Source organism: Bidens hawaiensis, unplaced genomic scaffold (genome assembly GCF_021521415.1).
Source record: "Bidens hawaiensis isolate Kalapana, Puna unplaced genomic scaffold, B.hawaiensis_p1.1 tig00021345_1, whole genome shotgun sequence".
NCBI lineage: Eukaryota > Viridiplantae > Streptophyta > Magnoliopsida > Asterales > Asteraceae > Bidens > Bidens hawaiensis.
Window position 1 is genome coordinate 237,742 of NW_027493305.1, and position 70,866 is coordinate 308,607.

Genomic DNA, 70,866 nt, shown 5'->3' on the forward strand with positions numbered 1-70,866 from the left:
TTTTACCATAAGGCGGGTGACAAACCAGGATCCGAACACATTAATCACACCAAACGACATCTATATGGTCTTAAAAGTTTTAACAAATCAAAATAAAATGTTCAGAGTACTTAAGTGCTAGTGCGGAAGCTAAACAAAGTGCGGGAGCCATCTCCCAAACAAGTTTAAATAATTCATGGCGCTACAAGCGCAAAACCAATATCAAATAAATGTTTTCAAACTTAAACCAATGCGAGTCCATGCATTCAATGTTATCCTAATCCAAGTGCTTGTTAGTGACCTGAGGAAAACATGCTAAAAAGAGTCAACACATATGGTTGGTGAGTTCACAGGTTTTCAAAGTAAGTTATGCTCCATCAGTTCATAAACATTTATAAATAAAAGTGGCCCATGGTTAACTACACTTAGTTAACTCGTTGCCGCATAGTGTTATGTTTCCATCACGACCGAAGCTGACTAGTTATTGCCTCAAGTCAAGTATTGCCAAAACTTAACAATGTTTGGTCAAAGTTACACCCCGTTCGACCTCTAGTCGAGAATAATGCAGGGTGGGGTTTGTCAAACCCAATAGTACTATTTAAATTTACCACGCCAGTTAACCTTAGTTAACGGTCCGATGTTCGTGAGGACTTTCCATGGCAAAGAAACACTACGTTATAAGCAACCAAACGGTTGTGTAAAGATTTAGAGCAAGTAAAGTAAAACAGTTTTGCATGTTTCCTCCCCCAAAGGAAAAGTATAAAAGTGGGGCCGTAAACTCACCTTGTTGGTGCTTCGGGTATTACACAAATCCGACCGAAGTAAATGCGTCACGTGCTAAGACCCTAAAAATGCAAATACGTAAGTAACTTGTGGGATGGTTCCTAGAACCACTAGTATCCAACAATCTCCCATTGTTTTTAAAAAGACTTCTGACCAAAGTTTGACTTTTGTTGACTTTGACTAAAGTTGACTTTGACTAAAGTTTTGACCTTTGACTAAAATATTGACCTTTGACTAAAAGGTTGGACTTAGAATGTTTACCTTATAATTCTAGTCACACTTAATCAATCATCAAGTATACACACTTAGCCATATTCCTTGCAATTCTATGATCAATACACTTTCACAACATCACAAGCAAGACTAACTATTTAGTCAACTAGTTCTAGGTTGACTTAAAAAGTCAAAGTTCTAATTTACCACAACTAACATATCACAATTTGCAATTATCTCAATTCAACCAACACCTTTATCACCTTTAACAATTTATACCACCTAAACCGATTTTTCTCATCAATCAAAACTCACAATTAAATTACCAAATAAATCACACATGTACACATCAGTATTAGGTTCAACATATATTTTCTCACAATTTTTGGATTTACCAATTCGTCCAGAATATTCATATACTACAACAACATGATTTATATTTCTACAACAACACAGCAGTAATCAAAAATTTGTCAAAAATTCCATATTTGTCCAATTGATGCAAGACCAATTGGACTAGATTCCTAATTCAATTTACAACATCCTAGAAGTAGAATTATATCTATATCTATTTTTATCATCAAGTTATGAAATTTACAACTCAACTCAGAAATTATTATCCCTAAATCAGCTTTGCATCCTGATTTTATAAATTCATAAAAAGTACTCAAACAGAGTCCAAAAATTAAGATTCCGAACTTTCTGAAAACTAGATTCAAAGTACATGTTCATAGAATCAATAATCGATCAAAAACTCAAACATATCATCAAGTTATCCACAATGCAATCCGGAACATCAAGTCTGCCAACAAGCAGTTTTAGGCACAATCCACTACAAATCACAACTTTTCTATCCTTTTGATTCAAAATCATCAAGAAACATTCTTACCAAATCAAATTTCATGTCTTATTTTTATCCATTTGATTTCATAAGAGAAGTAAAAACACATGTATTTATAAAAGACTCAAAAATACTAATCAAGACACATACAAAAATCCTTTTTACTTGTCAAACTTTGATCATCCCCTTTCATGATCCAACCATTTGGATACAAGGTTCATATGAATTAAAAGAAAAAGAAACATATAAACATAATAATCTACTCACTTTGCTTGATCAAATGCTTAAACCCTAGTTTACTAATAATCACCAACTTGTTTGTTTTGAAGATGATACTTGAAGATGATTGTTTGTATGAAAGAAAATGAGAGTATGTGTGTGTGTGTGAGTATCACGGCCAAAGAGAGAGGAAAAGGGAAAGGAAAAGGTGTTGGCATCCAATAGTTGTAACCTCCTTATTATTAACAACCCTTTATGATTGATTTAATGAATAAAATTACTTAGGTTATCTTTTATTTATTTATTTGTGACATGGTACATAATTTAATAAACATTTCCTATGTAATATAAACTAAGGTTCCATTTAAATAATAAACATGTTACATGACATACAATATAACCTATTTAATCATTTAGCTTACTTACAATCACATCATCATGTAATAACCATAATATAACATATTAATCACATATCACATTATACTTATCATACATGTTATATGACATGTTTATTATAACATGCAAGACGAGTTTATTATCCTAGTTATAATTAGTCACTTATCCTTGTTTAAGTCACCAATGACACGTTGACTTAAATATACGCATACATGACATCACATGTACAAGAGTTCATACTCATAGTTAACAGAACTAACTGAGTTTATAGACATAGTCAACAGGATTTAACTGGGTTTAGTTAACAGAGTTAACTTAAAAATGCCGGATGTCACATCATCCCCTTGTTGAAAGAATTTTCGTCCCGAAAATTAATGTAATGTCACCACTAGACTGGGACATGAAAGGGATAAAAAAAATTTTTAGGTTTGTCACATCATCCCCTTGTTAAAAGAATTTTCGTCCCGAAAATTTAAATCGTACCTATGGTTTGGCTTCAGGTTTGAATAGGTGCGGATACTTTTCTTTCATCTGGTCTTTGCGCTCCCATGTGAACTCTGGTCCACGCTTAGAGTTCCAACGAACGCGAACGATAGGAGTTTTACTGTGCCTACGGGTCTTTACGTCCTGATCCATGATTTCCACCGGCTCTTCGATGAAACATAACTGTTCGTCCACTTCTAATTCCTCCAAAGGAACTATCAAGTTTTCGTCAGCCAAACACTTTTTAAGATTTGATACGTGGAAGACGCTATGTACCCCGCGGAGTTGTTCCGGTAAGTCCAACCTATAAGCCACTGGACCGATTCGTTCCACGATTTCGAATGGCCCTACGTAACGCGGGCTCAACTTTCCCCGTTTTCCGAAACGAATGACACCCTTCCACGGCGTCACTTTTAATAAAACTTTGTCACCGACTTCAAATTCCAAAGGCCTTCTACGCTTATCAGCATAACTTTTCTGACGATCACGTGCTGCTGCCATACGGTTTCGGATCTGAACTATCCTCTCCGTCGTTTCATGAACTATTTCAGGGCCAGTTAGTTGGCTCTCACCCACCTCCGCCCAGCAGAGTGGTGATCGGCATTTACGCCCATACAGAGCTTCAAAAGGGGCTGCTTGTATGCTCGTATGGTAACTGTTATTGTAAGAGAACTCAACCAAAGGCAAGTGCGTCTCCCAACTGCTCCCAAAATCGATGATGCACGCCCTTAAGGGCCTCGTGTAGTAAGCCAAGACCGAGGCTCCATCTTGTCTTATCATGCTTAGGAGTTGTTTCAACTCGTAAGCCCTGGGTGCGCTTTCTTTGTCAAAACGTTCCCGTAAGTCGTTCCGTATTTCTTCTGAAGTGGTCGCGTATTTTACGCTAACCCTTATCTCCCTTTCCATGGACGTGGTAAGCCACCCCTTTATCATGGCGTCACAACGAAGCCACACCATGTGGTTTGGATCATTCTTCTCAGGTTTTTTCATCGAGCCGTCAACGAAACATATCTTATTCTTGGCAAATAAAAATTCTCCATCTCTTGAAACCAATCTAGGTAATTGTTGTCGTTCAAGAGATCGTTTACCTGTATCTGTCTTGGGGTATCAGAAGGATGCAAGTAATAGGGAGAGCCATGGTCAAGGCTCTGATCTTGTTTTTGATTTTTGGAAGCAGCCGTATCGTCGCCGGCCATGGCTTGAGGTTTGGTGTGATTAGGGTTTTTGGAACCTTTGGTAGAGCGTAACCTGCTCTGATACCATGAGAATTGGCATGTTTATTTCTTAATCATCCAAGATTACAATACAAAGTTAAATAGAAGAAAATAAACCAAATAAGGAAATCATAATACTAGCCACAATTAATAGATGATAAATAGGAATGATATTCTTTCCCACAATAACTTATGTTGGTGATGAGACAATTAAGGAAGCTCGTTGCTTGCCTACAAACCCTAACCACCAAGTTTGAAACCGTAAAGATGCACTTCGATTCGATCAATGACTTTTCTAGGAGCGGTGCAGTTTCAAAGTTCGCCTCTCTTGAATCAATAATCGAAAAACCCATGTTAACTAGAAAGATCTTTACGTGTATACCAAAATGAATATAAATATTAAGTTTAAAAACATCGTAGGTAGACTAAAAGCCTATGAGGGTCAGTTAAAAAGTGTCAAAGAAAACCCCAATAACCACGGTAAGCTTTTGTTAAATAAAACTTCTTCAAGCAACTCCAAAAGTTGGTGACAAGGAAAACGAGGGGGAGGATTACGAGCTCATGAGATAGGAAACAAGCTATATGTATTATTCTTTACTATATAATACAAAGTAGATTTTTTTTATCACGTGTCTTTTTCCGGTGCATCCCCATCCTTTTTATTCCCGTCCTTTGTTCTATTAATTATACATATTTATTTAACTCTTTTCAAAAGAATTAGTTTCTTGTCTTCTTTCCTATAAAATATAAAAGATTTTTATAATCCTTTATATTAAACATTTTTTAGTTAAAAGTTATGTTTGTTTGAAAACAATCTTTACAAATTGAACCTTTCTTTCATTATGTAACCCGATTGATATGAACTATACCGTTCTCATTAGTAGAACTTACATATTTATTATGAATCAATTGCTTTTATTATCCAAAACATGTAATAGCCGAGCCTATAACCTAGTAAATGATATGAAAGCAAGTATTGAAAAAAAAAACAACTCTTCATTTAAAACTTCATGAAAAAGGAACATAAACTAAATCAAAGAACATATTTTAAGGAGTCCAACAACAACAGTAACCATCATCGCCTCCTTGACGTGGAAGTTGCACACACTGACCTTGGGTCCAACCACGAGGTCGGCAGTTGTCCTGACAAAACCCATCACCTGACCCCAATTTGCACACTGCCTCCGTGCAAAATTTTTAACCATCCCAAGCTGCATGCCAACAATTCAATATTCATTTCTTAATAATAATAATAATACATGAATATTGTTCCATCTATTTAACAAAATGATATAAATCTATTTATATATTTTTTAAAAAGAAATACATAGATTGACATGTGTAAACCAACAAATGTTATCATTTGAATCTCTATACAAAACAAACATAGATCAACATAAAATTCAGTATAGATACCTTTAGTTTGCAAAGCAAATGAGGCCGTAAGAATGAGAAGAACGATGAAGATCGACTTCATTTGAATTATTATGTATTTTTTTCTTCAGTTTGTGTTGATGAAAATGGTTTGTATACTATTGATGAAAACGTACATGTATTTATTTATAGAGTAGTATTATTGTGTAAATAAATTAAATTTGGCATTCGAATATATACTATTAATGAATTATATGGTGCTTCCATGCGTGAAGCTTATGATCTTCACAATATATGATTAAATTGTTTAATGAGTATCTTGATATATTTTACTATAAAACAATCGTATCTTGAAATAAATTTATATTTAATTTATTAACATTTAGTTATTTTTAAATAATTAAACACTTTTAGAAAAAAAGATACGAGCATAAAAGTAAATAAAAAAGATATCGAAGGACACAAATGAAGTTAATGATTTTCATTAACATTTAATTATGAGAATAAAAGTAAATTAGAAATAAAAACACTTTCCAAAAATTGAAATGTACGTTACCATTTTTTTTGCTACACAATTAATTGTAGACGTTTTAAGAGTGTGGGAAATTTCCTCATTTAGAAAAATATACTTTTTAAGTTTGAATGGTCAAACTTTAAGAAGAAGAATTTGCAAAACCAAAACTCGGAACCACTTTTTTCATTTATCTTTCAAATGCACAAGAAATGTTTCATGCATACGGTAAAATAGAATATAAGATATATTAAGATAATATTGAATAGTATTTGAATAAGTATTTTACCCATATTTAAAGTTATTTTTTAATCCACAGGGTTATGATTTATCAGCTTATCGCATTCATTATTGTCGAACGTATACTTAGGGCTGTCATATTTATTTGTAACCCAAAACTCGACTCGAATAACTATTAATCCAAACCCAAATCTAGCAAACCCGAATGCGACCCGAACTAAATTTCTCATGTTGATCAGTTTTTCATGTAAACAATTGAAAACATGATAAATATTAAACCTACGAACATGTTACAACAGTGAGAGTAGTAACCGCAACAGAGAAGGATGTAGACGACATGGTTGTCAGCTTGGTCGAGTTTCCCTTTAGGATGTATAGTTAAGGATGATGTTAAGGTTTTTGAAAGGAACCCGGTTTTTAGGAGAGAGGAGGCACACAAAATTGTTATATGTGTGTGATTAGGTTATGATGTTAATATGTATCTCTGTTTATATACACCCAAGGGGAAACCCTTTATTAGCTAGTAAAAGTAATATGACGCATCAACAATTACCAAACTAATATATAAATATATAAATGATAACGATAGTCATATTAATAAATATATAGTATATATTAACGATAGTCATATTAATAAATATATAGTATATATTGTTCTTACATCTCAAACCCGAAGAAGAACCATGCAGTAGATAATCATCTAATTTTCCTGTAACGAAAAAGGTTTATTAGTTACAACTTGCTATCATTAAAATATTCATATTCTATTGGCTTCAGTTATAACAGTATCTAATTGAGTTTAAAGAGTTGATAGAACTATAGAAGTACAGATTCACTTATCCATTGCATCACGGACACAAAAATGATTCAAATCATAATTCATAACTTCAGTTCTTCTCTTCATCATTTTCTACATGTATGGAATGTTTACAGAAACCAAAAATCGGTAAAAAAACAATATAAATCTTCCACCAGGAAGCTTTGGATGGCCATTCATTAATTGGAGAAGCTCTAGCATTTCTTCGAGCAAGTTGGGATGGAGTTCCAGAGAGATTCATTTAAGAACGAATTGATAAGCACGGAAGCTCTCTCGTGTTTAAGACGTCCTTACTTGGCGACCGTATGGCCGTGTTGTGCGGTCCTGCAGGTAACAAGTTCCTGTTTGGTAATGAGAAGTTGGTTGCGGTGTGGTGGCTGTATCCCATTAGGAAGCTTTTTGGCAAGTGTCTGATTATCGTATCTTGGTCTTGATGCTTTTGTCACTCACTATGCGGCCACAATGAATGTGGTCACGCAGCGCCATATTGAAGTTCATTGGCAAGGTAATCTAGTAGTGTAATATGTGCTCTTTCCGTTTGAAGGTTGAGGCTTTAAATGATCCCGTAGTTGGCAGGTTAGGTGGATATAAAAGTAAAATATTAGCCGTTAATAAAAAATAACAAAGCAACAGTCAAATTATACGAAACGGTCAAATTATACGCTTTTGAGCTTGTATGTTGTTTATTTATGAGGAGCCAAACCACGTTGCAAAACTAAGTTCCTTCAACATTTTCCTGAAAGGCATCATTGAGCTACCGATAAATTAACTTCCCGGCCAGCACATGATTTTATAGCACGAAGAAAGCAACAGTGGCTATCAAGATCGAACTTATGAGGATCATCAAAGCAAGAAGAGTGGAACTAGAAAAAGGAAAGGTATCACCTTCACAAGACCTATTAATATTATCACATTTGCTTACTTCATCGGATGAAAATGGCAGGTATTTCTCTGAGAAAGAGATTGCAAACATCTTGTTACTGCTCTTTGCTGGTCACGACACCTCCACTGTTTCGATCACTTTATTCATCAAGTGTATCGATGAACACCTTGATGTTTATGACAAGGTGTTGAAAGGCAATTAGTTATTCTCTTCGATCCATGTGCTACTTGATTAACTTATATGTTTATGGATCAAGTTTTGATGAATAATGTGATCACAAATTTTCTAGAGCAATTAGAGATACTTAAGGCAAAAGAAGTAGGGGAGTTGCTGAAATGGGAGGGCATACAAAAGATGAAATACTCTTGGAATGTTGTATCGGAAGTCATGAGACGAAATCCACCAGTCACCGAAGCCTATAGAGAGGCCCTGGTGGATATCGAGTATGCAGGCTATACCATCCCCAAAGGATGTGAGGTAAATAAACTTGTGCATTTATTTACTAAGTGTTATTTGTATATTTATCATGCTTTCATGTTGCATTCTCAGCTACACTGGAACGCTTCATTGACACACATGGACGAGGATAACTTTGAAGATCTGCACGGTTTGATCCATCAAGATTTGATGCTTTCAGGCCAACGCGAACGGGGTCTTAGGATGTGCTTAGGGAAAGAATATGCCAGATTGGAAGTACTTGCATTCCTTCACAACATCTTAACCAATTTTAAATGGGTGGGGGTATCCAACCTCTCTCTCTCTCTCTCTCTCTCTCTCTCACACACACACACAAAATGGGACAACAAAGAGGCAACAAACCGCAGTGGAACGTTAAGGAGATGGGCAACAAACCTATGTGGCAGTGATGTGACACTGTGGATGGGTTTTAAAGCTCCTACATAGTGAACATGCTAATGGGTAAGTTTCGAAACATGCTCAATTATTTAAATAATGCATTTTAATTGATCAAATCTTTTAATAATTCATCACAAGATTACAAAACCGTCATTACTTTTCCATCAAACGTATGATCAACATTGTGCGTTTATGGCCTGAAAGTGATGTGGAGTAAAACCACGCTTGAAAAACCACCCCTTTTATGGACCACGAAAGTGAAACAAGTCCATGGAATTCGTGAGGCAACTACAAATATGATTGATTTGGTTTTTAAAATATCTTTAGAATTTAAAATTTTATTGTCTTTTAGTAATACTTTTATGGAGTTAAGTTATTGGACAATAATCCTTAACGCATAAAAACGTACCTGAATTACGCTCAAGCCAAAAACCAAAATGCTCAAAGCAAAAACACAAAAAAAACGCTCAACTAGAGTAGTGTTTGATGACGACGATTGCTGGACCTGTGGCCATGGAGATGGCTTGGCGAAGCGGTGGATAGGTGGCGGTGGAGGTGGAGATCGTTGGGCGTATTTGTGATTTAGGGTTTTCTTTAGATAAGAGGTTGTGGGAGTCGCGTATGTTAATGTTCGATAAGAAATATTATTGTATTATATCTTTTATATATCCACTTTTATTTATCAACTAAATTATCTTTTATCGTTAACTTTTAAAAAGAAAATCTAATTACATAGTACGTACTCTTATATTTTTTATGAACATCTCATTATAAATTTCATTGAAAACCGAGTAGGTTACAAAATTTATTATTTTTTGGATTCGTATAGCACGTTCTTGTAGTGATAACTATAACGACTACCCAACTTCACTTTGTGTGCTAGCTTTGCGTTTTTTTATGGATCGGGAAGGTTATGTACTCTTTTTTAATTATCATTATAAAAAAATGAAAAAAAAATTATACAAAAAATTAAATGACGTATCAGTTTTCACACGTGTAGAAAGTGGAACCACGCCCCGCATATGGTTCTATATGAAACTCTCACACGTGTGAAATGTGAAACTACACTACATGCATGATGCTAGCCTGAGATTTTTATAAAAATCATATCCTTCAAAATCTAAATTATAATCGAACACAAAAATATTCATATTCTATCCAACTGACTTATAAGAGTGGATAGAAGTTAGAAGTACACACGACCACAAAAATGATTCAGATTCTAACTTCAGTTCTCCTCTTCATTATTTCCTGCATATTATGGAATGTTTACAGAAACCAAAAATCTGTAATCAATCTTCCACCAGGAAGCTTTGGGTGGCCATTCATAGGAGAAACTCTAGCATTTCTACGAGCAAATTGGGATGGAGTTCCTGAAAGATTCATTCAAGAACGAGTCGATAAACATGGAAGCTCTCTCGTGTTTAAGACGTCCTTACTTGGTGACCGAATGGCCGTGCTATGTGGTCCTGCCGGTAACAAGTTCCTGTTTGGTAACGAGAACAAGTTGGTTGCCGTGTGGTGGCCGTATCCCGTTAGGAAGCTTTTTGGTAAGTGTCTGATTACAATTCGAGGCGCTGAAGCGAAGTGGATGAGGAAGATGTTGTTGTCGTATCTTGGTCCTGATGCTTTTGTTACACAATATGCTGCCACAATGGATGTCGTCACCCGACGCCATATCGAAGTTCACTGGCGAGGTAATTCATCTAATTAATTGTAATTCGTTTAAGGAGTAGGACTAAGGTTGAGTAAGTTCTCCTCCAACCGATAATGACTCCCGGTTAGTTAGGATATTGTGTCACATGTTTTAAAATGTGAAGTAAGCATCTTCATATTTGAAAACTAATAAAACAGGAATATATCATTAAATGTAGGCAAAAACTACGGGTCACATGCATGTAACTACAGAGGTGACTAAATCTAACCATTAAGCCAAGACGGCAAGACGGTAGATTCTTTAGGCTTGAACGCTGCCTGTTTCTCAGTATGTAGGCAGTGTTGGGGTCTCCAAAGAATCCTGTGTTTTTCAGAGTGTAGGATATGAACTAGCCTATTTTTTCAAGTTTATAATAAATGATAATGTATTTATAAATGAGCTCAACACCTGTGTTCTCGAGTTTCATTTAACTGAGGAAAGGAAAGGAAAGGAAAGGAAAAGGAGGGATGGAAAAAATATATTGTGTTCCCGAGTTTCATTTAAGAAAGAAAAAGGAAGGAAAATTTAAAAGTGGTGTTTCCGAGTTTCATTTAAAGAAAGAAAAAGAGGGGAGAGAAGGGAAAATGATGAGTAAAATAAAAGAATTTGTATCTTTCCAAATTGAAAAGATTATGAAGGAAAATAAGTTGAAGCAAAAGAGAAATACCAAAAGAAAATATAAGAAAAGAAAATTTTCTTTTCTTTGTCTTTCTTTTCTAATTTTTATAATTGTTATATAATTCATAAAAAATGCATTTATAAATGAGCTAGCTAAAACTCCTTCTGAAAAAATATAGTTTAGTGTAGTTTAGAACAACGAAATGAATGTTATGATCTATAACTTATATCATATATATGACAATTTAACCTACCCTTGTGTATTAATATAATGTGAATATTAGGATTCCTAGGATTTTTAACTTAGTATGGTTAGTGCGACGTTCTACTTATTATATACATAATACATTTGAAAGGAATCGATATTTATTACTTAATAATTGTTTTAAGATAATAATAATAATAGTCATAGCTATATTTAATGGTGTATGATATCATGTTTTAATATAATAATAAAAGTCATAACTATATACGTTGTTTCGATGTGTTTCTACTAAATGGTATCACACTAATTAGATCAGTTGATAAAACAATCAAAAGAAAGAGTCGTTGGGTGCTAAGTTTTTTTTTTCTTTTTTCTTTTTTCTTTTTTTAATTTAAAATTACTTTACCTATGAGACATCAAAAGAAGTGCTAGACGGCTCTCTTTGAGATCCAACACGCTAAAGAAACGACCTCATTTTAGCCTAAGCGATAAAATCTAGGTTACCTCAAAGGAGTGTCTTAGGGTTATAATTGATTCAACATGTTGATCGTTAGGCACCATTCAAACCTAGATAGTTTAAAATGGCGCCACCAAAAACTGAGTGTGATATTGGGCTAAAATGGATCTTTCGGAATGCTAGAACCATTAGACCCCAATCTCACAATTCTTTTTCACGGAAACAATTTGAATTTGTAGGTTAAAATGGTGCCTAACGATCAACGTATTGGATCCTTTTGAGTCAAACATTACCCTTGCTTTGTAGCATCGTTTTAAGTGTTAGGCTCAAATGGTTATGTAGGTTTAGCATATTTGATCAGTTATAGCCGTTAGAATCTACTATTTAGGTGACCTAGATGTTATTGCTTAGGGTAATTTCTTTATCATGTATGAAATTAATATCGGCTTATTGCTAATTAGGTTATTGAATTGTGTTCGACACGAGTGGAAATATGAAAATCGTCAACTAAAGACATAATTTAAGATGACAAAAGTGTTGCCTATATGTTGATTTATTGGAAGGATTATTTAATATAATTGCAATTAATATTCTTATGTAAACAAAATAATTAAAAGCATTAAGTTACAAAAAAAAGTCATAGGAAACATAATTTAAAACTTTAAAACTTATAAATTCATAAACTATTAAATATTTTCTTATAAACCATATTTATTGTCTTGTTTGTAACATTACAGTACTTATCCAAAATAAGCATTTTAGTATCATCTCTACGTCACTCTTTGATAAAGCTACATACAGTTAACCATGAGTAAACCATGCCTTTCAAATATATTATAACTCTTTTAGAGACTGCCCTTGACATTTGTTAATGATCATTGCAAAACAAACTGCAACAGTAAACTATATGTCCTTGACTTTTGTTAATGATCATTTCAAAATTACATGTATGAAGGCAAGGAAGTGGTGAACGTATACCAAACTGTTAAATTATACGCCTTTGAGCTTGCGTGTTGTTTATTTATGAGCCTTGAGGAGCCAACCCACATTGCCAAATTAGGTTCCTTGTTCAACATTTTCCTGAAAGGCATCATCGAGCTACCTATCAACTTCCCCGGTACACGATTTTATAGCTCAAATAAAGCAGCAACCGCTATTAGGATCGAACTAATGACGATCATCAAAGCTAGAAGAGTGGAACTAGAAGAAGGAAAGGCGTCGTCATCACAAGACCTGTTATCACATTTGCTTACTTCATCAGATGAAAATGGCAGGTGTTTCTCTGAGAAAGAGATTGCAAATAATATTTTGTTACTACTCTTTGCTGGTCATGACACCTCCGCTGTTTCGATCACTTTACTCATGAAGTGTCTCGGTGAACACCCTGATGTTTATGACAAGATATCAAAAGGTTAGTTATTCGCTTTGTTTCTTGTGCGCTACTTGATTGCGTTAATGTTTATGAAGACTGTCACATATTTTCCAGAGCAATTAGAGATTTCCAAGGGAAAAGAGGCAGGGGAATTGCTGAAATGGGAGAACATACAAAATATGAAATACTCTTGGAATGTTGTATCGGAAGTCATGAGACGAACTCCACCCATTATTGGAGCCTACAGAGAGGCCCTAAAAAATATCGAGTATGCGGGCTATACTATCCCCAAAGGATGGAAGGTAACAAACTTATACATTTATTTAGTAAATGTTATTTGTTTTAGATGAATATATATACATATAAAAACATTTAAGACAGAAAATATGCATGTGTTCCCAAAGTTGAACTAAAAACATGTTTTCATGTTGCATCCTCAGATACACTGGAGTGCTTCATCGACACACGCACACAAGGATAACTTTGAAGATCCAACACGGTTTGATCCATCAAGGTTTGATGGTTCAGGGCCAACACCGTTCACATATGTGCCATTCGGAGGGGGTCCTAGGATGTGCTTAGGTAAAGAATTTGCCCGATTGGAAGTACTTGCATTCCTTCACAACATCGTAACCAATTTCAAATGGGACCTGTTGATACCTGATGAGAAATTCATATACGATCCCATGCCTACCCCGACAAAAGGGCTTCCAATTCGTATCCATCCTCATCAAGTTTGATTACTCTTAACATGAATTAATGAAGGTAGAACATTGTATTGAATCTCCAGAAGTCATACATTATATTCGTTACAATGGAAATTTTTTAGTAATAAGAAATGATCTCATAGCTAGGTACGTATTAATCATCTAGATCTCATGGGAATAATGGGATCTAGCCTTACACATATTGACCTTTACATGAGCTAGTTATATTGATACAAACCTCGTATAAACATCACTTCTATTACGAGTTTAAAAGTATTTAATTTGAAAGGTTAACTTTTCTATAAACATCAGTCCGTGTCATCGTGTGTGGTTATGTGGTCCACGTGATCTGTCTTGCAGACACGCTTTTGCCTATGTGATATGCCGTGCTGACACGCTTTTGCTTGGTTTTGAATTATAACCTAACTATTTTGTTATATAACTATTTTAACACTTCTAAAACATCATATAAACCGTTTTTTTCTCCTTTTAGCTTAGCTTTTGAGGTTTAACACCATAAGACCGTGTGTTATGAAGGGCATTCACAAACCGTCACGTTATCGCCACGTCGGGACGGGGGTGTTCACTAAGTGTCGCGTAATGGTTTAACTAAAAACACATTTTTTTATTATTAAAATGAGAGAGGCGTATTGTGATTGGTTGGATTTGTAGTTGACCCCACATTCGGAGCCCCTTGTTCATTATTGCACAATCGCCTAATGCCCCCCTATATCCTTGCGAACTGGCTCTTTGAAGATAACACACTTTCTCATTAGGGCCATCTTAAGGAACTTGAAGGCCTAAATCGAAATAAAATTTTGTGGCATTTTTCGTATCAATTGAAAAGTATATTACCTTTTTTTGTGTTTTTAACCGATATCTATACATATTGCAAAAGTGTGTGTCTGATTTGAAGTTAAGATCTAAGAGTTACCACACAAATAACTTTTAAGGTGAAACCTAAATTAAAAGAAAGCAAATAACCCTTCATTCAATCACTCGGAAAATATAAGATCAATGAACCAAGTCACATAACTTAAAAGACCTAAACTAGAAAAAGCTCTATCAAATATGGGTTCAAGGCGTCCAACAACAGCAGAAAACCGCTTCACCAAAACAACCAGGAAGGTACGAACATGAACCGTTGGTCCAACCACGAGGGGTGCACTCTTCGGTATAAAACCCGTCACCTAACCCCATTTTGCACACTACATTTGTGCAAAATTTTCTCCCATCCCATCTAGCCTCCGAACCTGTCAAATGACAAATTTGCAAACATTAGTTTGAAATAATAGCATATGTTTCATCTGTTAGACAAAATGTGTTCAAAATTAAATGAATTTCAAGCAAAATGCCTTTAACTGCTAATGCAAATATGGCCGAGAGAACGAGAAGAACAGTGAAGAACCTCATTTTTTTTTCTTCGGTTTGTGTTGATGAAAAATGTTTGTATAGATGTCTGTTACACTTTGCAAAATTTGAAATGTTAGTACTTTTTGAACGACACTAAATTAAATGCAAACTGTAAGATGGGAAGTATAATTTAATGTGATGGAAATAATGTAATACTATTCTCTAGTGTTAACATTAACTTTAAATGAAGCTGCATCGAAATGCAAAACACGTAAATGTAATCGAAGTAAGCCTAGTTGATTATAAAAAGCCTCTACATTGCTTTACAAGGTGAACTTGGTGACTTCTTATCACTTATCCGATTCATCGACTAATTTAAGGTAACCCAATTGAACACATTGACTAATTTAAGGTGAATTATCTCAACTCGTTGCTAACTTTAGGTGACTCAAATTAACTCATTGTTTGAACAATTGATCATCATTGCCACCTATAACAGCAACAAATGAAAACGATTTAATGAAAATAAAGTTTATGAAATTAATCTATGGGTGTGTTTGGGATTCCTTATTTTCATCAACTTATAACTTATAAACTTTTTGAAAAGATAATAAGAGGTATAAGGTGTTTGACAAACCATAAGGCCTTATGGATTTTAACTTTTGGACAAGGCAAAATAAAGGGGTTTTGAAAAGTTAGAAATTTGTAAGTTATTAACTTAATGGGTTTGAATTACCTATTACACCCCTTTAACCCTTAAAACCCATTACACTCTTTTTTTAAAAAAAGTGTCATTTTTAGTTATTTTGGTTTCCCCCAACACATAAGCTAATTCAAACATTTTTTTAAAAACTTCTTTTAAAAATTCATAAATTTATAAGTTCTTTTAGCAAAAAGTCATTTTTCTCTTAAATAAGCAATCCCAAACGCACCCTATATCTTGATGTAAGATTGATGGGCTGGGATAATTTATGAAATTAAACTTATATTTAAAATTAATCTCAGCTTTCTGATAATTTGCTTCATTTCAAATTTGCATGTATGAAGGCAAGGAAGTGGTGAACGTATACAAAACGATTAATTTATACTCTTTTGAGCTTGCATGTTGTTTATTTATGAGCCTTGGGGAGCCAAATCACATTGCAAAACTCGCTTCTCTGTTCAACATTTTCTTGAAAGGCATCATTGAGCTACCGATTAACTTCCCAGACACACGATTTTATAGCTCAAACAAAGCAGCAGCAACTATCAGGACCGAACTAATTAATGACTATCATCAAAGCAAGAATAGTGAAACTGGAAAAAGGAAAGGTATCATCTTCACAAGACCTATTATCACATTTGCTGCTTACTTCATCGGCAGGTGTTTCTCTGAGAAAGAGATTGCAAACAACATCTTGTTACTGCTCTTTGCTGGCCACGACACCTCCACTGTTTCAATCACTTTACTCATCAAGTCTCTATCTGAACACCCCGATGTTTATGACAAGGTGTTGAAAGGTAATTAGTTATTCTCTTCTGTCCCGTGCTACTTGATTAACTTACATGTTTATGAATCAAGTTTTAATGAATAATGTCACAAATTTTCTAGAGCAATTAGAGATTTCTAAGGCAAAAGAAGTAGGGGAATACTCTAGGAATGTTGTATCGGAAGTCATGAGACGAAATCCACCTGTCACCAGAGCCTATAGAGAGGCTCCGGTGGATATCGAATATGCAGGCTATACCATGCCCAAAGTACTTGCTTCTGATTCGTATCCACCCTCATCAAGTTTGATTACTCTTAACATAATGAAATTGATGAAGGTAGAACGTTGTATTGAATCTTCAGAAGTCCTACATTATATTCGTTACAGTGGAAACTTTTGAGTAATAAGAGATGATCGATCTCATAGGTAGGTATTAATCATCTAGATCTCATGGGAATAATGGGATCTAGCCTTACACATATTCACCTTTGCATGAGCTAGTTATATGTATACAAACCAAGTATAAACATCAGTTCTATTACGAGTTTAAATGTATTCAATTTGAAAGTTCACTTTTCTATAAACACCGGTCTGTCTCACCGTGTGTGGTTAATTATGATATAACTGAACATATAACATGAAAACTATTTTACACTGACCGTATAAGAGATTATGTGGCCTGCGTGATCTGTCTTTTTGCCTGTGTGATATGTCGTGCTGACATGTTTTTGCTTGGTTTTGAGTTATAAATCAAAACCACTTCGAAAACATCATATAAACCACTTTGGCTCCTTTTAGCTTACCTTTTGAGGATAAGACCGTGTGTTATGAGGGGCATTCACTATCACGTTATTGCCACGTAGGGACGGCGACATTCACTAACTGCCGCGTAATGGTTTAACTAAAAACTTAATTATTATTTAAACTTTTTCAATTAAAATAAGAGGCGTATTGAGATTGGCTGTATTTGTAGTTGACCCCATAATTGGAGCCCCTTGCTCATTAGTGCACTATCGACAAACCGTCCTAATTACTAATAATTCAGCATAAGGTTATGACTTATGAGTTGAGTTTAAATAAAAAGTTTGATTTTCCTAAGAATGAGGATATTTTAGTCTATTACCTTAATATTGAAAACTCACTTAATATATATCTAAATCTATATCTATACTATATATAAAGCATAAGTGAGGGGCCTCTTAAATTTTAAGAGGTACCAAACTCACTGCTTTATGTATAACACACAATACATCAAAAAAATAAAAATTAAGGGTAATTAAGTCTTTTCATTCCTTTAAAATATACTTATAACTTTGGTCCCTCAACTTCACTATTTTTTTTGTAAATTTAGATAATAGTTACACTTATGCCCCCTAATTCAAAACCAACTACCCCTCGACTTTTTAACAGTCATATATTTTCACACGTTAATATTTTTCTTAAAATAACTACATCATCAAAACGAATATTTTATTCTCTTTAATTTGAGTATGGTATTGCTATAGTTTTTTAGTTTTAAAAAGTTAATATGTTACGCGATTACCGTGTAGAACTGGTAACAGGTCGAGTCGGGTGAGCTTGAGTCATTTGTAAAAGTGGATTAGGGTCAGAACAAGTTGATACAAGAAAAATGGTTAATTTGGTTCGGGTTTGAATAGATAGGGCCAGGTCAGACGTTGTCGAGTCGGAACGGGTTTAGGGCCAAAGCGGGTTGGTTTACAAAAGTGATTTATTTGAAATTACTATATATATCGGGTTTGCTTCTTGATTTTCATCACCGGTTACGTAGATGTCGTTGCTTACATGTACCGGGGTCGATAAACGCGTGTTCAGCACCACGTAACGCACATAACCAAATCTTGGTAAGCGCTCAACATAGCGCCCTGCACCGGTAATCGTTATGAATTACACGCGTGGTGTTGGTTAAGCATGTTTTAATATCAGTAACGTGCATTCAGGGCCGGTTACACGTGTTCAGTCTTCGATTACACGCAACTGGCTTTGCACGAGTTACGTGTCAAATTTCGGGCTACATGTTTACTGTCATCAGATGACGTATGTACTGACACATACTATACGTTCAATGTCGAGTTGCGTGCACACTCCGCTGCATTGCAAGGGCACTCAGCTAGTTAATATTAAAAAAAGCACTTAAATTTTCACTCGTTTCCTACAACCACCACCACCCACCGCCACCACCTTGCCGGAAAAGTCTTCGGAAAATTTTTCCAGTACATACAGAGTTGCGTGCACACCCCGCTGCATTGCGCGGGCACTCAACTAGTTAATCTTAAAAAAGCACTTAAATTTTCACTCGTTTCCTACAACCACCGCCACCCACCGCCACCACCCTGCCGGAAAAGTCTTCGGAAAATTTCGTCGGAAAGTCACTGGTAAACAATCCTCGGAAAATTTCGCCGAAAAATTTACCGAAAATTCTCCAAAAAACAATTACCGGAAATGATCAGCCAAAAATGGCCACCGGAAAAAACACAATGGAAACGCTATGAAAAAACACAATGAAAAAAACACAATGGAAAAAACACTATGAAAATAAAAACACAATGACAAAACACAATGAAAAACACAATTAAATAACGCAATGTAAAAAACACTATGAAAAAATAAAACACAGTTTTATAAAACACGATTTTGATATAACACAATTTGTAAAAAACCCACGAATTTTTTTTTATTTTTATATAGCAATATGGTACTCATATAAAAGATAAAAAAAAATACTCGTTATTAAGGTGAAATTGTTTTAAAAAAAATGTCGTATAAAAAAGTTATGGACGCTTTAAAATTATGAGGGAATTTGGCATATGTCTTGCATGTTGAGAGATAAAGTCAACAAATGTGATATCCATATTATGCCCTTACCCTTGTTTTACACTGATTTTCTCTTTAATCTAATCTCAACCATTCAAGTTTAAAATAAATGAATAAGATTATTTCATACCCTCCTACAAAAACCAATCTTCTTATTATAACTCAACTCATAACTTATAACTTAATTGATCTCTCTTAATAATTCAGCATAACATCACCAAACCGTCCTAATATTTTTCCCTTGAAACGTATGATGATAGTGTTTATATATGGCCTGAAAGTGATGTGGAGTAAAACTACGCTTGAAACACTACACCCCCTTGTATGGACCACTAAAGTGAAACAAATCCATGGAATTCGTAAGATTATTTACTATGGTGATTATTACGGTTGCAATGTGGCATAAAATGACAAAAAAACTTTTATATCTTACTTGGTTTTTTCATGAAAATTCATCTTTTAACCTTTTTTAAAAAAAAATGTCACGGTTTTATTTATAAAAAATATTGAACATTTTGATATAAATTTTATATAAATTGAAGCATTTTTATTTAATAAAATATTAGTTTATGTTAGGTTGTGATAGTGAGTAACATATTGGATTGGATTGGATTGGATTGGATTGGATGAAAGTGAGAGAAATTAGCTTTTTAATAAATGGTTGGGTTGGTTTGGGTTGTGATAGTGGATAGTCTAAAGCAAGTACGCAACCACAAATGATTGATTTGGTTTTTAAAATATCAATATAATTCAAAAAATTATTATCTTTTAGTAATACTTTTATTTATCAATTAAATTGTCTTTTATCCGTTAACTTAAAAAAAATATAATTACATAGTACTTAATTATGGAGTATTTCTTTTTGTAACATTTTCATATAAATTTCATTAAAAACCGAGCAAGTCACAAAATTTATTATTTTTCGGTTTCTTAAGCACGTTCTTGTATTGATAACTCTGATGAAACATATTTACGCACTTCAACTGCCGGCCAGCTGTGATGAGTACTAGATGCTTAACTTTATTCTGTGTGCTAGGTTTGCGTTTTTTAATGGATCGAGGTGTAGTTAAGGTTACGTACTCCTTTTTATTTATTGATTTTTGTACGTGTAGAAAGTGCAACCACGCCTCATATAATGTTCTATATGAAACTGAGAAACTCTCATACGGGTGTGAAATGTGAAACTACACAGCATGCATGCATGATGTAAGACTGATCAGATTTATATTGAAATATTATACAAGTATCCAAATGACTTAAGAGTGGATAGAAGTTAGAAGTACACACGACCACAAAAATGATTCAGATTCTAACTTCAGTTCTCCTCTTCATTATTTCCTGCATATTATGGAATGTTTACAGAAACCAAAAATCTGTAATCAATCTTCCACCAGGAAGCTTTGGGTGGCCATTCATAGGAGAAACTCTAGCATTTCTACGAGCAAATTGGGATGGAGTTCCTGAAAGATTCATTCAAGAACGAGTCGATAAACACGGAAACTCTCTCGTGTCTTAAGACGTCCTTACTTGGCGACCGAATGGCGGTCTTGTGTGGTCCTGCCGGTAACACGTTCCTGTTTGGTAAAGAGAACAAGTTGGTTGCCGTGTGGTGGCCGTATCCGGTTAGGAAGCTTTTTGGAAAGTGTTTGCTTACGATTCGAGGCGATGAAGCCAAGTGGATGAGGAAGATGTTGTTATCGTATCTTCGTCCTGATGCTTTTGTTACTCATTATGCTGCCACAATGGATGTCGTCACCCGACGCCATATCGAAGTTCATTGGCGAGGTAATCTGGTAGTGTAATAGGTGTCTTTCCCTTTGAAGGTCGGGTGGATTTAGAAGTAGAATACTAGCTGTTAAAAAGATGTTTTTTTCTATGGTAATTAATGCATGCAGACGCATCATGTGAAGCCCTAAATTAACTAGTATGGATTGTAAATAACAAGGAATATTTAATTGGTTCTTGGACATAGGCACATGTGGATGGTTCAAAGCATAGCGTTGTGATCAATCAGATCAAGATCACTGTAAACACTTTTGAAACTTGGTTACTATTCTATGAAATTGCTCATTTTTAATAAAATATTGATTATCGGGGACGGCTCTGGCCATGTGTTCTTATAAGAGTTGAATCAATCAGACTCCTAACTTCAAAGATAATTTGGCAGTATGTGTCAAATTTAGAACTTTGTGAATGGGTTAATCTTGATTTCACATGTGAAATGGGTTAATTAACAGTTTTGGAAAGAAGTCGTAGATAAGTAATTAAGAATCTAGCTATTTATGTTTAGCGAGTTGTAGGAGTATTAGTATTTAGCTTGTGTGTTTAAATTTTGTGTTTCCACTCTGCATAATCTTATTAATTATAATGTTTAAATTTGCATGTATGAAGGCAAAGAAACAGTGAACGTATACCAAACAGTTAAGTTATATGCCTTTGAGCTTGCATGCTGTTTATTTATGAGCCTGGAGGAGCCAAACCACATTGCAAAACTTGGTTCTTTGTTCCGCATTTTCTTGAAAGGCATCATCGAGCTGCCTATCAACTTCCCAGGCACACTTTATAGTTCGAATAAAGCAGCAACAGCTATCAGGGCCGAACTAATGACGATCATCAAAGCAAGAATGTTAGAACTGGAAGAAGGAAAGACGTCGTCTTCACAAGACTTTTTATCACATTTGCTTTACTTCGTCGGACGAAAATGGCAGCCATTTCTATGAGAAAGAGATTGCAAACAACATCTTGTTACTGCTCTTTGCTGGTCATGACACCTCCGCTGTTTCGATCACTTTGCTCATGAGGTGTCTTGGTGAACACCCTGATGTTTATGACAAGGTGTTGAAAGGTTAGTTATTCACTTTGTTCCTTGTGCGGCTGTGCGCTACTTGATCGCGTTATATGTTTATGAAGAGTGTAACATATTTTCCAGAGCAATTAGAGATTTCCAAGGCAAAAGAGGCAGGGGAATTGTTGAAATGGGAGGACATACAAAAGATGAAATACTCTTGGAATGTCGTATCGGAAGTCATGAGACGAAGTCCACCCATTTTTGGAGCCTATAGAGAGGCCCTAGTAGATATCGAGTATGCGGGCTATACTATCCCCAAAGGATGGAAGGTAACAAACTTATACATTTAGTTAGTAAAGGTTACTTGTTTCACATAAAAATATATACATATAAAAACATATAAGAGAGAAATGTGTTTATGTTTTCATGTTGCATCCTCAGATACACTGGAGTGCTTCATCGACACACGCACACAAGGATAACTTTGAAGATCCAACACGGTTTGATCCATCAAGGTTTGATGGTTCAGGGCCAACACCGTTCACATATGTGCCATTCGGAGGGGGTCCTAGGATGTGCTTAGGTAAAGAATTTGCCCGATTGGAAGTACTTGCATTCCTTCACAACATCGTAACCAATTTCAAATGGGACCTGTTGATACCCGATGAGAAATTCATATACGATCCCATGCCTACCCCGACAAAAGGGCTTCCGATTCGTATCCATCCTCATCAACTTTGATTACTCTTAACATAATGAAATTGATGAAGGTAGAACATTGTAATGAATCTCCGTAAGTCCTACATTATATTCGTTACAACGGAAACTTTTGAGTAATAAGAGATGATCGATTTCATAGGTACGTATTAATCATCTAGATCTCATGGGAATAATGGGATCTAGCCTTACACATATTGACCTTTACATGAGCTAGTTATATGGATACAAACCAAGTATAAACATCAGTTCTATTACAAGTTTAAAAGTATTTAATTTGAAAGGTTCACTCTTCTATAAACACCAGGCCATGTCACCGTGTGTGGTTAATTATGATATAACTTAACATATAGCATGAAAACTATTTTACACTGACCGTATAAGAGATTATGTGGTCGGCGTGATCTGTCTTTTTGCCTGTGTGATATGTATTGCTGGCACGTTTTTGCTTGGTTTTGAGTTATAAATCAAAACCACTTCTAAAACATCATATAAAACCACTTTGGCTCCTTTTAGCTTACCTTTTGAGGTTTAACACCATAACACCGTGTGTTATGAAGGGCATTTATTAATCATCACGTTATTGCCACATAGGGACAGGGGAATTCACTAACTGTCGTGTAATGGTTTAACTATAAACGCAATTATTATTTAATTAAAATGAGAGGCATGTTGTGATTGGCTGGATTTGTAGTTGACCCCACATTTGGAGCCTTGCTCGTTATTGCACTATTGCCCAATGCCCCCGTTTCCTTGCGAACTTGCTACACTTAGAAGATAACACACTTTCTCACCTATCTCTCTAGAAATGAAGTGTGAGTGTATATGGATGATCAAGAATTGGATGATGCGTGAAATATACTGACATAACTGAACTGACTCGGCCATCACACGAATTGCATGAGCGTTTACCATACGATCCGTGCGGGCGCCATACTATAAGACCGGATCGCCATACTCTTAATGCATAAGACATGGATCGTGAGACCATATCTTACCGTCTGTATTACCAACCTTTTAGGATATTTTCATTTTCAGTCCATTGACTTATACTTTGGGTTGTTTAAGCTTTTGCTCCCCTCAACTTCAAAATGGTTATTGGATACGAGAACTTTCTGAATGTAACATCCGTTGAAAAGAAACGATAGTGGACCAAATCTCGATTGGAGAACTGGGAAGAAGACACATAGTGGATTAGTTAACATCCACTTAAACTTCTATATATGGTTAGTATGATGGACCATATTTGTGAAACTATGTTCTTTTTCTTTTCGGTTTTCATTTAGCATTTAGCATTTTTCTTTTCGGTTTTCATTTTTGTGTTTTTAAAACTGATCTTTACATGTTGCAAAACTGTCTGATTTGAAGTTAAGATCTAAGAGTTGCCATACAGATAACTGTTAAGGTCTAAGAGTTACCATACATGTTGCAAAACTGTCTGATTTGAAACACTATGAAAAAACACAATGAAAAAAACACAATGGAAAAAACATATTGAAAAAAACACAATGGAAAAAACACTATGAAAATAAAAACACAATGACAAAAACACAATGAAAAACACAATTAAATAACACAATGTAAGAAACACTATGAAAAAATAAAACACAGTTTTATAAAACACGATTTTGATATAACACAATTTGTAAAAAACCCACGAACTTTTTTATAGCAATATGGTACTCATATAAAAGATAAAAAAAATACTCGTTATTAAGGTGAAATTGTTTTAAAAAAAATGTCGTATAAAAAGGTTATGGACGCTTTAAAATTATGAGGGAATTTGGCATATGTCTTGCATGTTGAGAGAGAAAGTCAACAAATGTGATATCCATATTATGCCCTTACCCTTGTTTTACACTGATTTTCTCTTTAATCTAATCTCAACCATTCAAGTTTAAAATAAATGAATAAGATTATTTCATACCCTCCTACAAAAACCAATCTTCTTATTATAACTCAACTCATAACTTATAACTTAATTGATCTCTCTTAATAATTCAGCATAACATCACCAAACCGTCCTAATATTTTTCCCTTGAAACGTATGATGATAGTGTTTATATATGGCCTGAAAGTGATGTGGAGTAAAACTACGCTTGAAACACTACACCCCCTTGTATGTACCACTAAAGTGAAACAAATCCATGGAATTCGTAAGATTATTTACTATGGTGATTATTACGGTTGCAATGTGGCATAAAATGACAAAAAAACTTTTATATCTTACTTGGTTTTTTCATAAAAATTCATCTTTTAACCTTTTTAAAAAAAATGTCACGGTTTTATTTATAAAAAATATTGAACATTTTGATATAAATTTTATATAAATTGAAGCATTTTTATTTAATAAAATATTAGTTTATGTTAGGTTGTGATAGTAAGTAACATATTGGATTGGATTGGGTTGTATAGATGAAAGTGAGAGAAATTAGCTTTTTAATAAATGGTTGGGTTGGTTTGGGTTATGATAGTGGATAGTCTAAAGCAAGTACGCAACCACAAATGATTGATTTGGTTTCTAAAATATCAATATAATTCAAAAAATTATTATCTTTTAGTAATACTTTTATTTATCAATTAAATTGTCTTTTATCCGTTAACTTAAAAAAAATATAATTACATAGTACTTAATTATGGAGTATTTCTTTTTGTAACATTTTCATATAAATTTCATTAAAAACCGAGCAAGTCACAAAATTTATTATTTTTCGGTTTCTTAAGCACGTTCTTGTATTGATAACTCTGATGAAACATATTTACGCACTTCGACTGCCGGCCAGCTGTGATGAGTACTAGATGCTTAACTTTATTCTGTGTGCTAGGTTTGCGTTTTTTAATGGATCGAGGTGTAGTTAAGGTTACGTACTCCTTTTTATTTATTGATTTTTGTACGTGTAGAAAGTGCAACCACGCCTCATATAATGTTCTATATGAAACTGAGAAACTCTCATACGTGTGTGAAATGTGAAACTACACAGCATGCATGCATGATGTAAGACTGATCAGATTTATATTGAAATATTATACAAGTATCCAAATGACTTAAGAGTGGACAGAAGTTAGAAGTACACACGACCACAAAAATGATTCAGATTCTAACTTCAGTTCTCCTCTTCATTATTTCCTGCATATTATGGAATGTTTACAGAAACCAAAAATCTGTAATCAATCTTCCACCAGGAAGCTTTGGGTGGCCATTCATAGGAGAAACTCTAGCATTTCTACGAGCAAATTGGGATGGAGTTCCTGAAAGATTCATTCAAGAACGAGTCGATAAACACGGAAGCTCTCTCGTGTCTTAAGACGTCCTTACTTGGCGACCGAATGGCGGTCTTGTGTGGTCCTGCCGGTAACAAGTTCCTGTTTGGTAATGAGAACAAGTTGGTTGCCGTGTGGTGGCCGTATCCAGTTAGGAAGCTTTTTGGAAAGTGTTTGCTTACGATTCGAGGCGATGAAGCCAAGTGGATGAGGAAGATGTTGTTATCGTATCTTCGTCCTGATGCTTTTGTTACTCATTATGCTGCCACAATGGATGTCGTCACCCGACGCCATATCGAAGTTCATTGGCGAGGTAATCTGGTAGTGTAATAGGTGTCTTTCCCTTTGAAGGTCGGGTGGATTTAGAAGTAGAATACTAGCTGTTAAAAAGATGTTTTTTTCTATGGTAATTAATGCATGCAGACGCATCATGTGAAGCCCTAAATTAACTAGTATGGATTGTAAATAACAAGGAATATTTAATTGGTTCTTGGACATAGGCACATGTGGATGGTTCAAAGCATAGCGTTGTGATCAATCAGATCAAGATCACTGTAAACACTTTTGAAACTTGGTTACTATTCTATGAAATTGCTCATTTTTAATAAAATATTGATTATCGGGGACGGCTCTGGCCATGTGTTCTTATAAGAGTTGAATCAATCAGACTCCTAACTTCAAAGATAATTTGGCAGTATGTGTCAAATTTAGAACTTTGTGAATGGGTTAATCTTGATTTCACATGTGAAATGGGTTAATTAACAGTTTTGGAAAGAAGTCGTAGATAAGTAATTAAGAATCTAGCTATTTATGTTTAGCGAGTTGTAGGAGTATTAGTATTTAGCTTGTGTGTTTAAATTTTGTGTTTCCACTCTGCATAATCTTATTAATTATAATGTTTAAATTTGCATGTATGAAGGCAAAGAAACAGTGAACGTATACCAAACAGTTAAGTTATATGCCTTTGAGCTTGCATGCTGTTTATTTATGAGCCTGGAGGAGCCAAACCACATTGCAAAACTTGGTTCTTTGTTCCGCATTTTCTTGAAAGGCATCATCGAGCTGCCTATCAACTTCCCAGGCACACTTTATAGTTCGAATAAAGCAGCAACAGCTATCAGGGCCGAACTAATGACGATCATCAAAGCAAGAATGTTAGAACTGGAAGAAGGAAAGACGTCGTCTTCACAAGACTTTTTATCACATTTGCTTTACTTCGTCGGACGAAAATGGCAGCCATTTCTATGAGAAAGAGATTGCAAACAACATCTTGTTACTGCTCTTTGCTGGTCATGACACCTCCGCTGTTTCGATCACTTTGCTCATGAGGTGTCTTGGTGAACACCCTGATGTTTATGACAAGGTGTTGAAAGGTTAGTTATTCACTTTGTTCCTTGTGCGGCTGTGCGCTACTTGATCGCGTTATATGTTTATGAAGAGTGTAACATATTTTCCAGAGCAATTAGAGATTTCCAAGGCAAAAGAGGCAGGGGAATTGTTGAAATGGGAGGACATACAAAAGATGAAATACTCTTGGAATGTCGTATCGGAAGTCATGAGACGAAGTCCACCCATTTTTGGAGCCTATAGAGAGGCCCTAGTAGATATCGAGTATGCGGGCTATACTATCCCCAAAGGATGGAAGGTAACAAACTTATACATTTAGTTAGTAAAGGTTACTTGTTTCACATAAAAATATATACATATAAAAACATATAAGAGAGAAATGTGTTTATGTTTTCATGTTGCATCCTCAGATACACTGGAGTGCTTCATCGACACACGCACACAAGGATAACTTTGAAGATCCAACACGGTTTGATCCATCAAGGTTTGATGGTTCAGGGCCAACACCGTTCACATATGTGCCATTCGGAGGGGGTCCTAGGATGTGCTTAGGTAAAGAATTTGCCCGATTGGAAGTACTTGCATTCCTTCACAACATCGTAACCAATTTCAAATGGGACCTGTTGATACCCGATGAGAAATTCATATACGATCCCATGCCTACCCCGACAAAAGGGCTTCCGATTCGTATCCATCCTCATCAACTTTGATTACTCTTAACATAATGAAATTGATGAAGGTAGAACATTGTAATGAATCTCCGTAAGTCCTACATTATATTCGTTACAACGGAAACTTTTGAGTAATAAGAGATGATCGATTTCATAGGTACGTATTAATCATCTAGATCTCATGGGAATAATGGGATCTAGCCTTACACATATTGACCTTTACATGAGCTAGTTATATGGATACAAACCAAGTATAAACATCAGTTCTATTACAAGTTTAAAAGTATTTAATTTGAAAGGTTCACTCTTCTATAAACACCAGGCCATGTCACCGTGTGTGGTTAATTATGATATAACTTAACATATAGCATGAAAACTATTTTACACTGACCGTATAAGAGATTATGTGGTCGGCGTGATCTGTCTTTTTGCCTGTGTGATATGTATTGCTGGCACGTTTTTGCTTGGTTTTGAGTTATAAATCAAAACCACTTCTAAAACATCATATAAAACCACTTTGGCTCCTTTTAGCTTACCTTTTGAGGTTTAACACCATAACACCGTGTGTTATGAAGGGCATTTATTAATCATCACGTTATTGCCACATAGGGACAGGGGAATTCACTAACTGTCGTGTAATGGTTTAACTATAAACGCAATTATTATTTAATTAAAATGAGAGGCATGTTGTGATTGGCTGGATTTGTAGTTGACCCCACATTTGGAGCCTTGCTCGTTATTGCACTATTGCCCAATGCCCCCGTTTCCTTGCGAACTTGCTACACTTAGAAGATAACACACTTTCTCACCTATCTCTCTAGAAATGAAGTGTGAGTGTATATGGATGATCAAGAATTGGATGATGCGTGAAATATACTGACATAACTGAACTGACTCGGCCATCACACGAATTGCATGAGCGTTTACCATACGATCCGTGCGGGCGCCATACTATAAGACCGGATCGCCATACTCTTAATGCATAAGACATGGATCGTGAGACCATATCTTACCGTCTGTATTACCAACCTTTTAGGATATTTTCATTTTCAGTCCATTGACTTATACTTTGGGTTGTTTAAGCTTTTGCTCCCCTCAACTTCAAAATGGTTATTGGATACGAGAACTTTCTGAATGTAACATCCGTTGAAAAGAAACGATAGTGGACCAAATCTCGATTGGAGAACTGGGAAGAAGACACATAGTGGATTAGTTAACATCCACTTAAACTTCTATATATGGTTAGTATGATGGACCATATTTGTGAAACTATGTTCTTTTTCTTTTCGGTTTTCATTTAGCATTTAGCATTTTTCTTTTCGGTTTTCATTTTTGTGTTTTTAAAACTGATCTTTACATGTTGCAAAACTGTCTGATTTGAAGTTAAGATCTAAGAGTTGCCATACAGATAACTGTTAAGGTGAAAACCAAATTACAAGAAACTAAATAACCCTTCATTCAATCACTCGGAAAATATAAGATCAATGAACTGAGTCACATAACTTTAAAGATCTAAACTAGAAAAGGCTCTATCAAATATGGGTTCAAGGCGTCCAACAACAGCAGAAACCTGTTTCACCGAAACCACCAGGAAGGTACGAACACGAACCATTGGTCCAACCACGAGGGGTGCACTCTTCGGTACAAAACCCGTCACCTAACGCCATTTTGCACACTACATTCGTGCAAAATTTTCTCCCATTCCCATTTAGCCTCCGAGCCTGTCAATGACAAATTTGCAAACATTATTTTGAAATTACAGTATATGTTTCATCTATTAGACAAAACGTGTTCAAGATTAAATGAATTTCAAGCAAAATACCTTTAGCTGCTAATGCAAATATGGCCGAGAGAACAGTGAAGAACTTCATTTCTATATATTTTTCTTCTTCGGTTTGTGTTGATGAAAATTGTTTGTATAGACGTGTATGTTTAACACTTTCCAAAATTTGAAATGTATTACTTTTTAACGCACTAAACTAAATGCAAAATTAAATGCAAACTGTAAGATGGGAAGTATAATTTAATGTAATGGAAATAATGTAATATTTTCTTGTGCATGGCATTAACTTTAAATAAAGCTGCAGCGAAATGCAAAACATGTAAATGTAATCGAAGTAAGCCTTGTTGATTAAAAAAAAAAAAACTTCTACAGTGTGCTTTACAAGGTGAACTTTGTGACTTCATATCAATTAGGTAACTCAATTGAACGCATGGACTAATTTAAGGTGATTTATTTTTAACTCATTTACTAACTTTGGGTGACTTAAAATTAACTCATTATTTGAACAATTGATCATCATTGCTATCCATAACAGCAGCAAATGATAACAAAAATAAAATTTGTTGATGACAAAGACATAATTATACTATCTTTTGGCAAAATAAACCTTAAAAATATGACAAACACCTTCAACTAAAACCAAAAAAAAAAAATCAATAATAACTAGTCTTAATTCAGCATGAACTCGAGCAAACATAATATCTTAAATTCATAAAACAACCAAATTTCCTCCATTGTTTCACCATGAAAGCTTCCTATGAGTTCTTTAAAGTTACTAAAACCTCCGAACAGCAAAGTAAAACTGAAATCCAGTAACCATTGATCGACCCCTGTTCAAAAGGCAAACACGAATCAAACTTGGAAAAAGACACACATAAAAAACATTTTAAATCATGAAAAATAATAATCAGAAAGTACACCATTCATACCCATTCCCAAATCGACTCACCCATTTTGCCACCTTTATTTATAATTATACACTGTAGAATTTAATTAATTTTTGACAAAAACTAAATACTACTTAAAAAATAAAAACTAAAAAAACCACAGAAAAAGACAAATAAGACATTTTAAACTGTCAATCTGGTTCATTAAAATAAAATTATTTTTACTTAATTTTCATTTAAAAATGTTACTTTCACTATTGGATGCAAGAATTATATTATTGAGGCATGGTATCTTCAATCTTGCACTTTTATACAAGTTAAAAAAGAAATATATGAAAAAAACTTTAAATATTAGAAGCTTGCTATGAACAACTAGAAGTTTCAGTTGAACAAAGGCTAAAATAGTCAATATAAACTGATTGCAAAGGAAAAAAACACCAACCTTGAGCATGTTAGTCGCTAGTTACATAAGCTCTTCAGTGATCGACTTCAAACCGAACCAGTTGTTATTTCTGTACAATGTAACAAACAAATTGTTCGTTTGTGAGCAAAAGCATCAATGGATAGCATAATGACATTTGTGTACTGGTAAATCCATAGCATGTGTTTAATGTAATCAATCACTAAACCAACTATGAAGCACCTTCTAGTCGCTTGTTTAGCAAATTTTCAGTGAATTAAAAAAGGTGGCAGTTTCAATCCATTTATCGTTGAACAGGTCATTGTAAATTGAGTTGTGTATTATGTCTAACGGGTCAAAAAAACTAAAGTTCGAAAAAAAGGGGATCAAAATACTAAAGGCGTTTGAAGTGAAGTCTAATGCATAGTTGCATATGACTTCCCAAATCGCTTTATTAAATATTGCAGATTATAATATTGGTGTGAAGATTGTACACATCATCTATCCAAGTATTCAAAAGTATGATGAGTTATGTTTATGACAATTCCAGCAAAAGAATATGCCAAAAACGGTTATATGACAAGATGTCCCAAAATTTAAAGTCTTCATTACTGTCATTATGTAGAACTCTAGGGTGTGGATGTGACGCAAGCTTTAAACTAATAGCACTTTATCATTTAACAAATTTCATACAAGGTTCTTGCTAAGTGGCATTATAAAAATTGTTTTAAATGTTGTGAATTGTCTTGCGCATTTCACATGTTTGGTTACATGTCAAAATGAATTCAGGCTAATTTACTCACCTCCCACCATAGCTTTATCCACTATTAAAATAGTATCAATAATAAATATATTAATTATAATAAAAAAGTTCCTATCAATATAATAAACTATATTTTTTATTATTATTCAATATTATAGCAGATTGTAGACATAAAAATATACCTTAGTAATCTCCATTTTCAAACTGTGACAGCTTTATTTTTAGCTATGTATTAAAATCTAAATACATAGCACAAATGACTTGTTATGTAACAGAGTTGAAATTGACACATCTAAAACAGTTATGAAAATGTACCTTTGCTGAAGGACCACCATCAGAAGTGGAGTTGACATCCAAGCGTGCGCTTTCTTCATCAAAACGTGAGAAATCCAAGACTCTTTTTGTAAAAGGACCGCTTGCCAATACTTTCTTGTTAACCGTGTTCTTGGACTTGTTATCTTCAGTAGCCACTGATCTCCTTGGAGTTGACAAATCAGGTGTTTCAATATTTATCTCATTAACTACCAACAGATTCTTCATTGGCGTGTTTCCATCATCAACATCAACAGCCTTTTCTTGTTTCACAGAATCCAAGCATGTACTAACATCCGTTTCTTTGATAGGCGAAGATAGAACTGGAGATTGTGAGAGTTTTGTTTTGAATTCCTTTGATGAGAAGTGTCTTTTAAAAGATAGGGGCAAGTGTGAAGCGTTAAGTGGCTCGGTTTCATCAAGATTTGGTCGTGTTTGAATTGATGAGTTCAATGGCAAAGATTTTGTAGAAACTGTAATCGCTTTTCGGTTGAATGGCTCTGGTAGAACAGCCTCAGGCACATCATAATCCTATGATAAAACATAATATATTTATGTGAGTCAAAGCATGATAAAAAAGATTCATGTTGACCACAAACGTTTAATTGTGCATCTTAGACTTATACAGCAGATAACTAATGTGTTGTTGATAACAATGTTATTACAATACTCCTTCCATTCCAAATTTCCAATATTATTGTACATTAACATTAAAAAGTAAAATAACCAGTGTAGTGTACAATTAATATGGATTTTAACAAGTGAAACAACAATTTTACCCTTGATGCATTTAAGACACCATTTGACTTAAAAAATTGCAACACTTTATTATAAGGGTGATTAGAAGAAAAATGGGATATTAGGTAAACTGTAGCTATATAAATTATGGTAATAATAATTACTCTAGTTTATTTAGTTGTAGTGTAAGTGTAATAATTATAACGCTACACCAAAATGAGCTAGAGTATTTATTATTACTTTAGCTTAAAACTATAGCGTGATAATAATTACTGTAATGTTAGCCCAATTATTATGTTTCTTATACTTCTCACGTTAAAAGTTGTTTGTGTGTGTAGAGAGAGAGAAAGAGTTACCTCTGAATGTTCATTGACCAACTTGAGGAGCCTAGAGAAAACTAATTGAGAAAGAGCCAAATAATCAGAGTGTTCAGTATGGCCTTCAACAATATCAAAAAGCAATGTAACTTTCATGTGTGGCTCCATGCACAGAGTCTTCTTATTGTGTAACAAAATCTTATCGATCTGAACGGCCTCAGGGAGAATGAACTTTATTTGTGCAAGATTTTTATATGAAAACTCCCTGAAAAATAATAGCATACAACAGTTTATAATCAGTTATTGAAAGAGATGCAGTTATGGTTAAAAAGGATAAACCTGATCACTTGTTTTTGCCCATTTAAATTGAAGATAATACCTTTCTGTAAGTACTTCAACTATACGACGAATATTCTGAAAAGTAGGTAACTGTTTACGCAGATTCAGCAGCCTCAATGAAGTAGTCATACGATCAAAAAGCTCTGAAAGAAGTCTGTGTCTGATAAAAAATAAAAACTGTAGTTAAAATCACGTTAAACTTGGTTTTATAAAAGATGGAACTTTCAACATTTAATAAGGACGGTTCGATTCCATATTATATTTTATCCTTAATAAGTCAAAGTGAAAAAAAAAATTAGCTAAGAATAAAATGTGTCAAAGAGTTCGAAAGTCAGTCAAAGTGTATTTTGATGCATACAACCTATTTACGATAAAAATCAATAAGTATCTAATTACTAGTTGATGTGACAAATATAATTACTAATATTAGAGATGGCAATTTCAACCCATTTACTTACCGATAGTCCATTTGGTTTTTATCTAACACTTCACATAAAAAAATTAAAAAAACAGTTTTGAAATAAATGGGCCGAACAAGTCAAAAGAGTGAAAACTATCAGAAGCATATATTTATCACATAAAACCTCGTAAATCAATTCATTCAAATAATTAGAGTTGTACTGAATCATTTTTGACACATTGCTAACAAAAAACGTGTAAAAATAAAAAACTTATTTCTAACATTTGTTTGTAATGTAAGACTCACTTCTCTGGGAGTTTAGCAAGTGTCTCTTCCGTCTTCTCTAGTGTTGGGGTCATCGAATCAGCATCAAAATGTGGGATTTCATTAGTATTTGGTTCTTTTGTTGGAGTAAAAGATTCAGAGCATGATTTATGTGCCTCGAGTAAAATATTGTCAGTTTGTTCAACCTCGTTCTCTTCTTGTTCTTGATCCAAGGCTTGCCTAAAACAAATCAAACTTGTATCTTATTAGATTAAAACTTTTAATCAATTACTTCAAATAATTATATTTATTATTGAGAATACATGATTGATGTGTGTAATGAAAACTCACTTCTCTGAAACTTTAGCAGGTTCTCTTTTACCCCTGTTCACAGTCTCTTCCGTCTTCACTGGTGTTGGGGTCACCAAACTAGAATCAACAAGTGGGATTTCTTTAATATGTGGCTTTTTTGTTGGAGTGAGAGATTCTGAGCATGATTTATGAGCCACAGGTAAAATGTTGACGGTTTGTTTAGCCTCGTGCTGTTTTTGTTCCATGGCTGCGTAACAAGTGACAAATCTTACACAACGAGAATTCAAAAAAAAAAAACGTAATCAACTACTTAGAAGTACAAACAAAATAAAACCAAGAAATGATACAGAAGGTAAACTGATTAGTTATCTAGTTTTAACATTCATAGTGTTATACTTAGTTATTATGTATAGCGAACTTGCTACATTTGAAAGAATTGCAAAAAATAATCATCCAGTGGTTAATAACTCAATTGCTAAAGTGTAGATAAAGGGATACATGAATAAAAGCATAAGGTCTTCATTCATCAATATATTTATATATAAATTGCAATTTTTGTGAAACATATCAACTTATGAAGATTAAAACTGTGCTACTATGCAAGATTTTTGTGCAAAGTCTGTGAATTAAATGGCACCTTAAACTTTCTAAGACAGTTTAGTTCAACTATTATTTGCCAGTGAAGAACACATAACAGTGTTTAAGCATCTGTAACATAACCCCTCATTTCAAAGTAAACCCTAATTTCTTCCAATTTCCAAATCTGATACAAATTGTTTCAAATTATTACCAAAATTTCACAAATACTGTACTCTTGTCAGCACATATTCATATCAGTTCTGTATTTGAACAACAATACTATGGCTTTACAACAGAATAGGGATAGTATAAAGTGAGACGATAAAGATCTAGTCTAGTAGTAAACGAATGAGCTGAATCAACAACCGTACTTGAAATGGTCGGATGAGCAGATGGATCGAAACCCTAAACTAATATAGGAAATACGAGTATTTATGATTAAGTAAAATGATAATAATAAATAGAATGTACGAACCTAGCTGTAGTACACTGAATTTGAAGCTCGGAAAGTCGAAGATGACGATGGGTAAGTGATTGTGGATTTTATTATTTAGGTTGAAGAAGAAATAGGGGGAAAATCAAAATTGGGGATTTATTACTTTTTATTAGGATACCATAAAACAAAATATTATATAATTTGCATGTTTAGTCCCTTTATTTTGAGTAAACTGTCTCTAGAGTCTAGACGATACCGTAAAGAAGTTTAAGTTACAAGTTACAAGACTGTGTTTTTAGAATCTTTTTTTTTTAACTTATTAATTAAAAGCTATTAAAGAAAACCATTTTTAGTGTTAAAATTAATTAGTATGAAAAGAAAATTAAAAATAAATTAAAATGTGAACCAATAATATAGTGACATGTGGTCATGCAAGTGGGTGGGCAAACTAGGTTGATTTCACGAGTGGTTTGGCCTAATTAGAGGTTTTTTTTCTTCTTTTTTTAAATAGTGTTTCAAACACAAACTAGTTTATCAATGGGAATGGTCTCATGTCAAAAGTTAGTTGTAAGAGGTCCTCTTATGCCATGAGATTAACGATCCTTTTGTTCTCAACAAGAAGCTCATCAGGTCCAATTGAAGCGAAAGGCCTCCTAAATGTCGTAGTAATAGCAGCAGCAGTAGTAGTAATAATAATAGTAATAAATATAACTATTATGTTATTAAGGTTTTTAAAGTTTAAAGTAAAGATTAGAATACTTCGATATTCTATCCTCCCTAGTCACAACACTTAGCAAATCTGACAATGGTCATGTATGTGAGAGATGTTGGGTTTATAAGGAACACTGGATTTTAAATATTAGCTACGCGTTTTGGGTGTGATAACTGTGGAGGTAATCCCAACTCAACAAAGATATCAAGCATATTCTGCTCAAACACTAGATCTATAGCAACAGAAAATACGGTAGCATTGTGAAAAGCATTTGATTTTCGACCTCGTTTATTATAATAACTTTAGTACTATTTTGATAACTTTACTCACTATTTATGCTTGCTTCTTGATGAAATTATGAGTGCAAATTAATGTTGTAATATCCTTCAACATTGTGGGTGAGTGAACTATCTGCGAATAAGTAATAACACCAAAATTGTTGAAGTGAGGAGTTATTCTGAATTTTAACTGAATTAACCGTTACACATTTTCCTTGCAAAAACAAAAGTTTGCTAATAATTGTTGCTAACAAGTAATAAAGCCAGTTATTTTCTAAACCAATTCGTGTTGAAACCAGTTATGGTTTGGATTAACAAAAGTCAAATCGGTTTGAGATCGTGTTTGCTTGATATGAAACCGGGTTTTGACCGGTTTCAAACCAATTTCGACCCATTAAATTATATATATAATTTTTTAAACATTTCTTCATAAAAGAGTAAATATTAGTATATTACAGTGTCAGTGTCACGTATTCTAACAATTTATATACAGTCATATTATGATTACAATAACATAGCCACTTACATAATCAAAAGACACAGGAGTATTTTTATTTATAAAATTCTATAACTCAAAAGTTGCAAGCAAAACAATTTTTCTTAATCCCCATAAATCCAGCACCTTTAGCCAACGTAAGAAACTCATCTTCGGTGCGCTCCTTTCCTCTATGATAGTGTGCCATCATCACCGCATCCATTTGGGTGCTAACTTTAGTCGAATAGCTTATGTCCGGTATAGAAGGAATAATTTCCTATACTATAATAACCTTCCCGTCAATAGGTAAAGCCTTGTAGCAGTTCTTTAATAACTTTACACAATGATCATCGCTCCAATCATGTAAAATCCATTGTCCATGATTAGCAAGATGGGATCATTCAATAGGTTGACAATGCCATACATGCATACTTTTAATTCTCGCTTTTTAACCTATTTTATGATTAAGTCGTTGAAATTTGTTCGTCGTTCTTAAATATGTTAGTTTCCCAGTCATAAAAACAATATATGAAGGATTTTATAACCATTTCATTTTTCAATAATAAATAAACTAAAGTATAAGTTTGATCTAAAGCACCTTCATAAAAATGGCATCTCCTTGTGGAACCTCTTTAAACATATCCCCTCCAACATAAAAATGGCATCTCCTTGTGGAACCTCTTTAAACATATCCCCTCCAACATGTGTTATACCTACAATTATATATGTTTTATGGTATATCACTACAAGATGGTATTTATGTTTTCTTCTTTTAACATACCTTGATAGAGGGGTGCACGTCGAATCACATGTGGCAAATCAAAATTAATCCCCTTAACGTTAAGGTAGTGTTTGGTATGAAGTAATGAGAGGTGGAATGAAATGACTCATTCCAAAAGAATGAAAGAAAACATGTTTGGTTACCATTCATTAATGGAATGAATCATTTCTAAAGAAGGCAAACCCTTCCATATATAACACTTTTCATTCCTTAGCAAAAGGTGGTTTTTCTTTCATTCCATCTAGGAATGAAATAGAAAATGATCAATAATAATAATGATGATGATGATGATGATAATAACAATAAAAATAATTATTATTTATGTTATTATTATTATTACTCCTACTATTATTATTGCTATTTATCATCATCATTATTTTATTATAGTATAAATTTTATTAAATTATAATTGTTATTATACTTTTATTACTATATCGCATTATCTTATAACCGTTTTATTAATTGATAAAAAATATTATGATTGAATAGTTTACTATTTAATTAAAAAAATTAATAAAGTGATGATTCATTTCATTTCTATGTGGTAACCAAATAAGACAATGGAATATTAATGATTCATTTCATTCCTTTGTTCATTCCATTCCTTTGTCTATTCCATTCACTCGTTCATTCCATTACCCCATACCAAACAGACCCTAACATGTTTCGTTACAATCATATTGATATTAATTCCTATACCACCTCCGACATCGACAACGCATCCAAGATGGTTGAAACCATCGTAACAATCAAGAATTTCCTTCATCACAATAGTTGTATGATTCACCATGCCTTTGTTAAAAACATTGTTGAACCTTGCATCTAATGCTGGATATTCAAACGCGTTTGTTCCATGAAACTTTTCAAATGAAACACCTCCTTCAACGACTGAATCTTTAAGTCCAAACCTTGTTCCATTCAAAAATACATGTCACATAAGCAAAAACAAATTATATAATTAAAAACGTGTCTTGCTATTAAACCTACCAACTTTCGGTGTAAACCTTGTCTTGACTCAGCTCTAACATCGCACCCAAGGATGCTCCATCCTCATTCGGGATGAAGTATTTGGCCACGGGTGTGAGTCCATACACTCTTACTGGCCTTGATTCATGGATCCCCTCAGTGCAAGTGACAATTGAATGACTGGCAAGCAAACGAAGCATTCTATCAACCATATCAAGGGCATCTTGATTGGGGATCAATAAACGTTACACAATCTCATGAGCCGTGAGTCTGGCATCCGGTCCTGCTTCGGCTATAGCCTCTAGCACTTTGAACTTAATTATGTTCATCAACACCATGGTAAGTGATGTGGAGGTAACCAATTGCATTGCATAAAGGAAGTGATCCTTGTTGGAATTCATTTTTACACAATTCTAGCACCTACCCTCTTTTGCTAGAAAAACAACTTATTCCACTCTATTACTCATTTCTTGCAATCCGTTATACAGATTACAAGTTGTACACAATATTTCCACCACAAGAACACAATAATCCAATATCCTATCCCACCCCACCCCACCCCACCCCACCCCACCCACTAGACTCTTAGAGTTCAAACTTTCTTAATATATCCCTGTCAAATGTAACTTTTATTGTGACTAGTCCAATCATTGTGACTAGTTTGGACTTGATGTAAATACAGGCAATGGCGGGTCTAGTAGAAATATGTAAGGGATATTCCAAAAAAAAAAATTGGACATGGGGGTATCATAATATTTCTTAGGAGTATCCGAATAGATAAAACAAAGAAGAAAAATGCACTAATTTTGCACTTCGCTAAAAAAATTTATGAGTATCCCGAGATACCCTCCGACCTCCTTTGATGGATATGGGTGTCAAGTCAATATCAAACCATTTACTTAAAAGAAACCTACCACACACCCACATGTCCGGTTGTTTTTTTCCCCTTCCACAACTAAGCATTTCCATTCAATATCCGGTCGATGTCTTATTTTGCCGTCAATGTCAGACTTAGATGCATTTAATCAAGCCAAAAACTTGTCGTCTTCATGGTGACGAATCCAGGATTCTCAATAAATGTGGATCGGAGATGTTACAAATACGTTAAATCATGGTCACATGATTTTGAATTGTTATATAAAAACTAGAAAGATATTGAGTGAAAGATAGGTTGTATGTCACTATGTCTCACAAAAGTCTATTGATTTAACATTATAAAAGCATCGTACCAGTCAAAGTGACTAATTTGACTATACGTAGTGGAATTTTAATTTCGCCAAACAAAAATGGAACCGTGTGTATGTTGTTTATCATGATTATCAAGTTAAGCCCCACAACATACTTGTAATTTATCATATAATTTCTTAACAGAATCATAAAATTTCAAAGCTAGAAAATCAATATAATATTTTAAATGAGCGTTTCATATCAAGTTTTAATCAACCAAATACTCTAATTGCCACTACATAATCATAACTTGAAATTCACAGATAATCAAGCGCCAACTTTAGCGACTTTTCTTTGCTCAATTTGACCTGTCGACGGGCATTGCATCTCTGTCCAACTAACCGGAATCATCGTGCCACCTACCATCCCAACAAATGCAGTTAGTAACTAGATGTGGCAATTTCCAGACACAACCAGAAAAATAAATAAATAAAATCTTGGTTATCCTATCAAATCCGTTTACATTTATAACTTAATTGATACTTGCCAACCCATTTGGCACGTTTAGATAAATGAATTGAAAGGGAAGTTACACATTTTTAACTGGTTGGGGGTTAGGATTGGTGTTATTGACGAAGATAAAAATAAGAGTTGTGTTCGGCTCGAACAATTCAGCCTTCCAGCCCGACATGATGGACACTTTAAAAGGACACTTCTATGGTCAAAGAAACAACTACCCAGATTTAATGTAATATCAACTGATTTATATACAGAATGAAACTTATAACAATGTCTATTTTATTGGCTTTTCTTTTATCGATCTAACAAAATAAACTTTTGATAAATAATTTTACACCATAATTTAGTGATATAGAACAATTTTATAAAGTTTTATGGACTTTGAAAATAATTTGTGGATGACTTTTGACCCGTTTGACTTACTCAAAACAGTTATGGCATTAGCATTTTCTTAACATGTACCCATTTGCCCCCAACAGAAGCATTATAAGATGGAGTCATGAAGAACTGACCATAATACCCTCAAGAATTAGCCAGTCATGAAAAAATACAGTTGGGACAAGAAGTAAATAATCATATATAATTCTAAAAAAATCAGTTTTTTCAATTTCAGATGAAACAAGATATTACCTGCCATGCTTTCTGCTGACACAACACCCAGTTCATTTTGTGCAGTTGAAAGATAATATGCGCGTGCGTCTCCTAGCGATATCTTATTAACAAAAGTTTAGTTAAAGGTGACAAATTCACGACATTTAAACATAAAATCCCCTTCAGTGCTCGAGTTATTTTACCAAATAAAATAATAACAGAGGTTGATAACGTGTCAAAATGTGATTAAAAACTAAACTGTTAATTGTGATTAAAAAGCATACTACTACAACAGTAATAATCAAAATCCATGAATAAAACTATTTAGCAGATTGTACTATATAAAAATAGACTTGGCGGGATTTTCAAAATGGTTTTACCATTGGCCAGTAAGTGAACAATTCAAACGGGTCGAAATTGTCACGTGTGATTATAAACATGCATCTTAGAAGACGCTATAAACAGCAACGGATTCATTCTAGAAATTATACTAGAATAATGTATATAAAGAAACTATTGAAACAAAGGATACGACTGAAGCTTTGATAATGTCACCAGGGCGGAAGGATAAATGCATGTCTACTTTGTCAATTTCAGTTGCTCTGACATCTTGCTGCCTGTTTATGAGAAAATATCAAATTCAAAAATTAAGCTCAGTTATTAGAAAAAATAATCTTATAACATGATTACCTGATGATACCAGAGAATTTTTCTCGTACAGATTTTGAACCGACACACATAATATCTGCTGAAGCCATTCGAGCCATAACCTTGGTTACCTATTATTATAAGTGATTTAAGCACATCAATTGTAATATTAGACAACAGACTAGTACTGATTTCTTTATTATAATAGATAAAAGAATAGTTAGAGCTATTTTATTAATGTATCTAGTGATAATCACAAATATCAAGAAACCAAGTCGGATAGAAGGGATATTTGTAAAGATACTTACTCGGGCTATCACAACACAGCCTGGTTCAGGAACAGGACCATGGGCTTTGTGTCCAATCACTTCCACAGTAGGCCTCTAAATTTAAAAATAAATATGTAAATTATTCAAAAAAGAAGAAAGAAAAACATGTTTATGATGATAAAAAGAAACACAAAGCAATATTCAAGTGGAATGAAAAGATTAGAAAGACTGGCAGAAAGATCAATGTGCTCGAGGTTAACATAATATACAGTCGGATAATTAATACTATGTAACATCATGTGACTCTAAATCTTGGCCAACAAGATCTTAAATCTTGAATGTATTAAGATAAGGTTGATTTTAATAGGTTCTCTACACTTGGAAAGAATACTCTAACAATCGTGTTATGCATAGATAAAATTATGGGAAACAAAAAACATCTTTCTTGCTCCCGACCGACCAAATAAAACGATTATCAAACAGCATACAACACATTTTGAATTTATCACCATATTTAGTAATCATGTCAAACAAAAACGAATCAACACACAAACTACAATTAACATTGACTACCTTCATTCTAAAATAGAAAGACTCATGCGCCTTGTCTTTCCACCTAAAAACACTCTTATTTGTATAGTTTGTAGTCAACATGGTCATAGTGGTGGTTTTCCCTAATAATAATAATAATAATAATAATAATAATAATAATGAACCCTAAACTTTTATTACCAATGGAGAATACATGTAACCATAGAATTAATTTCCAGAACCCTAGAAAAGTAATCAATATTATGCCCTAGAATATTGAGGTCAAACATATTAGTACTTCAATTCATAAAAAATGAACAGCAATGGCATCAATGATAAGATTAGAAGCTGGTACCTGGTCTGGAGATTCCGGTGACGGAGGAACGACGGAACGGCGACCTGGCGTAGACGGTGTTGTTGTCACGAGATAAGTACGCTCCTCTTCCTGCTTTCAATTCAGTTCCTTTACCCAATACTTCTCCTGGTGTCACCATCTGTTCTTCTGCTACGGTGGTTACTGTCATATTCTCTCTACTGATGACTGCAGGGGTTGTTTGTTATTCAATGGCGGCCGACGATAATAAACACACTGAAAAGAAGGAGAGTGAGTGTTTATACGGCGTTCGTTTGTTTATGTTTATGGTGGCCAAACCTATTTTCCAACGGTATAGAATTGAACAGAACAGAAATAATAACCAAAGAAAGACACTTTTAGTAACCCGGCTCATTTATACGAGTCTTATAGCCATATACTTTACATATTGTTCGTATAATATTACTTGTATAGCTGTATACTACTTGTATAGGGTTATACGACTCATATAAAAGTTCTGACAAGCACGTATGGTGTCAGGTAAGCAAAAGTCAAATGACTCGTACAAAGGGTGTTTGAATAGTGGATTAGGAAGTTGATATAGTAGGACCGCATTTTTATTCTTTAAGATCTGTTGAAAATAGGATAGGAACAAAAAGACCAAACCAAAATATTTGAATTATTACGAGGTGGCTTTAAAGCGTGACAAGTAGTTTCATGTCGTGGGCATTATGCAGTCACATTTCTCACATTCTCACCAAGCTCTCATTGGCAGTGGCATGTATGCTGTGGTTGGATTTGAACAAACTATTTCAGGACGGTTCCTAATGTACTTTGTGATCACATCCATTCATGTCTCCCAAACTGGCTACATGCCAGTGCTAGCATGTTTTTTATTAACTTAAAAGACCCTGCGTAATCAAAACTAAGTACATCGGGGCATTTTGTGCCATGTGGCACCTAGTCAACTTTTGAGTGTTTTGCAAAATTTGGGTTTAGTGATAAAATGCCCACAAAACGCATCTCTCCCCCTCTCTCTCAACACCCTCAAAATTCGAGCCAACCTAACGTTATGTACATATAACGTTAAGTACAAAACGTCTGCTTCAAAATGTTGCCGATAACATCGGACCGTCCCCGACGTTTCGACTCCATAACACTGCAAATATTGGCCAACTACGAACGGTCTGAGAGGTTTAACATAGAAAAATAGATGCACTAAACTAGTGAAAGTTGAAATCACGTAAAATTTGTAACAAAAAGAAAAATTTAAGCAATATTCTGATTTATGTATGAAAACTTGTTGGTACGAACAAAAATACAAGCCAAAGGAACCATAACGTTAAGGACAGGAAGAGGTTCTTCAACAAGCTCGGAAGTCGAACCAGCTAAGAACGAGACCACCACTAGTTTTATGTTACGCGATCAACCTCTCACGTGAGAATAAGCTAGGGTATTTAAACCATGTACTTATTTTTCAAACTTAGTTCCCCCTTTGTGTCTCCACTCCCATGGACTCATCTCCTACATCCAGCCTCCCTCCACCACCAGACCCAAACCCTAACCCTACAACCATTCTGCCACACCACCACACTTCCACCGACATCAACCCCACACTCTCAACCCTAAAACACCTCATCCACCTCTCCAAATCCACCATCACTTCCCTCTCAACCACCCTCCCAACCACCCTCCCAACCACCACCACCACCACCACCACCACCGTCCCATGTCCGTACAAATCCAACCACCGCCTCCCTCCCACCTCCCTCTTCCGCCACCACCTCCACTGTCCTTCCTCTCCGGCACCAATCGACCTCTCACTTATTCACTCCCTTCACTACCCTAGCACTCTCCAATCTCCAACTACCACTCCCAAGCACAATTATCCTTCCAATACAGATCTCTCTATTCCTTTAACTGATTATTATCACACGTCTCTACATTCTAATTTCTTCTATCTCGATTGTCCCTCAGTTGTTTCGTTTCCACATGACGTCACCAATAATAATATTAATAACCGTATGATTACGTTGCCTTCCGTCTTATCAGCTGAGTGTGCAGATGCTTCAGTTAATGATAACAATGATGACGTGGCAGACGTCATTGGTGTTGTTAAACTGCTTCCTTCTGAATATTACAATGTTAGAGTAGAAATTAGTCACTGGAATGATTATGGTCACGATTATCCTGCGGTTTATTCGCACGGTGTTTGCCGTTCGTTTGTGTGTTGTTATTTATATTACAAGGAGGAAAGTTTGATGGAATGGATATTGGTGAATTCTTCGTATTACGGTGTTGTGATTAATGTGCATATGAGGGATCATATATTTGTGTTGTTTAGGGTTTGTTTGAAGGCTATAGCTAGGGAAGCTACTGGATATCTGGTTTTGATTTCTAGAGGAGAGCGAGCGGGTGGTGATTGTCGGTTTGAGTGTCCTGTTTTGGTTAGAGTGATGATGTGGTTGGCTTCACAGTTTGGGATATTGTATGGTGAAGTAAACGGGAAGTTGTTTGCGATTAATATGTTGAAGCAGGCTTTATTGACTGTTTCTTTAAAATCGGTGATGTTTTATGATGAGCCTTCTGGTTTGAATAGTTATGATGGTGAAACTGAATCTGTTAATGGAAGTAAGGAAATTGATGGGAGAGGTAGAAAGAGGGTGATTTTGGTTTCACAGGTGGCAGCGGCTGTTGCTGCATTACATGAATGTTCTGCGTTTGAAACGCGAATCAAAGCGATACGTGCTTCGCGGTTTGTTCCAGCTTATCAAAGGTATATATTTACATTTACTCAAAACATATCCTGTCACAGTTTACATTATCATTTGCATAAGTGTTGTCATATAGGAAAAGATTTGATTTTTAATCAATGTATAAAGATATTTTGTGTATTCCCACAATCTAAATAACAGTCATTTGAAAATAGGTGAGTAAAGGTCTGATCATTTTAACTTATTGCAGAGTGCAAGAGCATGAATATATATCAAAAGTGGCTGATGAAGAGCGTAAAAAACGTCCAAATTATAGACCTATAATCGAACACGATGGGGTACTTTGGCATAGGGGAGGTAACCAGGTAGGTTCAGTGGTGTGTGTGTGTACCAGTCACAATTGGTCAGTATTCTTTATTTAGATGCAATTATGATACCTCCGCCGTTTTCATAAAACAGCGATTGTTTTGCATCATTAGCTTTTTGTTTATTTTCTTTTGAATATTTTTGGTTTTATAGGATTTAAATAAAAATAAGTCACAAGAGGAATTATTAGCTGAAGAAAGAGATTACAAAAGGAGAAGAATGTCATATCGCGGAAAGAAAATAAAAAGAAGCACCACACAAGTAAGCAACTATCTTCTTAAATAAAAATTATCTTATTTTGTTAAACTTTTTTGTGTAATTGTTTTTTTTTCTTGATAAAGGTAATGGGAGATATAATTGATGAATACATGGAAGAAATCAAGCGTGCAAACATGGCTGGTCAACCTTCTGCAGATGAGTCAAAACCTTCTTCCATGAGTAATTTGCGTACAGATAAACACAAACATGATGATATTAATCAGAAAACTGTTTTTAAAGAATCAGCTTCTGATATCAGCATGAGATCTTCAAGATATGAAGGTGATGTTAAAGAAAAAAGCAGCAAACACAGACATAAAGACAACAGATCAAGCACACGAACAAAGGATCGTTCTTCAAGCCCTAATAATCGCCATAAGAGCAAGCGCAAAGACAGAAGCTCATCCTCAATTTTACCGAATGAATTCGAGGACAGATATGATCCATCTAACTCTCGTGACTTTGATTGACCGATTTGGTTTGATTTAAACCACTATTTTATCTAAGAAGAGGTATGTTCTTGAAGTTTCATTCAGTTATCTCTTCTTAATAATTACTAGTAATGAGCATGAAATTATTTGAAATTGTGCAGTAGGAAGTTATCCAGGCTTGAGAAGCTTATCAAAATCTGTGTCCACCCTTGTATCCTTTTTTGTTATACTTTTATCATCCAAAATATTATTTTTATCATGCTAGTTGTCAAATATGATTACAACATAATATGTTTAATCTCTTTCAATCATTTATGCATTACAAGTACACATTAGATTAAATTACTGTTTGACCCGTAAGTTCTAATATACAACCCAAATTGACCCATTTGTGAGCAAATTTCATCTTACTTTTGAGGATAAGTTCAAATTTTTTTGGGACTCACTGATGCTTTCATTTTGTCCCTATTAGATATGAGTCTTTTTGATCATCAATAACTTTAGGGTCAAATACTCAAATGGTAATTCTGTGTTATCTATCACCCCCTTAAGTAGGTCCGTCATTCATTATTTATAGACACATCACAAACATTGGGTTCAAATTAAAACCACTTTATCACAAAAAAAATTAATGAATTTTCACATAATATATTAGATGAACCAAAAACCGGCTGAATTTTGTTTTTTTGGCATTTGCAGGTGAAAATGTAATTGGTTTGTGCTGCCAGCCTGCCAAATATACATTAGGAAGAGGAATAATTTTATGAACTCTGAATGTACTTTCTTTCTGTCTTTGTAGTTGACCAAATTCTGTAGTCTTGGTTATTTTTAGGCCATTTTAACTAGGTCAGTTGATCTAAATTTGAAATGTCTCGCCTGATTGTATATATTTGGGATACTTTTTATTAGGGCTTGTAGAGTAGTGGGTTGTTATTAAAACAAGTAATTTCTATATGTGGGTGAAAACGTGTCAGGGCCAAGATCTTCGCACTTCGTTTGATTTTTTCTTATGAAACGGCGAATACCATTGAAAAAGAGCTAGCAAGGTGCTAGAATGGACAAACTTGTAATCTAAAAACTTGAAATAGATCATCCACATCTATTGGGGGCGATCTTGACCAATTCTAAATCAATTGTAATAGAAAATGGAAGTATAAATTAAAACTTATTCAACATATCAGAGGGTTGGTCAAGTAATAAAAACAACAATAAATGTGTTTTAACAGGAACATTGTTCATCATCATAAACACTTTTTAAATTTATTCCAGACAAGTATGAGGTCAACTTTGAATATACATAAATCATGTCCTAGCACTAATGAACAAATAATAACGATTAAGCAAATCACCAAGTGGATAATATTTAATCACTGGTAAATTAGTTAAAATATTGCATAGCTCATCAAAAGTTAATTATGCATTATAAAATCTCGTGGTGAGGTTTGGATTTTTCCGTCCGGGTTTGATGCTAAACCATCAAATAAAAACACTCATTTGACTTCAACTTCGTTCTTCAATTGAAACAAAAACACAACATTTGATGGTATAATAAAATAAAAACATCTACTATCGGGAAATCCCCAAAATATCTATTCTTACCATTCATGTTAAAGAAATCTCTATCACCAGCCAAATTCTCAGAATGTCCATACTTAATACCTTCAGCCCCAACCATATTTTTTTTATTAAGTTGTCCTGTATTTTTATATAGTCGATCTCTCTTTTATATAGTCGTCATATATTCAAGAAAGTTGTCCCATCTTTTTATAAAGTCAATCATATATTTTTTAAAATCATCTTATATTTTTATAAAGTTGTCATTCCTTTTATAAAATTGCCTATATATTAAAGTTGTGCTATATGTAAAAAGAGGACAAGTAATTATTGGCCGATTATAAAGTTGTCATAGGTGGGGAGACAGGCCTTAATCACGACCACATTCGTTGAATCTTATCTTAGATTGGTCATGGAAAATCTAAATATTTGAAGATTTTCATAATAAGTTTGTCTTATAAATGACTTCATTCATTGACTCGTGTGTCTGCCACTGTTGGAACATATCCCCTGTCCAGTATCTTTTAAACTTAACGGTTACCAGTTACCACACCTGAACAACCAGCACAATGATGGCGGTGGAGATGGAACCATTATCCAACACCAACACCAACACCAACACCAACACCAACACCAAACTCAAACCAGACACACAAACAACAAGTAACAATGGCATCAAGTTGGAAAAACTCAGAGTCGGTAAGAATGGAATGAGAAAGATGCTGCTAGGCTTAGGGTATTGGATGCAAGGGTTCCGATGCTTTACATTGATGGCCATTCTCTTCTACGTCAAAGACGTACTCCGAGTGGAGCCATCAATGCTGCAAGTCCTCATTAATTCTGCTAACATTCCCTTGGTTGCCAAACCCTTTTACGGGGTTTTATCCGACTCGCTTTATTTCTTCGGACAACACCGGGTTCCTTACATCGCTGGTGGAGGTAGGTAAAATTATTATTACGGGTAAGTTAGCGTACAAACAGTGGCGAAGCTTGGATTAAGACACGGGGGGACTCAAAATGTATTCAAAATTTCACAAGGGGGGCGGCCGAAAACGGCTAAATTTTACCCTGCGTATAAAAAATTTCGGTCGAAAATGGTTAAATTTACACCTACTTATAAAAAATTTCAGACGAAAACAGGTAAATTTACACTGCTGCGTAAAAAAGCAGGGGTGGCGGGCCACCCCGGGCCCTAAGAAACCTTTGTCATTCCATACAAATTAATTAACCTGCTAACTATGAGAATCAAGTAGTTACACTATGCTGTAATTACACTACACTATAATTACACTGTGCTATATATATATATATAGTTACATTATTTGATTCTCATAGTTAGCACGCTAATTTAATTTGCATTTGATCCAAACACTTATAAAAATAATAACAATAATAATAATTTTATTATTATTATTGTTATTATTATTATTATTATGTTTTGATGAATGGTATTGTGATTATTATGTTTTGCAGCCTTACTACAAGTTATATCATGTTTTGCAATTGCATCTTCATCATCTTCAACCCTTAAATTCTTAACCATCACCATTTATTATTTTTTTGGAAACCTTGGTGCTGGCATTGTTGAAGTTACAAATGATGCTGTAGTTGCAGAATGTACAAAACAAGGTGCTCATCTTCAATCCTTTGTGTGGGTCGCTGCTGCAGCCGGTGGGATATCTGGAAACCTTGTTGGTGGTTTTTGTGTCAGTCGGTTTTCACCACAAGCAATGTTCTTGTTCTATGCAATTCTATTGAGTTTTCAATTCGTTGTCACGGTTTCAACAAGCGAGAAGCTACTCGACTTACCAAAGAACCAATCTCAACATTGTATCAGAAGCCAGTGTTCAGAGCTCTTTTTGGTATTAAGAAAACCCGAGATCCATCGACCGGTTATCTGGTTTGCAGCATCTTTTGCTGTCATTCCCTCGTTAACGGGCCCCATGTTTTACTACTAAACTAAACATCTAAACATTGAATCCTCGGTTATCGGTGCTTCCAAGATGTTTGGACAGATAACAATGTTGTTATGGGGTGTTGTATACAACCGTTACTTGAAATCTATCCCACCACGAACGCTCATTTCATCGATTCAAGGAACAATGGCGGTTCTGATGGTTTCCGATGCATTGTTTGTGAGCGGGTTTTATCGGGCCTTGGGTGTACCCGATTCGTTATACGTTGTGATTGTTTCCGGGATTCTTGAGGTTTTATATTTTTACAAGATTTTACCTTTTCAAGTTTTGATGGCTAAATTGTACCCGAGCGGTTGTGAAGGGTCTTTGGTGGCGTTTGTGGAGTCCACGTTCGCGTTGGCGTTTATTGTAAGCGGGTATTTTGGGGCTACACTCGCGTCCTGGGTTGAGGTCACGGACACCAATGTGTCGGGTTTAAGAAAGTGCTTGTGGTACAGGCAGTGTGCACGGTTTTGCCTCTTTTATGGGCTTCTTATATAACCATATAATAATCTTTATTCTTAGAATCATTTCTATATGTGGGTTAAAACAAGTTAGGGTCAAAATCTTCTTTTGCACTTTTGATTTTTTTTTCTTGGAACGACGAATATCATTGAAAGGGAGCTAGCTAGGACTGTTCAAAGGGTAAGACCCGATCCTTTTACCTGATACCCTACCCGGACCATTTACCCTTATAGAAAGAAACGTGGACCCGAGACCCCACCCTCTAAACAATAAAAGGGTCGGGTATAAATAAGGGTTTTAAGGGTCCAACCCTTTACCCTTTAATACATTAATCACATCTTCTTTTTTGTATTTATTAGTTGCATCTCTCATATATGACTTTAATATTTGAATCCTATAACAATTATACTTTCATTTAATAACATAGTAAAGTTTAACTTCGAAAGTTTATCAACCATTTGAAGTGATGCAAACAATATTCACATTCACAAATCACATGTAGAAAACAATTCAGTGATTTTCATATATATGTTTTCCTTCAGTAGTATGGCCCTTTAATTTTATTTTTCTTAGTAGTTGGGAAATTTCTGATGAATTATATATAAAATACAAACATCATAAATTTCAGATTAATCGTGAATCTGATGTATATTTATTTAGTAAACGGGTCAAGGGTTTGAAAAAGGGTCGGACCCTTGAAACCCTTTTACCCTTTAAGGTGAAATTTAAATACCCTTTACCTGACCCATATTATTTATTCGGGTTTAATTAAGGGTTTTAAGAGTCGGGTAACTTGTTTCAAGGGTCCGACCCTTATCTTGCTCACCCCTAGAGCTAGCAAGATGCTAGAATCGAGAAACTTATAATTTAAAAAACTCGTCATTCCAATCCAATTCGTTGACTTCATATAACGCTTCATATACCGCTTTTAACGTTTATGTGATTTGACTAAGATAACTTGTTATTCAAAACCAAAAGAAAAGGTTATAAAAGAAATTGAAAATGTATTGAGGTATCGTCAGCTGTTCAAAAGGTACCTCATATACCTCCTTGATTTCTTTTCCTCTCCTCTCATATCACGAAACCAACAAGAAATTTTACTAACCATAATTACTTTCTCTTCCACGTATAAGATGGACTTGTGTAGTGAAGAAATACGTGTTCAAACATGAATTTGGACGGGTATTTCCATAGGAGATGGGTCTGCGGGTTGATGAATCAGATCAATAACTTGGAGAATCTGCAAAACTAACGATGTTGTTACTCTCATTATAGGAATGGGGACTTCATGTAACCACCATCCGACGTGAGAATGATCAGTATTGTAAGTGATGGTTATAAGAGTGAAAGAGTAGAGAGTCAATCCTTTTACTGTTGATGGAGTCTGCTAGTTATAGCCGAAGGTGATGTGTTATTGGCCCGTCGGTCACTTTCAAAATATTTTTGGTATCTTTTGTGACTGACGCGGCAGAGGACGTTGAAAACGCCTTGGGCAGGGACCACTGCTTGAGTGTGCCATTCATTATACTATATATTCAAGGAAACCTAGCTGCTACAATACATTTCATATTTTTGCACTTTTAGTTCCTCAAATTTTAAGTTATATTAAATTAGCCCCTTAAAGTTCTAAAATGTTTTAATTTGATCCCAAACATTATTTTTGGCTAATTTTGTTTAATTTTGCCCCCTAAAGTATTCATGGTTTTAATATGTTCCATAATTTGTTATTATATATGTATATTTACGTATTTAAGTTACTTATCTTTTTTAATGACCACCATATGTCGCGTCGTTAAAACGAAGTTGTTTTCACAATAAAGTATATAAGTTTCGTTGAAAATGAAATTGTGTTCGCAATAGAACATAAATTTTTTTATTGTAAGTTATATAGTAAGTACAATACCACGTTGATACTGTAATGAGCCGAACTAATACAGATCAATTTTTTTTTACTTTGATAAATAATTTTTCTATCGAGGTGATTGCCGTTATGATATGTTTGTATATTTGCATTTAAAGACTCGATCCCATTACCAAGTTCCTCGCGCAACGCGCGCAAAGGGAACACACTAGTGCCAATTACTCTATATCAGTTTATTTTTTTCTATCAAATTTGACCGAAAGATGTTCCATCACATCCGGTTTCAAAATGTTTGCTTTTTTTTTTTCTCTCTATTGTGTATATGATAATCATGATATGTGTGTTAATGGATTTTTTTACATACTCAAGTTCTTATATTTTTACCTTTTATTTCTTTTATTTGTTTCAAATAATTCATTGTATAATTATATATATTGATAAATCCATGTAATACACAAGCTCTAAAACTAGTTCTTATCAGGACTGGGTGTTGCTGTTAGTCATTTGTTTGGGTACCCGACCTGGGTCCGAACCAACAGGTCCATATCTTTTTGTTTGGGTATCCGACCTGGGTCCAGAGTCCAGACCAGACCAACAGGTCCATATCTTTTCATCCAGATAAATAAAACACATTTAAAATGATATCTTTTTCCTTGTATTTTTTGCCCCCACTGCTGTTGCCTCGAACTCTTCGAAACGAGCAGATCTAATAGTATTTATTTTAATATAAATCACAATTCCAGCTTCAAAATTTCCATTTACTTTTCTTTACTTTTTAACTTAAGAATTCATTAACTTGTTAAGTTCACTAGACCTCATCCATGATAAACTATGGAATTAGATAAATCACAACTTATGTTGCGTGGGTAACCTTTAGAATGCAACGGACTTGTAATTTTTTCCAACATTTACCAAGTTTAGGTGTTCGGATGTATATCAACTCGATTTAGAATGCAACGGGCACCATTTCACTCTTTCACATAACTTCACTCTTTTTTGTTTTGGCAAACGAAGTTTGTTGGTCTCTGTCATCAATGTTCAAGGGTGCTCATTATTCGAGTTGGACTTCAAAAACCAAAAATTTGATTCAAACCAAACTCAAGCAACAAAATCAAATTCAGGTTTCGAATATGAGAATCAGGTCCTTATCGAACCCAAACAGACCCAATAAACAAACACCCTTGTGCTTCAACTCGTTGTCCTAAGAGTAAAAAAAAGTTGTTGATGGTACAAGTATAATAATAAGTTTCTAAAAGCAATTGCCCTTCTGATCTAATGGTATGAAGATAATGATTAAGGCATGCTTATGGTCTCTAGTTCATAACCTGACTCGCTGGGGTTTTCCCACAGTGAGGGTTTTTCTCCTTGATCATTGGTGAAGCTTCTATAGGGCCAGGAACTATTGTGCAAATTTACATGTTTTTGTCAGAAAATTTTGATGTGTAATATAAATTTACTCGTTTTCAATCGAAAATTTGAGTCTGGCTCGCGTTGTTTATAAAACTTCTTATACATATTTCTGTCCGCCCCCTCGATTTTTTCGCCCACTATCCTTAATGGTGTTTTTGTGTAAGTTATGTCTACAACATAAAAATTATTATAAACGGTTGACATTCCATAAAAGGTAGTGTAAAATGTTGTTAAATAAAAAAAAAACAGAAAAGGAAAAAAACAAGGTTCGTAACCGACTTGATTAAGTTGTGTATGTATGTATGTATGTATATGTATCTGCCTCTGTTGCAAGACCAGATCCTCTGTCCTGTCATTTCCAGTATCTTTTAAACTCTCTCTGACAACGGTTACCATACAACAACAATTACGGTGGCTGACGGCGGCGATGGAATCTTCACCGAACACCAAACTCAAACCAAAGACACAAACAACAAGTAACGATGGCATCATAAAGTACGAAAAACGAAGTCGAAAGAAGAGAGGAGTGAGAGAGATGTTGCTAGGGTTAGGGTTTTGGGTGCAAGGGTTCCGATGCTTCCCATGGATGGCCGTCATCTTCTTCCTCAAAGACGGACTCCGTGTGGATCCATCAACGCTCCAAATCCTTCTCAATTCTGCCAACATTCCCATGGTTGCTAAACCCTTTTACGGACTCTTGTCCGATTCCTTTTATTTCTTCGGCCAACACCGGATCCCGTACATCGCTGCTGGAGGTAGGCAACATTATTATTATTATTATTATTATTATTATTATTACTGCTTGTTAGTTTTGCTACAGTAACTTGCTTGCTTGATTGATCCTCTAGAACATTCAGTATGTTATTAGTATTATTATTCTTCGGGTTTTGTTGAATTTGCAAACATAATTAATATTACTTTGTCGTTTTTAAATGAAATTCGGTCGGTTTTTGTTAATACACTGGTGAAATGAATCGTCGAATGTTCGGTTTTTGTATCTTTGTGATTGCTTATAAACCTAATTTTAATCCGGTTAGTTTATTTGAATCGAAAAATAGTTTCGGATAGCGATAAAAAAACGGAATTTAGTCACGAACGTGCTTCTGCATTCATTTTGTAAAATTGAAAGTTTGGTTCATTTTCGTTAAAAATTCGAAATGAGAATTGTTTGTAAAAACGTGGAATATTTCATATGTTCGGTTTCTGCATCTTCTTGATTAATTATAAAACATAATTTTAATCTGGTTTGTCGTTTAAACTTGAAAACTGGTTCAGTTTTCGTGAAAAAAATCCAGTAAATAATCACTGAATCTTCATATGTTCTGTTTCTGCATATTTATGAACTTCATTTTAATCCAGATCTTCATTTTCAAATGGAAATTGATTCAGTTTTTGTTAAAACATAAAACTGGTAATTTAATAATTAATCACTGAATGAATGAATCTTCATATGTTTTACAGACATTGATGAATGTTATTGTGATTATGTTTTGCAGCTTTATTACAAGCTTTATCATGGTTTGCAATCGCATCTTCACCATCTTCAACCCTTTCGTTCTTCACAATCACCGTCTATCTCCTTCTTGGAAACCTTGGTGCTGGCATTGTGGAAGTTGCAAATGATGCAGTAGTTGCAGAATGCGCAAAACAACCCAACACCGGTTCTGACCTGCAATCATTCGCGTGGGTCGCTGCTGCAATCGGTGGGATATCTGGAAACCTCGTTGGTGGTCTTTGTGTTGACCGGTTTTCACCCCAAGCAATGTTCTTATTCTTTGGAATTCTATTAGTTATTCAATTCCTTGTTACAGTTTTCACAAGCGAGAAATCACTCGACTTACCAAAGAACAAATCTCAACATGGTATCAAAAGCCAGTTTTCAGAGCTCTTGCTGGTATTAAGAAAACCGGAGATTCATCAACCGATCATCTGGTTTTCTGCATCTTATGCTGTGATTCCCGCATTAACGGGCTCCATGTTTTACTACCAAACACAACATCTAAACATTGATTCCTCGATTCTCGGTGTTTCAAAGGTGTTTGGTCAAATCACAGTGTTGTTATGGGGCGTTGTGTATAACCGGTATTTGAAATCTCTCCCTCCACGAACACTTATCTCATCGATTCAAGGAACAATGGCGGTTCTAATGGTATCCGATGCATTATTCGTGAGCGGGTTTTATCGGGCTTTGGGTATACCTGATTCGTTATACGTTGTGGTTGTTTCCGGGTTTCTTGAGGTTTTATATTTTTTCAAGATTTTACCTTTTAGTGTTTTGATGGCTAAATTATGCCCACGAGGTTGTGAAGGGTCCTTGATGGCGTTTGTGATGTCTACGATCGCGTTGGCGTTTATTGTAAGCGGGTATATTGGGGTTACACTCGCGTCCTGGGTTGAGATCACAGAGACCGAGGTGTCGGGTTTAAGAAGCGGGCTTGTAATACAGGCGCTGTGCACGGTTCTGCCTCTTTTATGGGCTTCTTATATACCCGAAGGCCGAAAGCCCAAGGCCAAAGATGAAGCAGAAAAGAAAGAAGAGTGAAATGTTTTCATGTTTTTTAGATAAATTTAGTGTGTATTTTTTTATAATTTAGTCACTTTTTATAATTGTAGTAGTATTATAAATTTAGTTGTTGAAGGGGTATGCACCCGCCCCAACATCGAGCGGGGCGGGTCAACCCATAAAGTACGGATAAGAAGCTTGAAATCAAGATGTCACGAAGACACAAAGCCGAAACCTATGCGCAAGCGCACGAAACACCTGTGCGTGGCGCATATCGCATATGCACACAGCGCGCACACTCAGTGTGAGAATAAGAGAAGACCCCGCGCATCCCCAGGATAGGCGCATAAATGAGACAATAATCTAATCCAAATCAGGATAAGGACAACCGTGATTGTGCTCATCAGACAACCTTCCAGAAGGTATCTTTTAAGGAATAAAGAATGTGATGAGGTTGACAGCTGCCAATGAAAGGTGGACAACTCAGCAAAGCCCATGTGCTACCACGTGATGGCACATGGGTCAGGTGAAATACCTTGGTCAGAGAATAATCAATGAAAGAGCACCAGGTGTCCTAAATACACGTGGCGCGAAGCAATAGGGGGAGGCTAAAAAGGCCCTAATTGGGTCTGAGCCAAATCATTGGAAACCCTAGCACTATAAATACTAGGCCGCCTCCACAGTTGGGGGCAGGCAAGAAAATATATTCTAAGTTCTTTACTCATTTTCACATCCTGATTATCCTCTCCTACAATATCTGATTCTCACACCGGAGGGTTACCCCAAAGAGGACCCCTCTGTCCCTTTCTGAGGGGTAAGCTCACGGTACTGTTCGTTTTGTAGGTGGAAGAACTCGTATCTCGGAAAACCATCGGTGATATAGCACACTCGTACCCGAGGAACGTTGATCGTATACAAGTAAGTCGATACATGCTTCTTCATTGGCGCCATCACCTGTTACAACGGCAACAAAACCACTATTTCATCAATTTTCTCTCTAAAAATCTTCACCATGGTTTCCGGTGTTCGAAACAACGATCAAGTTCTGGAGGATAATGAGCTTGAGGATGTTAATGAGGGACATCAGGTTCTGAGGGCGCCGCGTGACACTGCGCGCACCACCAGTAACCATCCCTTCAACACAACACCTCATAGTCAAACTGAAACTCCCCCAGACGATCTCACGTTCCAAAATCTGACTGGTACAAAACAAAAAGGACCAATGGGCCCGGAAGTTGAAACCAATGACCCTAAAGAATGGCTCATAAACGAACAACGGCGTTTAATGGACAAATACAATGAGTTGGTAAAACACAAAAAGTTAGCCGATTTAACACAATGGCTCGCATTTGATAAACAAACCATTCAGGAACAACAAAAAAGACGCGCGCGCCGGAAGATGGTCATTCTGTTCACACCGAACAAGCTGATATTAGTGATGAGGAAGAGGTGCACAGCATGAAGAAGACGCGAGATACTCATGCAGGAGGTTCACAGCTTCGCGCACACATGCACATAGCACCTGGAGCCAAAGCTGATATGGATTTATACACACCATACAACCCACAAGCGAAAGGGCAAGTGGACGTAACCACACCATATAGGCCAGCCATCTTGGTAAAACATTCAAAATTCGCTGAGCGCATTGCGAAGGCTCCCATTCAACACAAAACCAAGATGCCAAGTGGTTTAGGCAAGTACGATGGTACAACAGATCCAGATGATTTCTTACAAGGTTTTTATAACACTGGAAACTTAGAAAGCTGGACGATGCCAACATGGTGTCACATGTTTGCTCGCTGCCTCACGGTTGCAGCGCGTGTCTGGTTCGAAAGCTTGCCGACAGGACAAATCGATGGGTTCGAAGAGCTATTGGAAAAGTTCCAGGCTCACTTTGTACAGCAGCGCAGACACACGCGCGACCCCGATGACATCATGCACTGCGTACGCAGGAATGATGAAACCATTGAAGACTACATAACTCGTTTCAATCAGGAATCTCTTGCAATTGGAGGCATCACTGAACAACTATTGCGCGTTGCCTTTATACAAGGTGCGCGCAGTGATCAACTCCGCAGAGCTCTCGTGAGCAGAGAAGGCATGCCAACCACTTGGGCTAAGCTTATGGAAGCATCGCGAGTCTTCGCGCGAAATGAAAAACAAATTACCCAATACAGAACAAGAGATAAAGGGCATCAAACAGAAGCACCACGCAACAATGAAAGGAGGGGCAAACAAAACTCCGTATGGTCCAGGTTGCAACAAACCAATTATTCTCCCGCAGAAAAGCAAGCACAACAAAGTTCACCCCAACCCCAAAAAGACATTCTTAATCGCGGAGAAGGTGACAAGAAGGAAGGCGGCAGAGAGCCTAACAGACCTCTACCAAGAATATGGACTCCCCTCACCAAAACGCCTTCGCAAGTGTTAAGCACAGAGAATGTCCAGTTTAAAAACCCCAGGCCATTACTCCATAAGGGACCACCGAACAGTGGCAAATATTGTGAGTTTAACAAATCCACAGGGCACAACACCGATGCATGCCATCATTTGAAGGATGCGATCGAAAAAGATGTGAAATCAGGCAAGTTGGCTCACCTGGTAAACAATCCAAGACCATAGAACGAACAACCAGACGGAGCCTCAGCCAGTAAAAAATTCAAAAGAATCTGTGTAGCTGAAGGAAGAAGGCAAGGGCAAGGATCGAGGAAGAGAAACGCGCAAATCCAAGGGGATTGGCGCGAGCAACAAGTAATCTTTCCAAGAATCAGAGGAGGCCCGTCTATCAGCAGTCCTCTAGTCATCACTGCACACATCGCTCATTATGAGGTGTCAAGAGTCCTGGTGGACACCGGTAGTGAGTCAGACATCATGTATGAGCAATGTTTCAGAAAGTTGGATCCAGCAGACCAAGCAAGGCTCGAAGTTGTGAATGCACCAATCTCGGGTGTCTCAAACGAAATTATTCACCCCCTAGGTCAGATACAATTCGAACTATCTATGGGGGATGAGAAGCACAAGCGAGCTGAAATTGTCAACTTCCTGGTCTTGCCCATCACTTTATGCCATAGTATGATCTTGGGTAGAGGAACGATTGCCCAATTCAACGCCATATCGTCACCAGCGCATGGCGCGTTGGGGTTCCCAACACCAACAGGAGTAACATTTGTGTACCAAGATCATTTATGCGCAGTAATAAGTATACCTCGAGAGGGGAGAATGAAGCTTCCAGTGGCAAACAACGCGCCAGATGAATGGATTCTCAACCCAAAATTCCCAGAACAAACAATCACAATCGGAGCTAAGATATCAGATGACACAAGAGTGAGAATGAAAAGATTGCTCACAACGTATATGTCAGTCTTCGCGTGACAACATTCTGATATGACTGGGGTTCCGCGAGACCTGGCGTAGCACTCTCTCAACACATTCAAGTCCGTGGAGCCAATTGCTCAAAAGAAAAGAGTCATGGGAGACGAGAAGACAGAGGCCATGAATGAGCAAGTAGAAGATCTACTGCACGCGAATATCATTCGCCCAATACGATATCAAACATGGGTAGCCAATCCTGTGATGGTAAAGAAGAGCAATGGATCATGGAGAATGCGCATTGATTTCAAGGACCTCAACAAGGCGTGTCCAAAAGATTGTTACCCCCTCCTAAACATTGACATGAAGGTGGACTCTGTGACGCCATTTAAGCTCAAATGTTTCCTGGATGCCTATAAGGGCTATCACCAAATTCAAATGGCACCACAGGATGAAGACAAGACTGCTTTCAGAACTGACAAAGGTGTTTTCTGTTACACAAAAATTCCCTTTGGTTTGAAGAATGCAGGAGCCACTTACCAAAGACTCATCGATGCAATTTTCAACGAGCAGATTGGAAAAAACTTAGAAGTCTACGTGGATGATTTGGTGATTAAAAGCAGGGAGGAAAAACAAATGCTCAAAGACATCGAAGAAACCCTTCGGCGCCTAAAGGAAAAGAAGGGAAATTTCTCGGCGTAATGGTCACCAAGGATGGTTTCAAGGTGAACCCAGAGAAGGTGGAGGCTATCCTCGGCATGCCCTCACCATCCACCATGAAGGAAGTTCAAAAGTTGAATGGTAGATTGGTATCAATTAACAGGTTCCTAGCAAACCATGCAAGCAAATCTACCCCATTCATTAACACATTGAGAAATTGCTTAAAGAAAAGCCAATTCAAGTGGACGCCTGAGGCCGAGCAAGCTTTCAGTGAGATAAAAGAATGTCTGATAAATCTGCCTGCGCTCACAGCACCACTACCTGGTGAAACTTTAACGTTGTACCTGTCAGCAGGAGAGCGCGCCATTGGCGCAGTATTATTGGTGGATCGCAAGGGAATCCAAACACCAATTTATTATGTAAGTCGGGTGCTGACAGATCCTGAGACGCGCTACATCATCATAGAAAAGTTAGTTTTATCACTAACGCATGCGTCGCGCAAGCTTCACAGATATTTCAATGGTCATTCTATTGAAGTCCTGACTGATTACAACATCCAGCAAGTCTTGCGACGTCTCGCGCTCTCAGGAAGGCTGACAAAATGGGCGCTGGAATTAGGGGAGCACACGATCACCTATAAGCCTCGTCCATCAATCAAGGGACAAGTCTTAGCTGATTTCATCGCAGAAATCCCTGAAGGAAAAGTCGAAGAGGCTCAGCGCGAAGTACACCCTCCGCAAGCCAATAATGAAGAAAACTTTTGGAGATTATTCACTGATGGAGCTTCAAACAACGAAGGGTCCGGCGCAGGCCTCAAACTGGTGGATCCAGAAAATCATCAGTATACTTACGCAATCAGGTTGGATTTCAAGAGCACCAACAATGAAGCTGAGTATGAAGCCCTGCTGGCTGGTTTGCGCATCGCGCACAAGTTCGGAGTTAAAAAGCTAGAGGCTCATGTAGATTCATACCTGGTAGCAGCACAAGTCAATGGCCTTTATGATGCCAAGGAGAACACCATGCCTCTGTATCTAGAGCAGGCGAAGAAACTCACCGAACAATTTGACTTTTTCAGAATCATACACATTCCGCGCAGTGAAAATAAGTCTGCCGACGCGCTAAGCAAGATGGCATCAACCAGCTTCGATCATTTTGGCAAAGATGTCAGGGTGGAAGTAATGAGCAACCCGTCAGTGGGAGCGAAGTATGTTCTTGTAATTCATACAACACCTTCATCATGGATAACTCCAATAATGGAATTCTTGAAGGAGGGAAAGGTACCAGACGATCGCGCATAGGCGAGGAAGATAAGACACAAGTCACAGAACTACGAAATGCTCGATGGTATGTTATATCGACGCTCTTATCTTGGACCACTCATGAAATGCCTAGACGCTGAGGAAGCAAGCTATGTGATCAGAGAGAGACACGAAGGAATCTGTGGAATACATGCTGGCCCGCGCATGGTGATCGCCAAGGCAATGAACGCAGGTTACTATTGGCCAGACATGTACTTGGACGCGTTAAAAGAGATCCAAAAATGCAAAGCGTGTCAGAGCTATGCGCCAAATACCATGCGGCCAAAGAACAACTTGATTCCGGTGACCTCTGCATGGCCTTTCCACAAGTGGGCAATCGATATTGTGGGTCCCTTACCACAAGCGCCAGGGCGAGTAAAGTTTTTGGTAGTGGCAGTAGACTATTTCACAAAATGGGTTGAAGCCAAGCCACTGGCAAAAATCACAGCCGAGGCAATGAAGCAATTTATTTAGAGCCACATCGTATGCCGTTTTGGCCTGCCCATGGAAATCGTGAGCGACAATGGCAAACAATTCACTGACAGGAAGATATCCAGTTGGTTCAAGGAATTGCACATCAATCAGGTCTTCACTTCAGTATACCACCCTCAAGGGAATGGCCAAGTGGAACGCGCGAACCAAAGCTTGCTGAATGGGCTGAAGAAAAGGTTGGAGGGAGAGTCCCATGCATGGGTCGAGGAGTTACCTAATGTCATGTGGGGGCACAGGACATTAAGCAAAACCAGCAATGGCGAGTCCCCGTTCAGCCTAACCTATGGAACAGAGGCTATGATTCCAGCAGAGATTGGATGCCCATCCTATAGAGTGCTCATGATGAGTAAGACGGATAACGAGCAAGAAAGGAGGTTGGATCTCAATTTTCTTGAGGGACGCAGAGAGGCGGCTATCATCAGTGAAGCCAAATACAAGAAAAAGCTAGAAAAATACTACAATCAGCGCGTGAAAGAATGCCACTTCAAGAAGAATGATTTTGTCCTTCGGAACAATGAAGCTAGTCGCGCAATACCCCCGGGAAAGATGTCTCCCAACTGAAAGGGACCTTATCAAGTCTCGGAAGAATTGGGAAAAGGCGCATACGCTTTAAAAGATTTAAATGGAAAGAAGATCCCGCGCACATGGAACGCAGCACAACTTAGAAAATGTTTCATGTAAAAGTTGTCAAGTTTGTAATCAAGGCTTTTTAAGCCATTATGAATAATGATACGCTCTATTTTCTTTCTTAATATGCGTTCTATTACCTTTTGCATACATGTTTCACACTTCCCTTTATTAATTTTGAGCAATATGACAACATTGTATTGACATCAAACTAAAAATAAAACGAAGTAAAACATACATGCGCGAGCTTCAAGCTCAGACGCGTTAACGAGTTTTAACTCTAAAACGTCAGGGCCTTAGCCCAATAATATGAGCCTTAGCTCAAATTACTCATAGCATCTATCCTACGTATTGCGCATCTGGACCATAAAAATACCTAAGCACAACTAAGGCAAAGCACATGCCAAAGCATAGTTGTTAAGGTCTCAGGTTGGGGCCGCGCATGGGATTATAATGGATATAGGCAGAGTAACACATACTGCAACGTAAAGGCTAAAAAACTCATTCATAATTCCCTATAATAAATGAACGATAACGTTGCGCAAAAGAGGAATAATGAAATGCCAAGGCATGTGTCAGCATATTCAGAATATCGCAAAATAACTTGAAATATGACAATTGTTAAGGATTAAGTAAAAATAATTTCCTTACAACCTTGTTCAAGTTTCAATGTGTAAGCATACCTTATATTCAACAAGCACACGCATGCAATATAAAGGGATGAATTGGGAATGCGCAAGATGCGAATAAGGGAAAAACAAAATTTCATTCCGAAACATAGAAGTTTACAAATTTACAAATGATGAGGTAAAAACTACAAACACAAAAAAAAAAAAAAAAAAAAAAACAAGAAGGGCTTTTCAAGTCTCTATGTTAATATCAGCCTCTTCATCTTCCTCATCATTATTTCCTCCCTCAGCATCTGGCGCAGCCCGCTCCTCGTCATCTCCAAACTTACCATAATCAAGCTGTTCGTCTTGAATATAGTCGTCTTCTGTCATGATAGCGTCAGGAGTAGGTCCTTTGGCCACGCCAGAGCCGCTGGCAGAGGTAGCGTTGCCCGCGCCATCATCATTGCCACCAGTCCCTTCACATTCATCAAGTAATTTCTTTAAAGCGCCAAGATCGGGCTGGTCAGCAAGCGCGGCTATCTGCAAGTCACAAGGAACAGTATAAGTACAAAAGATTATGAAAATAATTCAAGTAAACTCATTAAGGTTAAAATACATGCTCAAGTATGGGAATTGGAGTATTCAAGTACTTCTTCCCCACCTCAGCCATGTCAGCGCAGACAGCGTCGAGCTGATAAGGGTAGTCGGATGGATTCTTCTTTAGCATGCCATATTCATAACCATCCTTAAACCCCTCAGCCCGACCCACCAAGCGCGACGCCGCATTACAGTCCATCATAAGGGTCTGAAACTCGTCTGAGTATTTCATGGAATAAGCGCAACGAGTCACACCCTGTGAAATCAGCCATTGACGGTCCTGCGCGAGGGAAGAAACAGACGTCTCAACAGTTTCCTTGGCTTGTTTTAGCTCTTCTTTGTCAGACGCTGCTGCCGCCAAGGCTTCATTCTTTTCCGCTCGCGCAGCATCGAGCTCTTTCTTAAGGCGCGCAACCTCACTCTCCAATAAAGATTTTTCAGTATTAACCTGCGCAATAGTTTGGTCACGCGCCTCCACTGCCAACTCCAGGTCACGCGCTCGACGCGCGTACTTGGCCGCATCTGCCTCTGCCACTTGCAATTTCTCCCGCGCAGCTTGCAGCTCAAGCCCGCGCTTCACAAAAGCAGCGTTAGAACTTGCCCGGTTCTCGCTAAGTTCTGCTTGGAGTTTCTCAGCTTTCTCTCGGGCATCAGAAAGATTCCAAGCAGAAATCTTAGCCTCTTGCTTGGTCTCCGCAAAGGCATCACGTACCTTTATATAATCATTGCGAAGCTCTTGGGATGCAGCAAAAAACGCAGACCCAGCAAAAAGGTGGTCATTAAGCGAATCCACGCGAGCGCGGTCCTCTTGAAACCTCCTTTCAGCTGGAGGAACAGAGTGAGCCCAAAAGTCTTCACATACGCCCAAAGATTGGAATGAGCTCTCTTCAGTGATACTCCAGCTCGGGCGGTATATGTGATTGGCTCCCTACAAACACAAAGCTACGCAAAGAAACGTTTTAGTTATCTAAACACTAATTTGGAAGTCTGCACAGCGGAGCAAAATAAACTTATACCTGAGGAGAACCGGCAGAAAGATTAGCGCCAGCTGATAAGCTCCTGCCTGCCCCATGAGAAAAAGGCTGCGCCACGAAATCTCTTGGCGCTATAGGGCTTACGCGGCCACCATCAGAATTTTCAAAATTAACCTCCTCATCATCCTCTATAACAGTTCTCTTCTCCTGCGACTTGGAAGAATCAAAAATAGTCTCACAAGGAGGGCTGCGCGCAGGAGGAGGTGAGGGAGGTCTTGACGCTGTTAGAGCAGCGCGAAAAATAGTCTCCTGCTCCTTAGTGATCCCAATGAGGGGAGATTCAGTACTTGTTGGAGCAGGAGCAGAACTAACGGCGCCAGCGCTAGCAGTGCCACCAGCAGCTTGTGTGCCAGCTATAATTCCTTTGAAAAAACCAACAAGGAGAAATGATTCATGACTTGAACTAAAGGAAAAAATTAGACAATAAAAGCGCAATAAATACCTTGGCGCACCGCAGTCCGCGAATTAAGCATCGCATGAAGTCCATTTTCCCCCTTTTTGAGGGCAAAACAGAGGACTTCAAAACAACCTTCGGCATTGCCTTGGCACCTTGCTGCGCCTGAGGTTGAGCCACCAACGTTGCCGGCTCTACAAACATTTGAGTGAACAAAGCTTCATTAATAACTCTATCGGAATCACGCTCATAAAACCACAAAATATAAACAAAGTATACCTGTTGGAGAAGACGAAACAGCAGGCGCAGCACCGCTTCCCTTGTCCGCCGCGCGCAGAGATGAGGTGGCAGCACCATACCTCGTGTGGACTGGAGGATTGCCCACACCTTGAGGCAAAGAAGACGAGGAAAACTTGGAAGTAAAACCCTTGGTTTTCTCAAGTTCATTCACTTGAGTAGGAGGAAGATTCTGGGCAACAGAGGCATCATCTTTTTTCTGTTTTTTACTGGCCCCTGCGCCTGTTTTGCCTTTAGCCTTGCGCTTGAGTTTTTGCGCTTCAGCTTCTGCCTCCTCCCCTTCCTCTTCCACAGGCTCTAACTCATAATTAGCAAGCGCATCTACAATACGCGCAACAGAAATGATAAAACCAAATTTGGTATTCTAAGGGCCTAAGCACAAATACAAAGGCTTACCAGGCACATCGCTGTCAAGGCAAAACTCTAAGTCAACAGGAATAAACATATCGTCAAAACGATCATGAAAGGCGGTTTCCCCAGGGTTCAGCGCAGCAGATCCACCCTCCGTATGCTCGTCATAGGCGGCGTGGATGTATTCCTTGCTGTCTGCATAAAACAAGACAAGTGATATCAGCAAAACGAATTATACTCGCGCAGAATTAATGCAATGAACAAACAACCCACCTGAGCCATCAACACGGATGACAGGCTCAGTCTCGCTGTCAGTCCACCTCTTGCTCATACCAACCCCCACCAGCGCTTCCTCGCAAATATTCTTGGCGGGGGATGGTTCAGCAGATAACTTCTTAACCCATGTGCCCGTTGGGTTCTTAAGGACATTGTCATCCGCGGGCGCAGAAGTGATCGCGCGCATAGTCATGCGGATTGGAATCACACCAGCCTTGACGTAGAAAAACTTCTCAGTCCAGTCATGAAGGCTCTTAAAAGTGACAGTACAGCATTTAACCTTCTGACTGCGCGGAGTAAACGAAAACCAAGAATCTTGAACCTTTGGTTTATAGAAATATTGAAAGCGGCGAGGAGTAGGCTCTTCGCTCTGAGCTTTGCACATAAACTCAAAATGAGTCATGCGCACCAACCCAAAAGGGTGAACTTGGGATATGTGAATCCCATAAAATTGAAGGAGCGCACCTATAAACCTTGTCATCGGAAGACGAGGGTTACAGTGAGTAAAAAAATGAGAATATAGAGAGATATAGCCGGCAGGAGGATCCACAGCCGTCTGCCCGGCTGCCGGGAGCAGACAACCATACTCAGGGAGAAAACCCTGAGACGCAATGAGACTATCAAGCTCAGGCTGTTTCAACTTGCAGGGGATCTCGTCCATCTTTTCGCCGTTTTATTCTTTCCCCCCTCCTCCGACGAAGCCTCGGCAACCCGAATACCCTTGCCGGTCTTCTTCAAGTTAGAGATAACCATCGACTTCACACGGCCTTTACTGGGGGACTCGGTAGTGTCTGGGTTAAGAGACATGCGATTGCAGAATAAGAGCAATCCGATTGTTTAAACACAGAATCCGGAAGCAAAGATAAAGGCTCTGAATCGAAGGGTTAGAAGACAAGTAAAGCTCTAAAGTGACAATGGAGATGAAGAAAAAACCGTTCAAAAAGGTTTGGTTTTATAGGCCCAGGGGAGAGAAAGAGAAACAAGTAATAATCAGATCTACGCTCACGCGCCCCCACTCGCAGGCATAGGCCAACATAAGCGCGACACGTGTTCCTGACACTGTATGAGGAGACGTGAAAGGCCACTGTAGCACTTCGAGCACACGAAAGGTCTGACACATAACGCCTCCATCTCTGATGCATGTCAACACCAACCAACCACGTGCATTGACGATTCGTTTTAACCAAAGGGATGGAATTTCGCGCAACGCACATATGAGAAATGAAAAAGAATAAACCCTATTAAGAAAGCGAACCATTGAGTCTAATATCTCCCTTACCTCGCTCGCACGAGACAAGACACACATTAGACTGGGGGCTTGAAGGGGTATGCACCCGCCCCAACATCGAGCGGGGCGGGTCAACCCATAAAGTACGGATAAGAAGCTTGAAATCAAGATGTCACGAAGACACAAAGCCGAAACCTATGCGCAAGGGCACGAAACACCTGTGCGTGGAGCATATCGCATATGCACACAGCGCGCACACTCAGTGTGAGAATAAGAGAAGACCCCGCGCATCCCCAGGATAGGTGCATAAATGAGACAATAATCTAATCCAAATCAGGATAAGGACAACCGCGATTGTGCTCATCAGACAACTTTCCAGAAGGTATCTTTTAAGGAATAAAGAATGTGCTGAGGTTGACAGCTGCCAATGAAAGGTGGACAACTCAGCAAAGCCCATGTGCTACCACGTGATGGCACATGGGTCAGGTGAAATACCTTGGTCAGAGAATAATCAATGAAAGAGCACCAGGTGTCCTAAATACACGTGGCGCGAAGCAATAGGGGGAGGCTAAAAAGGCCCTAATTGGGTCTGAGCCAAATCATTGGAAACCCTAGCACTATAAATACTAGGCCGCCTCCACAGTTGGGGGCAGGCAAGAAAATATATTCTAAGTCCTTTACTCATTTTCACATCCTGATTATCCTCTCCTACAATATCTGATTCTCACACCGGAGGGTTACCCCAAAGAGGACCCCTCTGTCCCTTTCTGAGGGGTAAGCTCACGGTACTGTTCGTTTTGTAGGTGGAAGAACTCGTATCTCGGAAAACCATCGGTGATATAGCACACTCGTACCCGAGGAACGTTGATCGTATACAAGTAAGTCGATACACGCTTCTTCAGTTGTATACTATTTTTACTTGTTAATGAATGTCTCTTGAAGATACTAAATGGAAATATTTGAGAAGCAAATAGAATATAACTGGTCGATTTGGTTCTAATCAAACAAGCATAAAGTTATGCATCAACTCTTTATGCATGTAGAGAAGAAACATTTAGTGTGTTTTCGTTTTGAAGAATCTATTTTAGAATAAAGATAGATGAATAATTGGATGCGGTGTCTTTGTAGGTTGTAGCTTGGTATTAAATATTATGTAGACTAAAAACAATGCATTTATCCGTACAATTTACTATAAAAGGATTAAGAATATTCCTCTCCAACATTTATCCTTAACACTGTGTTCCCGAGTTTCATTTAAGTAGAGAAAAAAAAAAGAGGAGAATTGAAAGAGAAAAGAAAGAGAGAGAGAGAAAAATGTGTTACTTCATATCATGTTCCTAAGTTTAATGAAAAATAAAAGAAAATGTAGGAGTTAATAAATAGTTAATGTTATAAACACATATTTTCTCTCATAATCTTTCCAATTTGGAAGGATGGATATGGACTTAAGTTTTCTAGCATTTTCTCTCCTCTTCCCTCCCCTCCACTCCTTAAAAAAATCTCTAGAACATGATTCCTTCTCATTTTCTTCTCATTTCCTTCCCCTCCCCTCTCGTAGGTATGTTTATTTTCTTTAAAATTACATTAAAAATAATTGTTACTTTTTCTTATTTTTGGTTAAGTAACATTTTTTAATACTCTTGTAAATTATCTTACTCCATTTTACTCACAACCATTTTCTATAAATTTACTTTACTCATACATCTTCTTTTTTCTCCAATCACAATCATACAACCGCATTCTAAGAGATAGAGTACACGCTACACACTACACCAAATTTGAAGAACCTATTATGAATGTTGTAATCCTAATAATTATCCTATTAAGTCTTAATTACTTCTTAAACAATAACAATTTTTTAATAAACTTTTTTTTAAAAGATCATTGTTACTTTATGATTTCTATTCTTTTAAATATATATTTTAAAGCCCAAAAAATTATAAATATTTTTAAAATTCATTTTATCATATAATATAATAAAAAAAATACAACATAAATGTTTTGTGATAATAATAATAATAATAATTGGAAATTAAAAATAAATATAAACTACATCAACACATGGGCACATGTTCATGTTCATGTTCATGTTTATGTCAAATTGCCTTTACACCTCTTCAATTGCTTCATGATAGGGTATCATATGTTTTAGTTCTAGATTCTTGTAATGGAACTGAAAGTTGCATAAATCTATATATAACTAAGACAATGAATTTGAAAATAATGACGATAAACGAGCATAAACGTGGCTTGTTTATATAACTTAAACTGAACAAATGAATATTTTTCTGTTTGTGTTCGTTCGATTAGAAAATGAACATGTGTGTATTTGATTATGTTCGTTGGTTAATGTTCTTAACGAACACGAGTGAACATATATAACACACATAAGCAAACGTAAATGAACATTAATGAAGAACGTGAACATGTTCGTTTTCCTTCGTTCTAAAATTTGATTAAGTTAACGGATGGCGTATTATAATATATTATTTAGTAGTTCTTATCATAATTATATATAATGAAATACATTTATTATAATAAATAAAAGTTATTATATCTATATGATTAATAGGCCCATTTAGACTTCAGATATACTCAAGTTTAGTATATGAAGGTCAGGCTCATTTAAACTCAACTTAGTTTTGAGTTTTATCAAGCCAACTTGAGTAGCTCACAAACTGCTTGAATTATAGAGTCGTTTACAAACTAGAAGTAGAACCAGGTTTAGATAATAAAATGCCCTACAACAGAAAATTGAACAATGAATTAATTTAAAAATATTCTCATAAACAAATGTAAATTACAAAACAAGGAGTTCATCAACTATAGCTTTTAGCTATAAGATATACATCCCGTTAACATAATCATGGTTACAGTCCAAATGCCACCCTCTGCACGTAATCTTGTCGTCTCTTACTAGGCATCCGAAGCAGTCCTGTGATTTGGAGCTCGGTTACTGCCCTACAAAATCGCGCTCTATACAACACATGGTTAAGATTTCACAAAACCAAAGCGATTTGAACAGAAACTGACGTCATTTTATTATGATAAAATAACAGATGAGGGTATGTTGCTATTACTGGTAAAAAATGTG

General features: G+C 36.4%; 6 protein-coding genes and 6 pseudogenes across 14 annotated transcripts in view; 8 read left to right on the top strand and 4 right to left on the bottom strand.

Annotated features, from left to right (window-relative positions):
* The first annotated feature begins 7,115 nt into the window (after positions 1-7,115).
* Positions 7,116-8,856, top strand: LOC143563240 (beta-amyrin 28-monooxygenase-like; annotated as a pseudogene).
* Positions 8,857-9,853: 997 nt separating this feature from the next.
* LOC143563252 (beta-amyrin 28-monooxygenase-like) lies at positions 9,854-14,086 on the top strand. 2 transcript variants are annotated; one of them, XM_077050841.1, is made up of 4 exons: positions 9,854-10,505; positions 12,740-13,195; positions 13,280-13,458; positions 13,597-14,086. In XM_077050841.1, exons 1-4 carry the CDS (start codon positions 10,019-10,021, stop codon positions 13,894-13,896), a joined length of 1,422 nt encoding a protein of 473 aa, XP_076906956.1. In that variant the 5' UTR covers positions 9,854-10,018; the 3' UTR covers positions 13,897-14,086. The 2 variants fall into 2 exon arrangements, with proteins under 2 accessions (XP_076906956.1, XP_076906955.1); XM_077050840.1 differs by having other exon boundaries at positions 9,855-10,505; positions 13,271-13,458.
* Positions 14,087-16,331: 2,245 nt separating this feature from the next.
* Positions 16,332-17,085, top strand: LOC143563241 (beta-amyrin 28-monooxygenase-like). The gene is made up of 2 exons (XM_077050833.1): positions 16,332-16,716; positions 16,808-17,085. The coding sequence occupies exons 1-2, from the start codon at positions 16,332-16,334 to the stop codon at positions 17,083-17,085; spliced, it is 663 nt and encodes a 220-aa protein (XP_076906948.1).
* A 3,705-nt stretch (positions 17,086-20,790) lies between these two features.
* Positions 20,791-23,557, top strand: LOC143563254 (beta-amyrin 28-monooxygenase-like; annotated as a pseudogene). Its single transcript, XR_013140633.1, has 4 exons — positions 20,791-21,302; positions 21,909-22,362; positions 22,447-22,634; positions 22,747-23,557. The product of XR_013140633.1 is annotated as a beta-amyrin 28-monooxygenase-like (transcript).
* A 2,517-nt stretch (positions 23,558-26,074) lies between these two features.
* Positions 26,075-28,849, top strand: LOC143563253 (beta-amyrin 28-monooxygenase-like; annotated as a pseudogene). Its single transcript, XR_013140632.1, has 4 exons — positions 26,075-26,596; positions 27,203-27,656; positions 27,741-27,928; positions 28,041-28,849. The product of XR_013140632.1 is annotated as a beta-amyrin 28-monooxygenase-like (transcript).
* Positions 28,850-30,626: 1,777 nt separating this feature from the next.
* LOC143563226 (uncharacterized) lies at positions 30,627-36,198 on the bottom strand. Of its 3 annotated transcripts, none has more exons than XM_077050822.1 (8): positions 35,867-36,192; positions 34,856-35,063; positions 34,547-34,744; positions 33,881-34,000; positions 33,541-33,766; positions 32,450-32,977; positions 31,414-31,483; positions 30,627-30,886 (listed from the first exon to the last, which is right to left on the bottom strand). In XM_077050822.1, the coding sequence occupies exons 2-7, from the start codon at positions 35,059-35,061 to the stop codon at positions 31,478-31,480; spliced, it is 1,284 nt and encodes a 427-aa protein (XP_076906937.1). In that variant the 5' UTR covers positions 35,062-35,063; positions 35,867-36,192; the 3' UTR covers positions 30,627-30,886; positions 31,414-31,477. The 3 variants fall into 3 exon arrangements, with proteins under 3 accessions (XP_076906937.1, XP_076906936.1, XP_076906935.1); XM_077050821.1 differs by having other exon boundaries at positions 30,627-30,914; positions 35,867-36,191; XM_077050820.1 differs by lacking the exons at positions 30,627-30,886; positions 31,414-31,483 and having other exon boundaries at positions 32,086-32,977; positions 35,867-36,198.
* Positions 36,199-37,356: 1,158 nt separating this feature from the next.
* LOC143563228 (caffeic acid 3-O-methyltransferase-like) lies at positions 37,357-39,494 on the bottom strand (annotated as a pseudogene). The gene is made up of 5 exons (XR_013140627.1): positions 39,065-39,494; positions 38,741-38,985; positions 38,078-38,146; positions 37,949-38,009; positions 37,357-37,673 (listed from the first exon to the last, which is right to left on the bottom strand). The product of XR_013140627.1 is annotated as a caffeic acid 3-O-methyltransferase-like (transcript).
* A 927-nt stretch (positions 39,495-40,421) lies between these two features.
* On the bottom strand, positions 40,422-43,304 carry LOC143563229 (uncharacterized; annotated as a pseudogene). Its single transcript, XR_013140628.1, has 6 exons — positions 43,124-43,304; positions 42,277-42,351; positions 42,011-42,099; positions 41,853-41,937; positions 41,360-41,441; positions 40,422-40,629 (listed from the first exon to the last, which is right to left on the bottom strand). The product of XR_013140628.1 is annotated as an uncharacterized LOC143563229 (transcript).
* Positions 43,305-44,588: 1,284 nt separating this feature from the next.
* On the top strand, positions 44,589-47,647 carry LOC143563230 (U11/U12 small nuclear ribonucleoprotein 48 kDa protein-like). 2 transcript variants are annotated; one of them, XM_077050823.1, is made up of 5 exons: positions 44,589-45,857; positions 46,046-46,160; positions 46,315-46,422; positions 46,503-46,931; positions 47,550-47,647. In XM_077050823.1, exons 1-4 carry the CDS (start codon positions 44,593-44,595, stop codon positions 46,887-46,889), a joined length of 1,875 nt encoding a protein of 624 aa, XP_076906938.1. In that variant the 5' UTR covers positions 44,589-44,592; the 3' UTR covers positions 46,890-46,931; positions 47,550-47,647. The 2 variants fall into 2 exon arrangements, with proteins under 2 accessions (XP_076906938.1, XP_076906940.1); XM_077050825.1 differs by lacking the exon at positions 47,550-47,647 and adding an exon at positions 47,012-47,139.
* A 1,329-nt stretch (positions 47,648-48,976) lies between these two features.
* On the top strand, positions 48,977-50,962 carry LOC143563242 (putative folate-biopterin transporter 7 pseudogene; annotated as a pseudogene).
* A 3,557-nt stretch (positions 50,963-54,519) lies between these two features.
* LOC143563231 (putative folate-biopterin transporter 7) lies at positions 54,520-56,697 on the top strand. Its single transcript, XM_077050826.1, has 2 exons — positions 54,520-54,850; positions 55,592-56,697. Exons 1-2 carry the CDS (start codon positions 54,523-54,525, stop codon positions 56,635-56,637), a joined length of 1,374 nt encoding a protein of 457 aa, XP_076906941.1. The 5' UTR covers positions 54,520-54,522; the 3' UTR covers positions 56,638-56,697.
* Positions 56,698-70,559: 13,862 nt separating this feature from the next.
* Positions 70,560-70,866, bottom strand: part of LOC143563232 (origin of replication complex subunit 3-like) — a 7,498-nt gene continuing 7,191 nt past the window's right edge. The window contains exon 17 of the mRNA XM_077050827.1: positions 70,560-70,748. Within this exon, the coding sequence (XP_076906942.1) occupies positions 70,643-70,748 (106 nt within the window). The 3' untranslated portion in view covers positions 70,560-70,642. The remainder of the gene's footprint in view (positions 70,749-70,866) is intronic.

Excerpts from the sequence above, each read along its gene's own strand:
- LOC143563252 (XM_077050840.1), top strand. The coding sequence starts at position 10,019 with ATGATTCAGATTCTAACTTCAGTTCTCCTCTTCATTATTTCCTGCATA. Across the intron at positions 10,506-12,739 it reads TATCGAAGTTCACTGGCGAG|GCAAGGAAGTGGTGAACGTA; the intron begins GTAATTCATCTA and ends ACATGTATGAAG. Across the intron at positions 13,459-13,596 it reads CTATCCCCAAAGGATGGAAG|ATACACTGGAGTGCTTCATC; the intron begins GTAACAAACTTA and ends TTGCATCCTCAG.
- LOC143563241 (XM_077050833.1), top strand. The coding sequence starts at position 16,332 with ATGAGCCTTGGGGAGCCAAATCACATTGCAAAACTCGCTTCTCTGTTC. Across the intron at positions 16,717-16,807 it reads TTATGACAAGGTGTTGAAAG|AGCAATTAGAGATTTCTAAG; the intron begins GTAATTAGTTAT and ends CAAATTTTCTAG.
- LOC143563230 (XM_077050823.1), top strand. The coding sequence starts at position 44,593 with ATGGACTCATCTCCTACATCCAGCCTCCCTCCACCACCAGACCCAAAC. Across the intron at positions 45,858-46,045 it reads TTTGTTCCAGCTTATCAAAG|AGTGCAAGAGCATGAATATA; the intron begins GTATATATTTAC and ends AACTTATTGCAG. Across the intron at positions 46,423-46,502 it reads TAAAAAGAAGCACCACACAA|GTAATGGGAGATATAATTGA; the intron begins GTAAGCAACTAT and ends TTCTTGATAAAG.
- LOC143563226 (XM_077050820.1), bottom strand. The coding sequence starts at position 35,061 with ATGGAACAAAAACAGCACGAGGCTAAACAAACCGTCAACATTTTACCT. Across the intron at positions 34,745-34,855 it reads CCTGCTAAAGTTTCAGAGAA|GCAAGCCTTGGATCAAGAAC; the intron begins GTGAGTTTTCAT and ends GATTTGTTTTAG. Across the intron at positions 34,001-34,546 it reads CTTGCTAAACTCCCAGAGAA|ACACAGACTTCTTTCAGAGC; the intron begins GTGAGTCTTACA and ends ATTTTTTATCAG.
- LOC143563231 (XM_077050826.1), top strand. The coding sequence starts at position 54,523 with ATGGAATCTTCACCGAACACCAAACTCAAACCAAAGACACAAACAACA. Across the intron at positions 54,851-55,591 it reads CCCGTACATCGCTGCTGGAG|CTTTATTACAAGCTTTATCA; the intron begins GTAGGCAACATT and ends TATGTTTTGCAG.